Source organism: Zalophus californianus, chromosome 1 (genome assembly GCF_009762305.2).
Source record: "Zalophus californianus isolate mZalCal1 chromosome 1, mZalCal1.pri.v2, whole genome shotgun sequence".
Lineage (NCBI taxonomy): Eukaryota > Metazoa > Chordata > Mammalia > Carnivora > Otariidae > Zalophus > Zalophus californianus.
Genome location: NC_045595.1, coordinates 102,537,669 through 102,598,616, shown reverse-complemented (window position 1 = coordinate 102,598,616; position 60,948 = coordinate 102,537,669). Strand labels below are relative to the sequence as shown.

Here is a 60,948-nt window from a genome sequence, read left to right as displayed (position 1 = left end):
CCACCAGCCTTGTTTGCTAAGAATCTGTCCAAGGTTGTTGTTGTTGTTTGCTTTTCGTTTTTGGAATGTCTATGAAAGTCCAGACCCTAGAAATCACAGGCACCAGGAAGCTTAAAATCACAGCAATAGAAGCAGGAGAAAGGAAACTAACTTTGGGCCCAGAGAAAAATTCAAATCCAAGGGCACAATCTAGGACTTTAGTCAATGACTTTTAACCTTCACTTTGTTAAAATGTAGATTCCTTATCAACACCCTAACCCATACATTTGCATTCCTTAGACATGAAGTGAAACCCAGGAATATGAATTTGTATAAACATCCCCCAAATGAATCTGACCCAAGGGGTGCCTGGGTGGCTCAGTCGGTTAAGTGTCTGCCTTCAGCTCAGGTCACGATCCCAGAGTGCCAGGACTGAGCCCTGCATCCGGTTCCCTGTTCAGCAGGGAGTCTGCATCTCCTTCTGCCCTTCACCTCATTTGTGTTCTCTCTCTCACAGTCTCTCTGTCAAATAAATAAAATCTTTAAAAATATGATTCTGACTCAAGTCCTCTGAGAAACACTGGTCCAGAGAGAACTTCCTTGACTGCAAAGACTGGGCTGGGGATGGTTAGTCAGTTCAATGAATGGCTTCCACAGCTTGGCTTGGTACCAAAGGTCTGTTACAACAGACGTAACACAGTGATAAGAAAAGCCATCATTTCTGAGTGCTATCATAAGAACCACTGCTGCTGGAGATGTATGGACCAGGATCTAGCCCCAGGGAGGAAGGAACTAGAATGCTTCTAATGCCTAGTTTCATGATACTGTCTAGGCTGGTTTGTATCCTTGGGGAGATTTGGGTGCCAGGCAGGAAAATCTAGCATATTCAGAACATGGAAGAAAACTATGACAGAATGCCAATCTATGGGCAGGACAGGTTGAAAGGAAGACAATTTTGCATTTTGAAGGGCTTACTTATTCTTATCCCTAATATTCTGATCTGGTTAGAAAATGGAGAAGGGCAACATAAGCTAAAACTAGAGGCCCACTATAAAAACTCAAATCTGAAAATTATAATTCAATTCCAAGTTCCATAATGAGTTACATTATGAAGATGCTGTGTTTTCTACCTCCATCAGGAATGGCCCAGAAATAAAGTCTGAAGGGCAGATGTGTTATGGAAGGAGAAAGAATGAGGTGGGAGATAACCCTGAACTTCAAGAACCTATATTTCCCACCAGAAAAGTAGATGGCACAGAATTATGCTATAGCAAGAATCTCATTTTAAAAATCTATAGCTATCATTATTTTCCCCACATACTGAGAAGTTCTACCATAATCAATGTACAAAAAAAAAAAAAAAAAAAAACACAGGTAGAAAGTAACAAACAGATGTTGGAACATTTAGATGACAAACATTCAAATAACTGCAAGTTTAAATTATTAAGCTACATTTTTGCTGGCAAGATGTTATGAAATGATATCTAATATATAGGGGTACATGGAAAAATATTAGCATTTATTTAAACCAGAGGAAGTATTTTTATATGTGTAAAAACCAATGTTGAAAGAGGTTCACTGGATTCTCCAAGTACACACTTGGGTAGTCCAGGATGAAGAAAGTAAATTTTCACCTTTTTAATTTTAAAGTCCAAACAATTTTGAATGAAAACCTTTTGACTTATCTGCAGATAGATAGATGATAGATAGATAGATAGATAGATAGATAGATAGATAGATAGATACTTTAGTGAAGTTCTTCCTGACTTTTTATCTTTTTCTTTTTGTTAGTTTATTAATAAAAAATTAAATATATACTGAAGTAGAGAGAATATTATCATGATCTCAAGCACCCATTACCCTGCAATAAAAGTCTTGGTTCTGACACTCACTCATACCCATGCCTCATTCAAGGTTATTTGAAGCAAATTCCAAACATCACATCATTTCATCCATAAATAGTTTAGCATAGAGCTCTAAAAGATCAGTACCCTCTTTTGAAAAATCAACCACAACATATGGTTTCATATAACTTAATGAGATAAGGAAACAATACATTTAAATCATGGTGCATAAATTCATATTTATTATTATATCGATAATTGGGGGATTGCCTTGGGTGGTATAAAGCTGAAACTCCATGCATTTAAGTGATAGTTTTTCAAGTACAATGATTTTTCCATACCAGTTCAAGTTCATATGATTTTTTTAATAAAAGGAATTCCTAGTCATCACATTTTCCCCAAATCAGAAACTTTTGAGTGAATTATTCTCACTCCATTATGAGTGCTAGACTCTGGAATTTGTGAGATTTCCCACTTGAAGCTTCCATCTTCATTGATTATGATGATAATCAACTGAATTATTCTTTTCCTCTTGATAACTACAAAGCTCCTTGATTCCAGCGCTAATAAAGGCTCTGGTATTGGAAGCAAAACTGTTGAAAAGATCAAGAATAGCAACCCAAAGCTCAAACCCAAAGCTCAGTGTTTCAGAAAAACATACCAGTTGCCTTAAAAAAGCCACTCTGCTTTGTAGCAAACATTAACTACATATTACTTAAGTAACAAATATTTACATATTAAATAATATGATGCCTAAGATGTGCTTCAAAATAATCCTGGGGGAGAACAGTGGGTGGAAATATAAACTAAATTGACTATGAGTTGGTAAATGCTCAAGTTGGGTAATAGAGATTTATTACATTATTCTATTTTTGTATATGTTTGAAATTGTTCAAAAGACAACTTTTTATAAAAAGGGTAAGAAACGCAGAAAATGACAAAACAGAGTCCTAAAACATACTTTGCAACCCCTCTTGCCTGAACTGACTCATCCAAACAGCTAGCAAGTACAAACCATACTGATTTGGATTGCTCCACTTTCCAACTGACCCAAAGAACAGCAACAAAAGAAAAAAACAAAACAAAACAGGAATCTGAATAATATATAAACTGACCAGTTATTTCTAATTCTTTGATTAGTTACCAGTTAGTCCTTCTTAGAGCTTCTAAAGAAACTGCAACCCTTTTCAGAAAACATGAATGATTCCTCGGTTTTGTAGGGTGACTATCAAATGTTATAAAATGGACATAAAATTTCCTTGGAAAATATTGTGAGAAAATCACATCAGTCTTAGGGAAAGGGAAAACACATGGCTTAACATTTCTGAACAAATCGAAGATTCATGAAAAATTAGTCATATGCTGACACTTTTATAGTAAATATTTTAAAAACAATAAAAATGAACAGAAGAACCATCATAAAAATAAGAAAAAGATTTATTTGTTAGTGACAACGGAATCTGTATTTAGATGAAACAAGTAATAGAAAAGAGAGAAATCCTGTACAATTCTGCAAAGTGGAAATGTCCTGGTGACCAATCAGTGCCCTCTTTTGAGTATTTGCCCGGAGTTATCAGAACTTGGGCTCTGCTTGGTCTGACCCACTTCAACCATTAAAGTGGACACCCTGGTTGCTGAAAAGCTCTGACCAGCCCCAGAGCCCAGCATTCAGAGTTTAGGCCCATGAAGGGAGCCCAGGCTAGCTGACTACAGATGGGCACTTGGACAAAACTTCCCCCAAAAGACAAAGGCCTGGCAAGAATTCAGGCAGCGAGCTCACAACACCATTACCACCATCCTGAGAAAGGTCTTTTGAAAATTTCCTATTACCTTAGGTTCCAGAGCAAGGGAGAGAAGAAGAGAAGAGGGGGAGATAAAGGGGAGGAGAAGCAGCAAAAGAGGGCATGAAGGAAAGGGAAGGAAAAATCCATGATATGATATTTTGTTCTGATTTTCTAAATCAGCAAGTGACACCCAATATCCTCTAAAGAGAATCAGAAACTTAAACATTTCCCAATCAATTTTGTTTATGCCTCTCTTACGACAAATACTATATTTTATTTAGTATTTTGACTAACTGTATATGTCTGTCCTATTATATTCCTGGAGGGAAGAAAGCATTTGAAATTGATTTTTGAAATGCCATAGTCACCATAACAATAACTATACTTATCTTTAATGTTTGTCGGGTTAATCAATTAATCAATCAATTGGTCTAGTCAAGTGCAGTTAACTGATAGGTAAGTAACAAGCAACAGCTGCAGAACCTGTGGATTGAATAATATACTCAATATATTTAGCTCTTCACACTGATCTAGCGAGGGGAGTGTGCAGGAGCATTGTGTTTTCCTCTTATTCTTGTTACTTTGCATAGTAGGATTTGTATAGCCTTCAGTTCATTAATACATATAGCAAACATATTTTACATGATTTGCATAGGATCAGAACTTAGTTTACACTTCCCAAATCCACACCCTTAAACAATTAAATTTAATAGTGTTTCCATCTCCTAGGCCCCTGGTTTATGAAAATATTTTTTGTAATTCGTGTAAACAAAACACTGGAAATGTATTTTACCAAGAAAGAGAAAGAGATAGGTTTCCTGTATCTTTCCTTGTTTAATAGAATGCACATTTCTGAAACAGGACTCTCAGAAAAGAAAACCTTAACAATGAGGTTTTACAATTAGGAGTTGCTAGTTTATTTCATTTATATCCAAATCAGTTAAGATTTCCCTGATTTCATTTTTTTTCACAAATAAAATTCTACCTTTAAAAGTTTTTTTTTCTTTAATACATAAGCAAGACTAAGTGAAATCACTACTTTGAGGACTATATAAAAATTGAGTGAGTATCGTCTAGGGCACTGATTTCACAAGTGAAAAAGCTAAGTAAGAGCCAAGAATATTAACTGACTTTACAAGGTCAGCAAGTGAAATCATGATTGAAGCAGCACAAAAATCACATAACCTCCATAGGATATTGCCTAAATTGTACAAATCACTTATTTGAAGATACACACACACACACATACTAACATTCAAATGTGTCCCTTCGATTCAATTATTGCCTTAAATCTGTAAATATTTATTGATTCAAGAACTAAAATAATACTAGCTGATTTTTTTTTTAATCTAATGAATATCCTAGGGTTTTTCTCGGCCAGGGTGTTATATACATAGTCTGGAATATATCTTAGGTCCATAAATTTCAGCCTGTTGTACCAAAAATAGCAGAGCTCTCTGGAAAGATTTATAGTATATAAAAGTAGTGGTACAGAAAATATAAACAGCACCGAAGTTGTTGAATACCAATTAACTGTTGTCCTCAACTCCAAATATTTTTTTTCCAGCTCACACACATTTTGAAATTTTAAATAAAAGTCTAGTATAACAAGCCATAAAAATAGGTAATAATCATTAAAGAAAAAAATATTGGACCCTGGACCTTTGTTTTCATTTCCCTAAGTGAAGTTTCTTTTCATTTTTCTTTTTGTGCACAGGCATCTCTTTTCTAATATGTTTACCATACAATTCTTGGAAATTTTTATTGATCCATGCTTGTGGAATTTTGTACATTTATTAATGTGACCGTTTAAACTTTTTAAAACTCTCCTTCATAAAGATTTCAATACTGCAAATATATTTATAAGTTGTATAAGAATGAGCTCTATTTTTACTCATATTTTCCAAATAATTATTGCACACTTCTGAGGAATCTGTATACATTTGTGAAATGTTTACCATATAATGATTGTTTAAAAATAAATTACTAATTTGAGAGTAAAAGGTCACCATCATAATTCTGAATCAAAAGCTGCTTGCAGGGCTCTAAAACTTCCAAAAGAAAAATTAAAGTTCAGTCAGTTGTTTTTTTGTCTGTGAAACAGTAAACAAATTACCTGCCTTTCAAAGTGCTTTTCAAGATATTTCTTGAAATATAGAAACCTCCTATAGATAGAACCCGAGAGACTTTTCATACTGGACCTGTGGATACTGACAAATACATTTTATATTCATACGTATGAAGATAATTTTATATTTTTGAGAGATGCTACTTACTAGTTTTATGCAGTGATACATGGGAGCTTTATTTTTATGGGTGGGATCTTTCAAACAGCTAATTCAACAAGGGAATTTCAAAAAAGTTATTTATGACAAATAAGATAATATTCAAGAAGTTTAAGTTTGTGGATTATTGTTCCCACTTACATAAAAATTGTCTTAATTCAAATGGGTTTTTAGTTTAATTTTAATACCACTTTGTTCTTTTTCCAGAAAACCACCTCACATCACCTGTGGAATTCCGTCATATATGGCATGATTTTTTTTTTTTTTCCTTTTGTGGAGAAGAGCCCAAGAGAGAATTCGCACCACAATGACCCTGCTGTGCCCTATGTTTATTAGGCAGTAATCCTCAGGGAAAGGATTTTGAAAATGTATTAGAGCTAGAACCAAGAACTGGTATTATTTTGAAGAAGTTAGTACTGCTTAAAATTCTATTTTAAGTCAGACATTATAGTGTAATTCCTTTAAAAACAAAAGAAAAGCTGCGTTTGATGTTACAAATGAAAGGTTTTGTTCCTGATACCGAATTACACTATTCATTTATCTTGGCCCTATCGGTGTAGGTGGAGTTTTTTCCCCTCCTTTTTACTCAACAACAACAATAATAGTATCAGATCTCGGACTAAGAATCTGACCAAACAGAAAGGATGATGCGAACATCCTAGATCCAGCTTTATGAAGTTTTATGAAGCTTTATGAAGCAATGCTCCCCCCCACACACACACACCCTTGGTTGATAGAGATGATTAAGCTCCTCAAGCTTGAATCTACAGGGAAGTTGTAGCCATGCAGTTCCCATATGAACAAATATTGGCGCTTCCACCAAGAATCCCCCAAACCAGTTACAAACTAAGGAGCTCAAATCTACAAAAGAGTGGACCCAGGGGGCAGACGGGAACGCAGGAGGGTGCGAAGTTAGTAACTATGCTTTGAGAAACCAAAACCTTACTATATATAATATATATTATATACATATTTTATATATATATATATATATATATATATATATATATATATATAGTCATCTCCCGCTTGAATAATAATAGCTTGAACTTTCTTTACAACATTTACCGTCTAATAATTAATGATGCCCGCGCCGGGCACCTTGTGGCCAGGGCTTGGGTTCGGGCGACTGGGAGCCCCTGACGTCAGCGGCAGCGCGGTCTGCGTCAGGTCCCCGGGTGGCCCCGACCAAGGCCATGGGGGCTTTGGGAAGGGACCCCGAGGCAGGGCTCGATGAAACCCCAGAAGGATAGAAAGGGGCTTCCCTCACGCCAGCCAGAAAGTCACGTCGCAGTTAGAACTTCAGCGTTCGTAGCTGGGGGGCTAGGGGCCTGGGGGGTGGGGGGGCACTCGCGGGTACCCCAGACTTGCGAGCGCGTCTGGAGGGCCAAACCCAGGTGTAGGTTCCCTGGGCTAGACGAGGGTGGGGGCTGTAGAGAAGGGGGCCAAAGAAACTAAGAGCAAGTCTGTAAGCGACGATCGCTTCCTTCCTTCCACTCTTAGAAGATTGTACGAAAATCAGCGTTATACTGTTTCCACCGACTCCCAAAAGTGGACCTTAAAATGAACCAGATCCACTGCTTCTACCTCAACTTGACACAACTTTGGTGATCCCGGGCAGTTTCTCGCCCATACACGAGTAGCTGGTGATCGCAACCTGAGGGAGGAGGGTGCTGGGACCCGCCGCTGGGGGAAAATGAACTCAATCGATCCCGCAGTTCACTAGCCACAATCTTTCCTTTCTCCTTTCTCTGACAGCCTTTCCCTTCTTTCTCCATTCTCTCTTCTTAACTCTTAGACCAGCTTTTGCAACCTTCCCAAGCCTGAGGGGTTCTCAAGATTTTGGAAAGGTGTGCTTTTTCCAAAGGAGGTCAGGACGTCTATCGTCTCTAAAAGTGTTCAACCCGCGCAGCTGTCCTTGTCCTAAGGGTCGGGAACCAGAGTTTAGCGAGTCATCGGCCTGTGCATGGGACGCTATCTACAGAACTCTTTCTGGAGCAAATCCTGTAGCTCTCATAGGCCCTGTCTGGATTTCTTCTATGTGGGCTCTTGGAGAATGATTTCTCCCCGCTAGATTCCTTATTTTTAAACTATCTTTTTTTTTTCATGATAGTACGTGCCTTTCTCGTTTAATTTTCCATCTTTTCATCTACACTCACAGGACACAGGGGAAAGGAGATGGAGACTCCCTGAGCAAAGATAGGAGGCCCAAATCTGTTTCGTGTACGTTTTCGCCTGGAATAAATTCGGGTTCCAGGAACCGCCCCTGCGCAGACCCAGCAAAACCCAGCGGCGGAAACCAGCACTCAGGTGCAGAAAACTGCCTTTGCCTCTGCGATACTCTCCGCAGGAAAGCAACGTAAGGAAGTCAGCGAACAGAGAAAGGGTCGAGAGGCACAGAGCAAGAATACCATTTCGCTTCGTCCTCCCCCTTGCAATCTCAGAATGGCTGGGAACTTCGACAAGAGCGAATTTCTCCCCCTTTTAGCGGGCTCTGCTATTGGGGAAAAGAAAAGAAAGCATTTTCAGTCTGTGCCTTTTTTTTTTTTTTAAGTTAGATCTTTAATGTCAACTTAAATAAAATGACACCTTCCCGAGCCAGTCAATAAATACCGCGAGAGCCGCCGCACCCTCCAAGGGACTGCAGCAAAGTCTCCAACTCGGCTGGGGAGCTGCAGGTTCAGCCCCAGCGCTTCAGGCCAGGGTCCTGGTGGCCAGCCTGCCTTCCCTTTCTGGGCTCCAAAGTCTGGAGACAAATCGAACCAAATCAAATGGAGGGGAGCATCAACTTTGAAACGGCTTTAAAATCTGTGACTCTCTCCTTTGTATGTGCCCCACTGCCTGGAAGATATAAATTGTCACATTCTAGTATTTCTTTTGAGTAAAACATTAACTCAAAATATATGAATCTCAAAGAAGAATTATTGCCATAACTGTGCCACTGCCTTCACAGCCTTGCCTGGTGTTAGGATTTAACACATCAGAATTCATTAGAATGAATGATTAGCTTTATTTATAAGCATTTCCTCAAAGTGGAGACTTGGAAGATTTCAGGAATTATTCAAAGAATGTTTTTTGGTTTTATGTTGTTTGTTTTTTAAGGAGATAGGAATGTGTCTTTTATGGGGTGTCCTTCACTGCCCTTTTCAGGCAGCGATTGGCCCTCCTGACATTTGGTTAAGCCTCGGGACTTAAAAAGATCATTTCCTCGTACACTAATTTGAGCAAAATCTGGATTCAGAGTGTGGGTTTACACGCCCAGCTCGAATGTCTAATGTATCAAATCCTCGTTAACGAACGGCCCGCTCCGTGGTCGTGTCAGCCAAAGGTCAGCCCCGTGCAACAGGGCAGAGCGGTTCAAAAGCACTCTTCCAGAGCCCTGCCTACCCCTCCCCCCAAAACCCCATCTTTCACATTTCAATAATAGAGCACACGGACTTCCAACAAGAAATACCAAGGCTGTTTTTTCTTTCCTTCTTTCTTCACATTAGTGACATGTAAACGACGTGTCCTAAGGCAACTACTGAAAACTTAAGTTTATTTTTTTTTTCCGGAGGAAAGGGAAAGGAGTTAGTGGACAAGGTAATTGTCGAAATGTCCTCAAGAGGCACGTATTTGAGAAGCGTGACTTAGAAATCTTCACTTAAAATAGTAACGACGACTACGACGACTTCACAGCATTCAAATGGAAACCATGAGTAAACTTTGTTGGAGACCTTAGGGATTAGAAACTGCTTTGGGAAAGGGACAGTACTCCTCCCCTGCTACTATCCCAACACACACACACACACACACACACACACACACACACACACACACACACACACTGAGAGACCAGCAGAAAGCTCCTGCTTAAAAGGTAGGTTTTGATGTCCACAGGGACAAAGAGGATCCAGGAGAGCAAGGATCCTTTTCGCTCCCAACTCACTGGGGAGCCCCGCGACATTTCTGACTACCTTGGGGTCCTCGGCGTTCATACACACCAGCCGCAGAGGCCGGATTGGCGCGGCTGCTCCAAATCAGCCCAACTTCTCAGCGCGCGCCTCGGGCCACGCGCGTGCACGAAGTCGCGGGGCCAGTCAGCTAGGAAGGTGGCGGGGCGGGGTGGGGGAAGAACACGACTTACCAAGTCTGGGGTCTAGATTTCGGGCAAGGTTGGCAGCAGACAGAAGCCAGGCAGATAGTCCTACCGAAGACGGGCTATATGGGCAGGGACTAAGGCGCGAGTCGGGGGAAAGGAAAGCGCCTGTCTGGTTTAGGGTCCATCTTGGCCCCGGCTCGCTCCCCCGCCGTCGCCTCCGCAGACTAAACTCGGACTGACCCGGGGGAGGCCACAGAGCCCGCCTTGCCTCTATCAGGCCAGAGCCTCCCGGCCTCCGGGGCTCTGGCGCCGACCCGGGGGCGCCGAGGAGGTGGCGGTGGGGGGGAAGAGGCGTCCCCACTCTCTGGCCCCGGAAAGCGCAACCACGTCGCCAGCACGGATGCTGGCGGCCAAGCTGAGCAGCCGGGCAAGTCCGTCGCGCCCGGCCGCTGGCTTGCAGACCCCGGCCCGCTCCCGCCTCCGCCCCTCCCTTCCGTCAAGCCCCTCGCCAAATGAAAAGGGTTCTTTGGGCCCTGGCCTTTTGGGGAGGAACGCAAGAACCCACGCTGGGTTTGAGCTTTCTGCTCAGAGTGAGCCCAACACAGGTCTTCAGCATAAGCATGGAGTCCGTGGAATCTATCTATATCGCCCCTCACCCAAACACACATGTTTGAACACAAAAAGACCCAAATCGCGAAGGTTTTCCTGTGAGGTGGCTTTTGTTGGGGGGGGGGGGTGCCGATCAGGGGATTCTGCGCTCCGGACTAGACACTGGGCTCTCTGGCCCCTGGGGACCTCAGACAAGAGAACCCTCCTGCTCCAGCCCGTTAGACCAAGTCCCCGGGCGTGGGGGTGACGGGCTTCTGCCAGATCTCCGTGGGTCCGGGTCCCTGCGGCTCTTCTCAAGCCATCTTCGTATTATCAAGCTCTGAGACCTAGAGCCTGGGAAAGAGGAAAGGCCTTGTCCTGGCAGGAACGTTTTCCAAAACCACTGGGCCGCACCCTTAAGCTGAAGATTTGGCGAGTGGTGGTTGTCAGATGAAATGATGCTATGGCCCCAGTCAGAACTGGTAGGGTGAAGCTAGCCCTGGGTTACAGTACAGTGAGACAAGGCCTCTCCTGTTGGCTGTGGGGGAAGAAAGAGAGATGGGTGTCATGGAATGGGTCCACCCATTCAGTTAAAAGTAAAATCCAGAGGAGCATTGGAACCTGTGGCAGCCATTATCTGATGACATGGGACGTAAAAGCACCCAAAGTGTTTGACATGACTAAAACACCCAAAGACAACTCTATAGAGACCGATCTGAAAATAGAATAATCCAGGAAGCCTCCACCACCCTCCCCTTTGTTTACAAGTTGGCTTGTAAACAAAGTTGGCACTCCACCGGACAGGTTATGCACTGGCTCTGGAACTATTAATACATTGGCCACAAAATATCATGCAACGTGCAGGACCCAAGAATGTCACCAGCGCCTGAAACTCCTGATTTCTCTCACCAAACCCTACACTTTCCAGGTGTTTCAGCCAGAGCAGTTCCTCCACCAGTAATCACGTAAGCCCGTTTGATCTTAGAACTACATCAGCTAGCTAGCGAGCTGACAAGCATTATTTGGGAAGGGTCAATGAAAACCTTACAGCAAGCTGCTACTGGTCCCCTAAATAGGTAAGCAGTGGCTAGGGCAGTCAGAGACAGGAAGAGGAAACAGGAGAGAGAAAAGAAAAAGGGAGAGAGACAGACAAGGGAACATTCAGGCCTATATCTGGGCAAAGAGGGTGGCCGCCAGGAAAATCCCTACTGCCCTGTTCCCCCCTCCCCTCATCTCAGACTTGGGCTCTGTTTAGGTGCCAGATGAGTGGAGGGTACGTATTCTCCTTGGAACTAAGGGAGAAGAAGGGCCAGGGTGCCAGCTTCCGGCTTAGGAGGGGACAGGCAGAGGGGGAATTCTCAATGTACTTGGCTCTTGTCTGGGGCTCGAGCACATCGCAGGCCACGACCCTCGGGGTAAGGGAGACTTCTGTCTAGCCAGCGCAGCGGTTCCGATGGCCGCGAGCATAGGCTCAAGCCGAAGCTATCTGCCTGGCTTTGTGAACTCACTTAAACCAGCGCGGTTTGAAAACAAACACGTGCAGCTTCCTCGCCGCACTATTTTGGCAGCCGGGCCAGCGGCTTTCACAGGCCTGAGCCTCTGAGAGGTTCCCTCCGCAGCCCGCGTGGGCAAAGGCGCCTCCTGCATATTCATCAGCACGTGGAACCGCGGGCCGCGGGCCGCGCATGCGCACAGCTCTCCCAGCCGCGGCCCCAGCCCGCGGCAGCGACTTGGAAAGCGCCCCGCCGGGCTGCAAGGTGGCGCAAAGGGCCCTGCGGACGCTGACCGTCCGGCCTTCTGTGGATGTGCTCTGGAGAAGTCTTACTGTTTCGCTCCCCCCCATCCCGACACACACATCCACCCCAAAAGCCTGTGTTTATATATTTTCAGGTAATTTTCCAGGACAAAAATCTCCCTTGACGCTTAGACTCGCCCACCCCTATCCCTTCTCTTGGTTTTACCTTCCTCCGTAATTCAGTTTTCTTTGCGAGAAGCTAGGATTTTCCCGGATAGACAGAAAATTTTTAAAAAGGAAACAGGCTGTGAGCTTCTCTCGCCCTCCGTACGTCCGTATGTTTTCTGTAGCTAATGGGAATTGTCACACAAAGGATAGATTTGCTAAGATATCTAGTCTTCAAACGTCTGGTGGGTGGTTTTTTTTTTTTTTTTGAAGATAGGACTTCCATATGTTTATATCAGCGTTTAATAGTTGATTCTTGTGTATGCTATAGGTGAAAATATCACTAAGTTCACAACCAGTGAATTTCCCTCCATATACTAGAGATTCCCTGCAACCATCACAGGCAAACAAAATATTGGGGACAGTTGACAGACAGTCGTATGTCTCTAGCATCTTCACGGCCAAATAATGTCATTTCCATACTAGATAGCTAAATCCTACTTTATGTTCTTAAAAAAAAACATTTCCATTATAGCATCAATTGGAATAGCGTCATACTGTTCTAGCTCCTTGCTCTAAAGTGGAAATAAACATTAGGAACTAATGCCAGAATTCAGCTTGCATGGTAAAAATAGTCCCTGGTTTGGCTTGATCTTGTTTCCTCTTGCTCAAGAAGAGACTCTGGAACAACCAGTCTTGCAAAGGTTAATGGAGAATATTGCCCATTCTCTGTGTATATTACACCACTATATTTGCAAAAACTTCGAAGACTCAAATGTGACATGTCATAGGAAGTTATTAACATGTTTCTTATTTCTTCCCCCAAACTAGTGATTGTCACTTGAAAAAAAAAATAGATTGCTGTATAGTTACCCTTATAAAGCATTACTTTCTATATGTAACCAGTTTGAATGAGTACATATTACTGATGGTGACTGAGGTTGTAAAAAGCTGAGAGTATCATGGGTAATGTGAACCTTTAGTGGTTAACTGGCATAGATGGGATACATCTTTTCATTGCCACTCTATTTTCAAGAATTCTAAAACCAGAGAGTGATATCAGCTGTGACCATCTTCATGAAAAGACTTTTTTTCTCCTAATATGAACACACAGTTCTAAGAACTACACTGATACTAGGAGGAGGCAAGAACTCTGTACCTAGATACCTAGAGAGGAGGAAATAAATTCGTAATTAGTATTTCACATTGAAAAAAAAAAAAGAAATGTGAATTGGGAATGTCTGAAATCTGATGGTTTCATATACAGTTCATAAGTATCAAAAGTACAAGCTCAGTGTCTTCCTTTGGAGTTTGCCAGACCATATACAGTTTCTCCCCAACCCATCTTAAACTAATGCTGCTCTTTAAGGACCAGGGCCTTCTCCAAGCTGCCTCCTGGAAAGAAGTATGTTTAGGTACTAACTACACCAGAACTGATTCACAAGAGGTCCAACACACTTACTATATCTTGGCCTCAAAAGGGGGATGTCTGGAAGGTTTCAGAGCTGGGGAGTGTAGTTCTGTTGCCAATCCTTTAAAAGTTCTGAGAAAACTTCACAATCAACAAATAAAAACATCTAAATGCCAGGCCCATCACCAAAGAAGGTTAGTGCTATTTTCATTGTCAGCTAAAGAAAAAAAAAAAATGATAAGCATATGGGCCAATTGAAAGGTTACATCTTTCTTTTGGAGGTGGTTTGCTTCTTAAAGGTTAACTTGAATGCTTGACTTTAAAAAATCAAAATCATCAGCTGCAAATGCTTAAAGCAGTTGGGGGTAGCTTTTGAAGAAGAAAACAAAGGATCTGAAATGTTTGAAAATTACTTAACCCCCATATAAATGGTGCTTGTATATTTATATGCTTACTCTGTAAATGTACACACACACATATCACAACTCATTTCTCTTCATTTCTCAAATATGATTGCTTGTACTTAGGCATTTTTTGTTGATACAATATAACTTTTTAATAACTTGTCAGTTGTTCTAATCACTTGATAGTATCCAGAATACAATACAGTGGAAATATGAATCAGGATGGCTGTCTGCCTAAACCAAAATTCACAGCTACACACAGAAACCAGCCATTTGCAGCATATTCAGCTCCTGCTAAATAGGGTCTAACAATATATCTCGCTGTTCACATTCATGTATTTCAAAACCTAATAGCCCATGAAGAAAAGTATGAAGAATACATCTCAAGAAGCAGACATTAAAGGTACCAGCAAAATAATAGACTACATTTAAGTTTGAAGCATTATTTTAAGCGACCTACATCATTAATGACTTTTTCTTTGTGGTGGGTGTTGGAGAAGAGAATGCATAAGGGGCATTGGCATAAATATTGTCTTCTACTGTAAAAGTTCCTTTCCTGTGAGTGAGATTATTCACAAACACACACAGTATTCCTCAAATGGTTTTTTAAAAAATTATTTGGCTTCAATGCCAAAACAAAAAAATGTTTTAAATGTGAAGTAGTTTTGAAGTAAATGTTTACCCCTAAAATTTATATTTAAAATATCCTACTTAAATCATAGATCATAGTATATTTAATTACTATACAATGATATTAAAGTTAAAAAATCACCAAAAACATAACAAATAATGACACATTTATATTTCCAAATTTGAAGTAAACTGCTTTTAAGAATGGTCAAAGAAAAAATGCACTCATTTACTATCTTCTTAAATGTACTAACAAACTTAAAAAATACTGTTGTTATTATTATGATTATTATTGTCATAAATACTCATGTCAGGATCCCAGACATTCTGATCTCTATGGGAAGGAGAAGGATTATTAATTGAGGTGTTTATCTTTCTTTCCTAGAGAGATGGAACTATCTTTATTCCTCTTTTTTTTTTAAATTATTGGGCCTAATGTCTAGTGTCATGTCAAATACTATACTATTAATCAATCTGAAATCTCCAAAGACAATTGAGGACAGCTTTTGGTCTCACAAATTTTAGGAGCTAGCAGCATTTCTCGTTTAGGTGTTCAACTTCCTTAAATCTCGCCAAACCTTGCAAGGTGGCGCTCTTTTCATGAAAGGTTGATATTTACTCTTATAATCACAATAGTATTTTTTAAAAAGTTAAACACCACCATCTCCAGTTTTTCCTGTGTTACATAAAATGCAGCAAATTCCCTCCTTTACCAATAAAACTTTGTTGGCCAAAAGTGACAAATACAAATGGCAAGAGATGAAGACATGTCAACAAAGGATTTTTAAAGAGAATTTAACATTTTGATTTTGTAATTGGTCAATGATATACTCTGAAAAATTAATGTCTCTTTGAAATAGATGTCAATATCATAAGGGGTTCTCATACTTTTGCAGGGTTTTCCCTCTCTTACTTTTCTTCTCAGAGTCAATATGGCCTATGATTTCCTGAACACACATAGTATATTAAAAAAGCAGGTCCAGGTTCGTCCTTGTCCACACTGAGGTCAGTTTCTGCCTCCTGCTCTGACACATCCACACCCTTGCAGTTACAGCCAAGGCCCTGATTTGTGATCTCCCCTACGTTGTCTGCTTAATGGGGCGATCATGCAAGCTACAACCAGAGACAAAGAAGCTCGCGTTCCTACCAGCGCAGCTAACTTCGAAGGAGCAGCATAGCTTGCAAATCTATCAAACTAAACTGCAAGAAAGACAATCTGATTTAGAGAAAAGGCGTTCTGCTACAGTCATTAAGCACAAGTAATTTAGATTTTTTATATTGTCTCCTCATTTACAAATTTACTGTATCAATGCCAGCCAATGGAACGAATTTCTTAAGTAAATGAGAAATAAATAAAAGAGATAGAAAGATAATCAAATTACATAAAATAATTCTCTTCCCTAGATATATTTTTGAAAGAACTAATAACAGTGGCAAAATTATAGGAATAATACATATCATAGGAAGTAATTAATTTAAATTAGCATCACATTTGAAGAAATACAAGTAAAACGCTTTATGGGCGTTTACTTTTGTACAAAGAAGGAAGGTCTGTAAAGCCATGCATCAACATCCTGAAAATTAGTTATGGCCATAAATGGTTTAATTGAAGACAGCAATTTAAAATATGATATTGTAAATCTGCAACTCGGTTTCAGCCAGGGGAATTTAATTTGGGGGGCAGCGGAACCCTCTGCTTCAAGTTCATTTGCAACATTGCAGAGTGAGCCCCTCAGCTTCTGACAATTCACCTACATTAATATTGATGTTGCCTGTGCAATCTATTTCTGTTATTTTTATGGTTGTTATTGTATGTCTGCAAAGGTCATTTAAATTATACAGCGGCCGAAAATTTGTTTCATAAATTTTGATATAAATACTAATTACACCCTCTCGGAGAGCCAGCAGGGTAGCGTTCATTTATCACGTTTATAGGACCTGCGATGACAGAAAGGGAAGGCGAGGAAGACTGGAAAGATTTTCTAGAGACCCACTAAAGCTGGCCGAAGAGGCAGCAGGTTGCTGGGGGTGAAGAAGAAATTCCTACCACAATCACTGAGATTTAAGAATCTTTAATAAGGTACGAAAGGTTACCAAACAGTTCTGGAAACTAAAGTGTACATACGAGTTTTTCTAGCCATAAATATTGAATAGCTGTAACATGAATAAACCGGCCCTTTACATGCGGATAAATATGGAAACTAGGAATTATATACATTATGTGGTTGTATCTTTTGCCAAAAGCAACGGACAGTTATAGTTTATATCTTCTTTAATATCACTTTACATAAACAAATGGAACAGTTTGACACGCAGATCCAGGCTCGTACTATACGAATTCTTGACAGGACGTGAAACAACATTTTACTGCACTAAAGTACTTAGACTTTGGGACGAGAAATGTTTGCACTTTATACAAAAAAAAAAAAAAAAGCACATTAATACCAATAATATTCTGTTAGGTCGACGTGGAGACTGTAATCGTACAAAGTAATTCACATTTTGGTACACATTTACTAGAACATTCTTGCCATTCAGTACAAACAGTTGGCTTTCGGCCGCCCACCCCCCTCCCTTCCCCCTCCCCCGCCCGCCCGGCCCCTCCCCCCTCCCCCAATGCAAAGACCACAACGCCACGAACCCACCCGCCCGCTCCAACCGAGATATAACTATTTACAGAATCCAACAGTACAGTTTTAAGCTAATAATTCTGTATTTACAAGAATGCAAAGAAAAACAAAAAACAAACAGAACGGAAGCCCAGAGGGCCTGTTCGATTCCGACGAGAAACTGGCCCTCGGTCGGGGTTGGCAGCACTCGGTCAGGCGGCCGCCTTATCCTCGACCACCCTCCCGCCCCTTGGCTACCAAACCTTTGCCAAAAAAAAAAAAAAAAAAAAAAAAAAAAAAAAAAAAACACAAAAAAAAAGGAAAAAGAAAGAAAAGAAAGAAAAAAGGAAAAAAAATTAAAGGTTTGGGGCTTTCTTTCTCTTACTCGGTCCTGGGTCTATTGGCAGGTTTAAAAAAAAATAGGACTGCGGTGTCTGGGGCGGGGGAGGGGTAGGGGGCTGTGTTGATTCGCAGGGTTCATTCAGTAATATTTTGTGTACGTATGTGTTCAGTCTCTTAAATAGGGTTTTGTTCGGTGTTTTGTTTCTGATTTTAAACGTACCATTCATTAAAATTGGAAGAGAGCGCGCTGTGGCCGGCTGTGTGGTGGACTGCAGAGGAGGAGGGCGACAGGGAGCTGGTAGTCGGGTTTTCTGTGGAGGGAGACACGATGGTGGGCGGCGTGGAGGACTCGTAGCCGGAGCTGGCTGCGGGTGAAGGCTGCGAGCCCTGCGAGGAGGATTCGTGGACCTGCGGGAATAAAGTCGCGTTTTTACAGAGATAAAGAGCCCGCGGGGCAGCCGCCTAGGACGGGTGAAGGCCGCGTGCCGCCTCCCCACACAGCGCTGAATCCCCTTGAACTCGTGGGAGGCCTGACCCGCCGGACTTAGGTTTGGCTGCCCGCCTCCGCCCAGCAAAGCCAGTGCTCCAGGGAGGGACAGCGCCCCCCGGACCCACAAAAGAAAAACCGCTCTGGGAAGGGGGAGGCTGGATTTGAGGTAGGAGCCTGCGACGGTCCCTCCTGCAGCCGCTGTACTTTGCTTGCTCAGCTTTAGGTAAGCAAACGCTCAGGCCTGTGTGCAAGAGCCCCACGCTTCTGCCAACGATGCCCGCTACAATGGCGGCAGCTTCGGCACAGTCAACCCGCTGGTACAGCCCTAGCTAGCTCCCTACCTGGGCCAAATTCCGGTCGCCTCCCCCTTTCTTTTTACTTTTATTATTAAACAGTAAACTTAGGATGCCCTCATTCCCCTTTCCAGCACCCACCCTCCCTGCCCAGCCGCACTCAGCAAAGCGGGACCGTTGCCTTTCTGCCTCCGCCAGTTCCTTCCACCACCCGGCTGCCACTCGCCGCCCGGCCCTGGCCGAAGACCGGAGGGGGTCCCGGTTCAAAGGCGGCCAGCGAGAGCGCGGCGATTACCTTCATGTGTTTGCGCAGCGAGCTGGGGTGCGTGTAGGACTTGTCGCACATCTTGCAAAGATAGGGCTTGTCGCTCGTGTGCACGTGCATGTGCTTCTTGCGGTCGCTGCTATTGGCAAAGCGTCGGTCGCAGCCTTCGAACTCGCACTTGAAGGGCTTCTCCCCTGGTGCGAAAGGCAAGAAAGAGAGAAGTCTGATTGCAACAAATCCTGCGGCTGTTTTTTAAAATTTTAAACAATGATAAAAATCAAAACAAAATAAAAAGGCAGCAGCTCAGTGTTAGTACTTTCCAAGTTCAAAAACCCGAGTCTTTTTGTATCTGCAGGGTAATTATAAATATCTGAACTATTTTAACTTCTAATCCAATTAGATCCAGATTTAATTTTTTTTTATTATTATTATCAGTGGTGGTAGTTTTTCTAGATCCCAGAGTGGCAGCAGGTCTGGCTGCTGGTTTTTCTGCCCGGGGCTATACAGACGACTTCGGGCGGCTTCTACCTAGTTCTTGCTTTCTAATTTTCACACTGCCAGCAGATTCTCCTGCTGTTTTGCTCTTCTCTCCTCCCCCTACCCCCTCCCCGACGCTCCGCACCCCCCTCGTCGCTCCTCCACCCCACCCCACCCCCGACACACACTCACATTTTATAAGGTAATCTGGGCCGAGAGCTCGGCGCCGCAAATTCTTCCTTCACTCTGGCATTAAACCCCAAATTCCAAACGCGGTTCACAGAAATCACCCAGGCAAACCAGAATAGGGAAGCAGACAGGATTCCCGGCCTTGTTGGCGCTAGGGGCCCGGAATGGCCTGCCCGACTCAGACCACAGCCTTGAGCTCGCCGCGAACTTTTAAGTGTTCCTGGCCGGTCTCTTCGTTTTTAAAGGCTAATGCAGGGTGTTCGGTGTTTTGAAAACTATCTCATAAAATCTAATTGACAAAAAAGACTTCTCCGCCTTCTGTCGACTCTCTCAACTCTTCAAGCTTACTCAAATACAAGTCACTACTAAAATTGGGCTCTTTAAATATGCATAAGCCTTCAAAAGCCTCCTCAGGCCCAACATACTTGCTTTCAATACTCCCCCCACCCTTTCGGTTTTTGTTTCTTTCCCGGCGCCTCCATCCTATCTCTTCCAATTTCCTTAGCTCTTTCATTTGACAACATTTTCACTAAGGTGTCTAGAGAAAGATGTTAGCCGGAAGCAAATGTTTAGATTTGTCTGCAGCTGGACTTGCTGGCGCCTCCGCCACCGCGGAGAACCGGCCACCTGTCCTGGCTTCGCGTACACCAAGGGCTCCACAAAGCTGGGTTTGTCTCTCTGCTCTCCCAGCCTTTTTTAGTCCTCATTTAAAAATCTATATTCCTAGATACCTCTTGGCCTTTCTTCTCTATACCTCTTCATAATTTCAAGCCTCAAACTAAACACCAGCGCACACTTCCACTGCCTGCCTGCTGGAACCTGACGCCCAGACCCAACCGCGGCCCGGTTTGTGCGCCCCGGCCACTGACTTTTGGATTTCGGGTCCCAGGCCCAGGATGGGGAGGGTGGGGGTTCAAGAACAGCGGTTTCGTACCTGTGTGCGTCCTTTTGTGGATCTTTAAGTTCTCAGAACGCGCGAAGACCTTGCCGCAGCCAGGAAAAGGGCAAGGGAAGGGCTTCTCGCCCGTGTGCACGCGGATGTGGTTGACCAGTTTGTATTTGGCTTTGAAGGGCTTGCCCTCGCGCGGACACTCCTCCCAAAAGCAGATGTGGTTACTCTGCTCAGGTCCGCCGACGTGCTCCACGGTGACGTGCGTGACCAGCTCGTGCATGGTGCTGAAAGTTTTGTTGCACGACTTTTTGGGGTTGGCCAGCTGCTCGGGCTCGATCCACTTGCAGATGAGCTCCTGCTTGATGGGTTGGCGCATGTAACGGAAGAAGGCGCCAGCGCCGTGATGCGCGGCCATGTTCACGTTCATGGGCCCGTAACCGTGCAGCTGCGGCGCAGCATAATGCTCCGAACGCGGGCTGGTCACCTGGCCGTACTGTTCCGGCCGCGGGTACATGTCCCCGGAGAAGCCAAGCCTCATCTGCCCGTTTACCACGTTGGGCGACGCGTGGCCCGCCGCCTGCTCGTGAAGGCCGGGGAAGAGGAGGTGGCCCGCGGCGTCCGTGTGACTGTGTGGGCCCCCGAAGCCTCCGGCTGAAGCAGCGAACAGACTGTGCTGAGCGCTGGCTGCCGCTGCCGCGTCGCCAAAGCCCCGGTTGCGGAACAGAAAGTCCCGCGTGGAGTTGAAAGCTGCGCTCGAATAGGAGCCGACGTGGCCCGGGTGGTGATGATGGCCCAGGGCCGCGGCAGCCGCGTAGCCGGGCGCCTGCGACGTGAAGGCCGTCTGGCCGGCGGAGGCCAGCTCGTGAGAGCTGGGGTTGAGCTTGAAGGCGCCCATGCCGTCGGCGAACGGGTTGATGCCCAGGCCCACGTCGCGCTCGGCCACGTCGCCCGCCGAGTGGTGGCGGGACGCGCCAAAGGTGGTCACGCCGATCGCGGGGTACTGGGGGCCGGCGTCCAGGAGCATCGTGGCTGCTCGGGGCGAGCCCCGGCCTCCCCCGCCCCCCCCACCCTCGCCCGCCGAGGAGGGAAAATCAGGAGGAGGAGGAGGAGGAGGAACGGGAGGCGGAGGAAGAGGAAGAAGAAGAAGAGGAGGGAGGAGGAGTCGACCCACCTCGCGAAGTCCTAGCCCGCAGGCAGCGGCGCGACGCGCCGGGACGCCCGCCTGGCCAAGCGCGGGGAAGCCGGACCGCTCCCGGCCGCAAGCAAGGCGGGCTCCGGCGCCCGCCAAGAAGACCCCGCCGGCCGGGCTCGCACTTTCTCGCCGCTCAGTCTCTGCCGAGAGGACCCTGCGTCAAGGCTGCCCAGGGAAAGGCATGGAGCATCTCAGCCCCCCCAAAAAAAACTTCCTCCCGGATTTGTAGCATAGAGGAATGTGAGCGCCGGAGCCACGACTACTCGCCCTTTCTCCGCCTCGCGCCGTATGCCCCTCCTTACTTCTCCACTAGCCCCTCGCCCTTTCTTTTCTCTCTCTCTCTCTCCTTTCTCTCAGGCTCGCCGTCTCGCTCCTTCACTCTCCTTTTTCCCCCTCTGCTTTTTGCGGAAAAAAAAGGGGGGGGAGAAAAAAGAAAGAAAGAAAAAGCCAAAGAAAAGGCGCAAATCATGCACAATATTGTCTTTTGCGGTTTATCTTCCTGGGGAGAAACTTTCACCTCCTCAGCCGGGCGGTGAGCGCGAGACTGATAGCAGCAATCATTCCTGCAGATAAATGAATTGAAAGGACGACACCGTCCCCCCCTTGATGAATGGGAGCAGGGGGAGGTGTCACGTGCTGCTGACGCGGGCGCCCATTGGTGTGCCCGCACTCCCCCCGCCTGCAGCCGCCGCGCCAACGGAGGGCGCGCCGAGGCGCCGCGCGCCGTTCATTGGCCCGCCCGCCTCATCAATCCCAGGTATTGTAAAGCGCTTGACATCCCCTTTTGACAAACAGGGCTGCCAGGAGTAGCAACTTTTTTTTTTTAGCCAAATTTTTTCCCTCTTCTCATGGAAAAATTGTTTTGCCACGATTCCTTTTCCTTCTTGCAGTCATATACACTCTTTCTCTCTTTTTATCCCTTTTTCTCTCTCCCATTCCCTTTCCCTCTCCTCCTCCCTCTCACTATTTCTATCATCTCTCTTTTTTTCTCTATCTTGTCCTTCTTCAGACCTGCTTTTAGCTGAGCGATTTAGCTACTTGGGGCTTCTCCGAGAGTAGGAGGTGGGGATGGGGCTGGTAAACACAGGCACTTCCAGAATGTCCCGATTCAGCAACTTTCTTTTCTTTCTTCTCCCCTCTCCTCCCCAACCCCTTCAAGGGCAGCAAAGGAGGCTTTTGTTATTTGCTCCTTTTGAAGTTTGCTTCCCTCTTGCCTCGTCCCCCTCCTGTTCATAATTTAAGATCTCGGTAGCACACGGGCACTCGGCTATCTATTTATACGAAATGTGATTTCTCAGGGTAATCGGTTGCCTCGATTTTCTCATCTTTATCAAATCGATTAGGCTTCCTGTGCTCCCCTTCCCCCCCCCAAAATAAGCACAGGTGGAAGAGAGCTCTTAACTTTCCAGGTTGTTGAGGTGGCATTTTGTGTGTGTGTGTGTGTGTGTGTGTGTGTGTGTGTGTGTGTGTGTGTGTGGCAAATTGGAAACATTGTTGCCGAGTTGTTTTTTTATCTTCCTCTCCAGTGTTATTCTTCTTTTTTCTTCCTTTTCCCTAGTCTCCCTGGTCTGCCCCCGCTAACCCCCTCCCTCTGCACTCCTGTTCCCAACCAAGGCCCCTTTCATTCAGGTAAAACTGTAAATTTCCCAACGCGCCATTGTTCTTCAATACTGCCCAAAGCTCTCTAGAAATCCCCGAATACTTTTTTGGTATTTAAATCCCCGATAGATAGGACCAATGTAAATTTTGTGACATTCAAACCTTTTCTGGTTCACAAATCAGTCACCCTTGTCACAGTTATTGAAATTCCGCAACTCGCCACACCAGGACGGTGGAAAAAGCGGGCGCGGTCTTTGTTGCCGACCAGGCTTTTGATCGCCAGAGAAAATTTACTTACCTTCAGATGAGTGAGCAGAAAAAGAAATAACACTCCCTTTGATTTAGTTAGGAAAATGCAGACATTTGGATTCAGTGCAAACATACAACACTCGCTTGTTTTCGCGATGCGGCCCTCGATTAACCTGTCTTTGCCCAGCGCAAAGTCTATTCAACAACTGCGCGTAGTTGCTTTTTGTCCCGTCCACAAAGAGCCATTGACTATATATTAAAATGATTGTTGAAAGGTAGAGGAGTATGGCACTTAAAAGCAGGAAAAAAAATCCCTGTGACTCAATCAATTAAGGCGAGCAACATTTATGCATTTCAAAAAATGCACGCAGATGCGGGGGGTTGGGGAATGAAGGTTGCATTTCTCGCGGCTCTGTTTAAAACCCAACAGCCCCGGCCGAGGGTTTAGCTGAAGCGTCTGCATATTCATTAGGTCTAATTATTTTCTAGTAAGGAAAACACAAAAAGCCAAGAGTCGGAATCCTTCAATTTGCCCTTTGTTTCTAACTTCATTTGGCTTCTTTGCAGCTGAATCAGAGCCCTAAACTCTTCTCAGACAAAGAAACCTCAACTCATCTTTTCACTGGCGGCCCTGTTAGGAAACTCACCAGTGCCCAGGCAAGAGGAAAATGAAAATGAATATTTTTTTTTTCCCAGTCCCCGGCGCTGGTTGCACCGGCTGGAGGAAGGCAGGGTCAGCGTCGGCCTCTCCTTGCCTTTTTAATTTTCTGGTCTTTTCATCGACTAGATTCTCGTTTGGTGTTGGCGAGCTTAGTTGCCCTTTCCCTGGGCTCTCGAAGCTCAAAACTCGACTTGTGTATCTGGGATGGTTTCCCGGTGTCTGAAGGGACCTGGCCAACATTTGCACTTATTGTACTGGGAAACAGAAATTTGAGAAAGAAGGAAAAAAATCACATGTTCTGTCTCCAGCAACAAGTCTGAGTATAGCAGCCCCGCATTCCCCGCCAACTTTGAGTGGAACCGGTATGGCGAATGGAAGGAAAGGGCTAAGGCTTGAGGGGTGGTTTTTCAAAACAAAAGAAAACAAAAAAACAAACAAAAAAACCCAAAAAACAAAAAACAAACTATTATACAGTGTGTTCAAAAAGATATATCAAAACCACTCAATCTTTTCTGCTGCCTACAAAGGGAAATTGAATCTTGCCTCCACTGCAATTGTAAAAACCTTATTTGCAAGGAGAAGTTTTCTCTAGAGGCTGTAGTGCTCTCACTAGGGAGAACAAATATTGAACCCACCTCGCCTGCCGTTCAGGAAAAAAAAAAAAAAAAAAAAAACAAGGGAGGGGACCTGAGGGGGAACGGTAGCTGTTGGGAGGGGGAGCGGGAAAGTAATTCTTCAAAAAAGAAAAGTCAGTCTTCTCTCTCCAGTCTGTGGAAAATCCAAGGGGGACGTTGACAAGAGGGTATTTTTAGGAAACGCTTCCAAATATACAGGGTAAGAGTGAATGTGAGGAAAAAAAAAAAGTTGTGGGTTGTAGAAGTTATCAAGTGGGATTTGCGGCGCTCTCTGCAGGAAACGCAAGCGGCTCCAGTTCAAAGCCACATGCACCAACGTGACATATAAGCCATTAAAATATCATCCTGACGGCTCATTTCTGCTTCATCATACATTCCCTAACTGCTTCCCGAAAGCTGGAAAAGGAGAAATGAAGGATGACCGCCTCGCTGGAACCACAAAAGAGAGGCTTGGAGGGGTTTGTGGTTCCCCCTCGGCCACCCCAAAGTGATGTGCAGAAATGAGGCGATCCTGGCAACAGGTGGAGCAGGGTAAGTGCCTGAGTCCAGGGGGCAGATAGACGGGACCTGTACCGCCAGCTGCTGGGTAGCAAGCGCCCTTAGCGGGGCCATTGGCACCCAAACCCCACTGGGGAAAGAGGCCCCAGCTAGACTTTCTCCCCATCCCCTCCCTCATTAGCCCCCCAACCGTGAGTATAGGCCCCACCCCATTGACACTGAGGGGAGGAGGGGGCCCTTCCGCGGAAGGGCAGCGCTGGGGATGAGGCCATCTTTTCTTCCCAGGGAGGGGGGGGGGCAAGGAGGACAAATGGGGCTCCCACTGGCACCCGGACCAAGAGCAGCTTGTTACCCACCTGCCTTTCCTCCCCTCCTTGTAAACTGCTTGGGTGCCCCACCGTGGGCAAAAGAAGGGGTGTCGTGGCGGAGAGCTTCCTTTGCTCCAAGTGAGAGGGACTCTCGCCAGGAGAGGGGCCCTGCAGGCAGCTTCTCTGCCCTGCCCCTGCGAGGATGACTGGGAAGGACTCGGCTTCCCCTTTCCAGGATCAATGAAGCTAAGTTAGCCTGGCTGGCAGCAAGATGATGGGACTTCTCCGCCCCAACCTGACGGCAGATGCCGGCTGGGTTGGCCGCGGGGCCAGGATCCTCGCCCTCGCGGGTCCTGGTCCTGCCTCAGGAAGTTGACCGCCTGGATTCTCTCTCTGCGCGCGGCCGGCCATGGGTTCGGGACTTGGCTTTCTTTCTTCCAAATGCGAATGAGCGCTACGACTAGCTCTCTGAGGAGCAGGCCCCAGCAGCCTAGAATTCTGGCCACTACCTTAGACATCTAGGGACACAGGAAATTAGGGACAAGTGAGGCGGGAACAGAGTTGGGCTGCGAAAGAAAGCTAGGACTACCTCAAAGCCTTGACCGGAAAGTTTGGGGCTGATGAATGAGGTTGGTTGTCCATAGGGACAGCTGGGAGCCAGTGAGGTCTTAGGAATGGAGAAGGGGCGTTGAAGGGCTTCACCTTGGTGGCCACTGTCTGCAGGAGACTCCCTTTGGATTCCAAGGTCATATTTCTACCCTCTTACGGACAACATCGTCCTCAGAAAGACGCAAAGCGAGGCACCAACTTCCTTTCCTCTATCTAGCAGCCGGCAGGTGGGGGTGGGGAGTGTTCAAAGGGAAGGTTAAGTGTCCGGGGCTGATCCTTCAGGCGACCCACTAATGCAGACTCTACTCTGGGTACACGAAGGTCACCCAGCCTTCAGCCCTGAGCCGGGAAACCTGAGCTAATCTCTAGGGAACAGAAGAATGAGGAAAGGCCGTCACACACCCCAGCCTTGCTGCCGGACTTCCTGGGGCTGGAGGGCCCAATGGAGGGGGGTCAGGGAGATGCTAGGGCAGCTGGCAACAACAGACCGAGGGCAGAAGCGGGGCACCTTCTTGGTTTTTGCTTGAGAGCTCCCAGGCAGGCTGAAGGGCCCCTGCTCTGCATCCGTTCCATCTGAGCTGTGGCTGAGAGGCCGGCGGGCCTTTGCCTGAGCGCCCGAGGGTTAATCAGTGTGGAGCAGCGTTGATGGCTCCGGACTGAAATCTCTGGTTTGGGAGGCAGGCTGTAGGTGACCTCTGACCTTGGGCAGGCCTGCATTGTTTAGGCAACCCCACAATGTACAGGCTTGGTGTTCCTCCAAAGAAAAATGGTGCGTTTTGCATGTACCCACGGGCCCACCTGCTTGGCTCTCCCCCAGAAAGATCAATTACCCCCATTGGCTGGCACCCTTTCCTCTTTTCAAGGTGTGAGGAGGAAGGTAGATTCCAATAAGTCTCCAGGTTGTGCTCCTGACTCTTGATTAAATGGCCCCGGGAGTGTGAGGAGACAAATCAGCAGCAGTCATTTGAGGAAAACCTTGCCAAGCATTTTCAGAGCTTTTATATCTCTGGGTTGGTGGGGATCTCAGGTCCAGGGGCCCAGGGATTGCCCCCAAATTCTTTCATCCCTCCTTCAGTGAGATATCTGGCTTGCTAAGTGGATTCAGAGTTTGAACCAAAGGAGAAGAATTTTACCCTGTTTACCTACACCAATCCGGTGTAGGAGCTACTACAGGGGAGATTACGGTGCCAGCCGCCGGCCCAGAGTCCAGCCTCTGCATTTGTTGGCATGCCTGTGGGTTTGTAATGCACAAAAGACTGCCAGGATCTGGGGGTAGAAGTGACCCAGGCCTCTTAGGCTGGGGTGGGGGGGCACTTCGGCAGCATTGTGGGTGGACGGGCCTCTCTAGAGAAACTCACACCCATTTCCCTCTGAGGCAAAAAAAAGTAAATTCTATTAGTTCCAACGAACCAGGACTTTTCCCGTGCCAGACATCCTGCCATGAGGAAATTTTAGAGCGAGGATGCCCAGCATGCCACCTTTCTGTAGGAATGTAAAGTTGGGCCTCCTTTCTTTCCTGATTTGTGCAGGAAGGAGCTTACTACTTTTGAGGACAGAAGCCTTTGGTTAGAAAGAATTGAAAATAAATAAAACCCTCTGGGAAAAGGTGAGTCTATTCCCCCACCCCCACCCCTCAAGCTTGGACCTAGAAAAGAAGAGAGAGGGAAGGGTGAAAACACACAAGCTAGTTCAAGCCCAGATTGGGGGTTGAGGGAGAGAGAAAGAGATCTTTGAGCATAGAGAATTGGAAAGCCTTTGAGATAGCAGAGCCCCATTTGGATTTGGCCTGTAGTTCAACAAGTTAAACAATCGCTTGTTCTGTGGGCTGGAGTGTCAAGACAGGCAGACGTCCTCATTGACAGAGGGCGTGCTGTGTTTGTCCAGCCTGAGACCTTTTCAATGACTGTTTGTCTTTCTGGGCCAAATCAAGGACTGGGGCTGGGTGGATCGCCTCTGGCTGTTCCACTGTCTTTAGCGTTGCCTGACAGATGCAAAGGTCCCCAGGATGGGTTTTAGGCTTTAAGATGGCTAAAGGCTTGGTAGCATTATCCACAAAGTGAATTTGATAAGGAATGCAAATATAACAGGGGCTTGGGAGGTATTTCTGACATTCTTAACCAAGAAATTGAGACAACCAGAACCAGACGACAGAAATGATACTTTTTTTTCTATTCTGTCAATTTTTTAAAATGTTTTATTTATTTATTCATGAGAGTCAGAGAGAGAGAGAGAGACAGAGAGGCAGAGGCAGAGGGAGAAGCAGGCTCCCCACCTAGCAGGGAGCCCGATGCGGGACTCGATCCCAGGACCCTGGGATCATGACCTGAGCCGAAGGCAGACGCTTAACCATCTGAGCCACACAGGCACCCCACTATTTTGGTCAATTTTATATTAACTTTAAAAAATCAACCAATGATGATTTCCAAATGGGTTTGGGGGTAGAAGCCATATGACGGTAAGGGTCCCATACCACTATGGGCAAGATCTACAAATTTACAAAGAAATTTCTCTCTTCTCAGTTCCAATACTTGTACCTCAATTTTTAACCTGCCAATGTCCCAGAGGACACCCAGCCCTCCCCATTACATTTCACTAAACTCAGAAAACTTAAAGAAAATAATGGGAATTTCTCATACAATAAATTCAAATTCTAGAAGTTAGAGGTATTTGAATGCTGACTGGTGCTTAAGTTCTTTCTATAAGGGAAATCAACAAATAAGTTACGCCAAAAAAAATCTAGTAGGGAAATGATTTTTAATATTTTTTACCACAAAGGATATATCATTTTGCAATAAATATGGGTAGTTCCCAGCAGAAGCCTTTTCTTTCACTTTTAAATTTGAAAATGGTCTAAGAAAGACTGAAAGACTCTTCAAACCAACACTGATAACATTCAGGCCACACAATCTTGCCATACAGACGTGTATAAAATTATTTAACTAGTGACTATCCCTCTTTTCTTCCCAAACAGGCTTAAAGTCAGAAAATGAGATACAAGACTTCCTTGGTGATGAGGAAAAGATTACGGCTTTATCGAAACTCCCTGAAAGAGTCTAGTAAGTTAAAATCCTCTTTTGAATATTGGTTTGCTGAAGTTATTTTTTTAAGTGGGAAGTTTTGTTTTGTCTTTTGGTTGTGTTGGGTTGTGAGCTTGTAGGTGTTTCTTGAGTTCCAGTGAAACTGAGAACAACACCTTGGTATTTGATGCATTTGCACACAAATCAGCGACACAACGTCCCACCAGCAGCCAGCTAATCCCCCTCAATGCCTACTCATCTGGACATTCTAGAATTAATATTTGACGACTCTCTCATTGAAACAACAACCCCTGACCTTCTGTAGTTCCACTGTCACATTATTCTATGACATATTCATCTTGAATTCATTTCCAGATGATTTGATTGGAATGAGGTTTGACATGTATTGGCTTCCATGAAAGGAGCAGACTTTGATCTTGGTGATGGGGTTTACATGATATGCATCATCTTTACCAGGGACACCAGCCTTCTGCAATGTGGCGGCAACTACGTTCCCACAATGTGGTGTCTGAACAGGGAGTGACTGACAGCCGCTCTGTCAGGAATACCTTCATTGTGAAGAATTTAATTTAATATTCCATTTAGAATAAGCATATGATTTAGGGTTGAGTGTTTTCCCTTCCAGGCGCTTCTAGTTTCCCTCATTTCAACTACACCACCAGCTGATGGTTGCCACCAAGGTATTCCCTTGTTGGAAGGAAAAGCAACCTTCTTAACAAAAGTTAAATGGACAACTCAGGAAATGGCTTTCTTCTATTATTTTGGGATAATCTGATGGCAGAATTCTCAAGAGAGATGTGCTTATTATGTAAATTCAGTTAATTCCTCGGTGCTGTTCTGGAAGATCCTTTGACCATGTTTCTTAATCTTTTGTCAAAAGATATTTAGCAGAAATATTGCTTGGAAATTAAATCTTATCCAAGTATATTTTATTTCCTACTCAGTTCCATTAATGATGATTAAAGCCCAAACTTCCATAGCAAAGGAGAGGAATAGCTTCCTTTATCTCCAAAATCCTAGATCTCATCTCCTTTGTACAGTTTGGGCTAGGACATATAGTGGGCTCCTGGGGCTAAAGTTATTTATTCATTTATTTATTTTTTCATAAGACTAGAGACAACCTCTCACCGCAGGAATCTAAAGTCTATCTGTGAATAGCCTATAAAGAGACTTGTCCCTTGTTTTCGGTGGTAACCTGGCTAGAAACAGGGAAGAAAAGACTGAACAAGTGACAGCAGATCTAGATGCAGAGCATTCAGACAACAAGGCTTGTTCTGGGCCAGGCTCTATGCAGTGGCCCTCAGTTTCTGGGATCCTGCCCTGAGCATAACCTGCAACAGATATCATCATTTAGCATTGCTTAAAATATCAAAGTGGAAAAATAGCCCAGCTATTGATCTGAAATGTCCCCTATTTCTTTCTTTCTTTTCGAAGGAGAGAGGTCAGACATTCCCCAATTGGAGCCAGTAATGGGAGGAGCTGTGGCAGATGGTAGGGCCACCAAATGTCATATTTCTATATAACAGGACTGAAAAATCACTTTAGTGTATGCTGTTGCTTTGACCAGGTTGAGGTGAACAAAGATGCTTAGGGCAGGATTCTAGGCACTGGATGGATGTTTGGTGTCTGGTAGTGGAACTTGTTCCAAACAGGCCCCTACAAAAGCCTCCAGTGCTTCTTTGACTTCTACTGAAGATCTCTGGGCTGCAGAACATGTCTCTTTTTTTTTCTGCAAATCAAGCAGGAAAGTGAACTGAACAATGCTGTAACCCCAGCATGGTTAGAAATAGAATGCTCCAGCCAAGCATTTGGTATTGGGAGTCAGGGTGGTGAGATAACTTTCTGAAAGAGAGGAACATCACTCCTCAGCCTGCCCTATCAAGTCAATGAAATCTGGACTCTTTGCTACCTGGCACTGGAAGACTCAAAGAAACAGCTCTGAAAACTAAAATATGTCTCCTTGCCATCAGTGCCCCACCTGTCATCTACGGTTACTTGGATACTGCTTTGGGGCTTATTTCAGAGATATGCTTTGAAGATCCTTATGTAATTACCCAGAGTTCCCTGTAAATGTTAGTGGGTAAAATTGATTTTTTTTTCTTCCCTGTCTCTGTCCCTGGGAAAATGTCCCTCTGGGAGAATTCCTGGCCCCATTTATGTGTTTAGCCAACGTTTGAACCATGTGGCTCCAAGGAACTTGTAAGGATCAGGCAGCCTTAGTGACCTGCAGGTCAAGTAACCCATGGCTACTCAAGAAGAATCTACCCAGGATGGGTCCATATGTTTGTAGTACTTCAAGAGAATGCTGCATCTGGGAAGGAGCTCCATGGGGCCACGTTACTGTCAGTGAATTTGGCTGAATCAGACATATCTGCCCTTTCACTGTTGGCACAAAAAGCCACACACATGTTCAAAGTTTTTCAAGGGTAAATTTAGTATGAGTATGCAGCATACTAACACTCTACAAGTATAAAACCTCAGCTTCTTGTCCCCAGAGTCTATAGAATCAGTGCTTAGAATTCAGGGGTCCACTAACTTGGAAGGGGAAAATTGCATCTTTATTCTCACCACCTTCTAATGAAAAGTTACAGTTTTTTTCTAAAACATGTGTTGTTAACAAAAACAGAACTATTAGAGTTCACTGGCATCACAAGTCTTCCAAAAGGGTCCGTAGACTAAAACAACCTAAATACCCCTGTTCTCTGCTGTTATTCAAAGCTTTTGATGCAGGTGAGGTCACAGTGTATATATTAAGGGATCAATTTTTGTGCAAATCAGAGATTTAATGAAAGCAAAGTGGATGATAAGTTTGACAAATATCCTAAACAGTAAGTTGTAGATCACAGAGATTCAGGTGGAAAGGAAAAAAATTTTAGTGCTGGACTACTGCAGAAATATCCCTGCACTTAGGTCTGAATGCTACAGGAGGAGTTGACTAAGCTCTATGGTGAGAGACGGTTAGGAGAAACAGCTGGGCAAGGGATCCCAGGGGGGACACACTCCTTTTGGGTTTGGGGGGGTTTATTGTTTTTCTGGTTTTGGTTTTTGGGTTTTTTTGTTTGTTTGTGTTTGTTCATTTGTCTTTAGGAGGCCTTTATGGGTTCAGCCCAGACTTGCCTAGACAACTGCAACATTCAACAGACACCTGAGTTGGGGGAGGGGGAAGCCTTGAAATTACTCTGAGACCGGGCCTGACCATCACTTTGAGGAAGGGAAAATAGGGCAGGGGACAGGAGAGGAGGCTTCTGTAAGCAGAAGGGTAAATCCCAGAAAGTGAGAGCATGGGAGAAGGTAAAAGCCAGGAAGGAGACAAATCCTCAAAGTCTAGTCTCAACACTAAGTAGAAGTCCTTGGTTTCCAGAGCAGAAGGGATTTGGCTGTCAAAAGCTCTCCTTCAACTTTTTCTTTTCTTCTCTTCCATCCCTTGCCTTCCCTTCCCTTCTCTTTTCTTTTTTCTTTTTAATGCTAACGCATCATCTATTGGCTGCATTGCTTAAGCTCTTCCGGCCGGCCAGAGGAGCAGAAAGACCTGGACTTGTCAAAGCCCAGGGAAATTGTGGAAGTTAATCCCTCAATAAAATGCGGCCCCAGCCGGGAACAAAGCAGTAAATGAAGAAAGTCTCAAAGAATCTGCCAACCATTATAAATAAGTTAATTATTTTTAAAAAATTAAAAAGAAACCCCCTTTTACTGACTAGGAAATGTATAATAGTTCTTGGTGCTGGGGATGGGTGGGGCAGCTCAATCAACTCCCAGTCAGACTTCCTTGAAATCTGTCCCAACTTCTCACCTTTGCTAGGGATACAGGGTTTTTTACTCAATCCTTTAAAACTTCTCTTAAAAATCCAAGCCTTTCTTTGCTTTGGAGTCGCTTTCTATGGCCGCTAGGGAGGCCCAAGTACTTAAGTTGGCATTTTGGCTGCAGAGAGCAAGGCAGGCGTAAGGGCGAGCGGCCCTTTAAATCGCCAAGCTGTGCAGCCAGCCCTAGCCGGTCCGCGGCGCAAACAAAGGACACTCCCCCCTGTTCAAGCCCTACTAGACTTAGGCCAAAACGGAAAGGGTTTTTGTTTTTTGTTTTTTTTTCCGCCGGCCAACCTCCACCCCAAAACGGTGGATCCTCAGATCGGGAGGGCGTCGCGTGAGAGCAGGAGGTGGGCCCGCAGTCCCATGCACAGCCTGGGCAGGGAAACTTGGCGTCCACTCTTCTCAGAGCCCCGAGGGTTAGCAAGGAGAGAGGCAGAGACTCCGACCGCAGGCAACAAGTGGTGGGAGCTGAAAGTGGAAGGGATCCCAAGGTTCTTTCCCAGAGACTCCGTTTGCGGCAGGGTACAGAGCTCAAGACCACAAATTGACTCGGGGAGTGGAGTGAGGGAGGACTTGTTTCTCCTTGCGGCATGCCTCTCGCCTTTGTTTCTTTGGACAGCCGGCCCACGAGGCAAAGGGATTTGTGGCTGAGAGGATTCTTAGACCCTCTTGGGAGGGTAGCGTGGGGTCGAGGCCAGACTCTCCCAGGCCATCACTGCCTCAGGCCCACTCTCGGGTTCTGGGCGGGATTCTTAGGTTCACGCGTCTCCGAGCGCGGGGGGCACCTGGGAGGGTCTGGCAAGGCCAAGTGGAAGGAATAGAGTGGGGAGGAGGAAAAGGGGAGGGAAGAATAAAGAATGCAAGGAAATGAGAGAGAGAAATGAAGGACAGAAGATATTTCGGCGAAAGCGAGAAAATAGAGCTCAAGGGCTCCTAGGCTAGGAGTTTCTCTGCTCCTCGTCGCAGTCTGCAGTCCCTGGAAACAGGCCCCCGCCTCCTCTGGCTCCTGGGACAGACTGATGAAGCAAGCCTCCTTCCCCGCGCGCTCTGTGCTGCCCTTCAGCCCGGGCAGGGCTGGATCTGCCCGTCTAAGAATCCAAAGCGCAACACCCCCTCCCTAAAGTCGTGGTGAAAGAAGGCATAACCCAGCCCCGCTCACTTCCAGGAGCAGTGAGGCAGAGCAGATCTACTCAGCTTTCGAGAAAGGAGGGGGAGGGGGCTCAAGAGAAGAGAAAAGAATCCATGCCCGGGTCAGAGCGCATGAGCAGTAGAAGCAAGAAATGCTGGGGGTAGGGTGGGGTGAGGTGGAGAGGCGCGAGAGCAAGGGGGGGGGGGTAGAGAGAGAGAGAGAGAGAGTGTGTGTGTGTGTGTGTGTGTCCGCGTGCGGCGAGACCTGTCATTGCTGACGTCGGGCCGGGCTGCGGGCCAATAGGCGACCTAGGTGATTGTTCCTCTCCGCGGGCCCGGGCCGCGGCCCCGAATCTCTATTCACTTCCTCACGCGTCCTGCTGCTACCTCTGTAGTGTACAGGATTTCAAGTAGGCATTAAAGACCGGGGGGGGGGGGGGCAGGACCCGAAACTTGAGGGGAGAAAAAAAACTTTGCATAAGTTTTTTGTGGTTGTTCTTTCCCCTCCCGGCTGTCAGGTGACTGGTGTGAACGGCCTGACCTAAGGGAGCTCTGGGGAGCCCGGGACGGGATGCAGCAGGCCGCGCTCTCCCAGCCGAGTTGGGCACTGAAATTAGTATATATGACCGGGGCGCTTCCGCACAACCACCACCACCAACATCACCATTTGCCTCACCTCCATTCCCCCGCAGGGCTCCGCGACTCTGATAGCCCCAGGGAGTTGGCTGCCAAAGCACGCTTGGGGAGCAGGTCGGACCCCCCTGGAGCAGAGCCCAGGGCCCCCCAGAAACCCACAGACTCAGCACTGCGCACCCTACAGCTCCTTCCACCTGTCCCGCAGCCTCCATCCTTCTCCCACTCATGGAGCGGCAGGGGGCTCTACCGAACTGTCGCCCAATCGGTCCGCAGCGGAGGCGCTTGGCCTCTCGCTGTCCATTCCGTTCGCGGCCGCCTCTGTCCGCCTCCCGGTCCCGGTGCTGACGGCAGAGGCCGTGGTGTGGCTGGGCTGGGCCTGCCCCCCGGGGCCTGATGGAATGCTCGGCCCACGCCGCCCGTTCTCACGCGCGCTATTTGTCTCGACAACAGGTAGCAGCTCCGGACACCATGGCCCCCAGCTTGCTGCCGCCTCCAGCCCCTCGGTGTTCCCGGGCCTTCCAGAGCAGCCGCCCCAGGCCTCCCCCAGCGGCACTTTGAACGGACTCCTGCGTCTGGGGTTCCCTGGAGACATGTATGCGCGACCGGAATCCTTTGCGCCGGGGCCCGTGGCCCGCAGCGACGCCCTGGCAGCTGCCGCGGCCCTGCACGGCTACGGGGGCATGAACCTGACCGTGAACCTCGCCGCGCCCCACGGTCCCGGCGCCTTCTTCCGCTACATGCGCCAGCCGATCAAACAGGAACTCATCTGCAAGTGGCTGGCAGCGGATAGCCCTGCGCCCCCGCGCCTCTGCTCCAAAACTTTCAGCACCATGCACGAGCTGGTCACGCACGTCACCGTGGAACACGTCGGCGGCCCGGAGCAGGCCAACCACATCTGCTTCTGGGAGGAGTGTCCGCGCCAGGGCAAGCCCTTTAAAGCCAAATACAAACTTGTAAATCACATCCGCGTGCACACGGGCGAGAAGCCCTTCCCCTGTCCTTTCCCGGGGTGTGGGAAGGTCTTTGCTAGATCAGAAAATCTCAAAATACACAAAAGAACTCACACAGGTCAGTATTCGGCACTCGTGCGGACCCTCTGGGGAAGCAGGCGGCCTCTTCTGGGCCCTCGGGGCTGGATTTCCTCAAGTTCCATCTGGGAGGAGGGGGGATATCTTGGTGTTTCCATGAGCCAAGTCCATAAAATACTAATTATGCCCTTCTATGTTAGAATCACAGAAGTTTCCTGAGGCTGTGTGTGGGGAGGGTAGTGCGGGATTTTTGCTCTTGGGGAGGGGGCGAGTGTGAACGTGCTTGGGTCTCTGTGTGTGCAAATGTCTGTTCCCTGATCATCAAGTTTGATTTTCAGGTTTTTAAAATGGCACTGTTCCCCAAAGTCGTAAAGACATAGAACCAATTTGATTTTCCTGATCCTTTTGGAATCCTGTCGAAAGTACTCTTCGCTTGACAACCTGACCACCACCTGAACTGAGGGGTCAGGAGGCCCTTGTTGCCTTTAGGATTTAGGATCTCACGGGCTAACTTTGCCCCCGTTTTGGAGCCTTGGTGACCTGACACTTGGGACATTTGACAAACCCTTTTGCTTTAGCAGAGACCCAAGGAGACTCATCTGCCTTAAATGTCATTTACCGAGCTGTTAAGTGAAATAGGGACATGTGTCAACCACATCTGTTAGTTCTAGTTAACAGAAAGAGAAGGAGCCTGCTCAAGAGCATGCAAAGTTGAACTCCTCTGGCCAGAAGCATTTCTAATTAATGCAGTTGCAAGGAGAAAGTTTTCACACTTCCCAGAACAGCCTGTTAAGTTACATTAATTAGTTTAGCAGCTGAGGTTGTACTCTCCCTAGCTAGGGTTTCCTCACCCAAACTTCCTGGAAGTTTAAGAAGTCAACATCTCCCATACTCTATTTTGGGGGTTGAAGAAGGGGACTAGTGGGGAGAGAAGAGGGTGAAATAAGTTCCAGCTTGTGCCCCATTTCTCTTACTCTCTTGGCGCTCTACCTTACCTCTCTATTCTTGGTGGAAATATCAGCAAGCATTAGAGTCAAAGGACTCCCCCAGGCTGGCACTGCTGGGGAAATAAATTTGCAAATCCCGCTTTCTCCCCCAAACCCTGCAATCTCGGGGAAGGTGCCTGGCCATGACACTGGCACAGGCGGAGTCCAGACCAAAGTTCGCTCTTAGTCCTACTTTATTTCCATAGCATATCTAGAAACGTACAGTTTTCCCGAACTGTTTCCAGTACCCTTCCCTCATCCCTCCCTTCCCCCGCGCAAGCATTCGTTCCCCCTTCCCGCCCTCCGAGTTTTATCCCCGGGGGAGGGGAGAAGTGAGGCCCTGCTCACCTCCCACAGGGTCGCTACTCCAGGAGCTGACCGCCGGTACTGCGAAGATAGAAGCGCAGTCCTGAGCCAGAGAAGGAACTCATTTTTAATGACAGGGGTTTTTTATACAAACAAACTTTTACTGCTCTTTGCCGGCCTACTGTTTGAAGTCCATGAAGCAGAAAATGGTTAAATTCTTAGTGCAATCGACCTACAGCAGAGAAGCAAGTTCAGTGCGCCCAGGCTGGCTCAGGTTTGCGTCTATTCAGGACAGAATTCTAAGTGCGTTCTTTCCACTGGCGGTCCTGATTCATTATCGCTGGAGTTAAAAAAAAAAAAAAAAATCTGAGCCTCGCCTGCTCCGGCGTTTCCTTCAAACCCCCCTCCTAAGTAATGAAAAGAGAGACAGAGAGAGAAACAAAAAACAAAATGTTTCTCAAATGGCAATAGACCTCACTACAAATTATTCATGAAGACAGTTCTCGATTCAATAGGAAAATAATTGCCTTTTCAAATATTAATGGCGTTTCATTTCCTCGAGTTGCGGAAGCGGTGAACAGGAGCTGATTTCTCAAGAGTTGAGATTCTCCCGGATCTGAATCCCGGGCCTGGCTTCGGTGGCAGCTGCCCCAAGCCCGTGCCGAAGGGTTTCACTTTGTGGCGGTCACAGCAATCCCGGAACAATGGTGCCGCCGCGAGGGAGACACGGGCCAGCCGCGGCGCTCCAGCCCGACCCCGCCGCCTGCCCCCCTTCCCGGGACTCTCAACTGGGGGATCGCCCCATCTTCCCAGGCAGTCTATAGAGAGAGGCAGGGGCTGGGATCCAAGGTAGAGAAGAGTCTGCGCCGGGACACAGATGCTAGGTAACCTGGCCCAGCCACAAGTGCGAGAAAATGGCGCTAGCGGAACTGCACCGCAGCTTCCGAACTTTGTCAGGCGGGCTTGGCGCAGGGCCGGGGAGGAGGCCTCTCCCGGCTGCTGAGCCTCTGGGAGGAGACTCCGGGCTTTTCCAAGACTTAGCCCCAGGCTCGGGCGGCTCCGGACCGGCTGCAGGGCCCTGGCCCAACCCTGCCTCTCCACATCCATCCACCCACCCAGGGCGCAACGCCCGGACCTGGTGGGAAGGGAGGGGGCGGGAGGCAGTGTATTGGGGGTGGGAGTGGGGGCGCGATGTTAGTCAAGGAGTCCAAGGAACCTCCTGCAGCTAGGGAGAGGCCGGGAGGGCGCGGGATTGGGGGGGCGCGGCCTCACCTGGCATCCCTGGGGCCTCCGAACTTCCAAGCTGCCCGAATCGCCTTCGGTGCTCTGCTTTTTCCCTCTGCTCCTCGTCTGGGATGAAATCACTGTTTCTGTTTTACGTGAATGTCCAACGAGGTGCGCGCAAATGGGATAAGTGTGTGGGGGAATATTTTTGGGGGTGGGCAATCAACCTCAAATTCTATTCCTCCTCTGTGTTCTCAGCAAATCTTGTTTTCTTTTGCAGGCCCTGAATTGCATGGTTCTTGTAAGTGATTTTAGAAAGAAAAGAAGGAAGGGAGAAAGAAAAGTTTTAGTGTTGCAGATGCCAAAAGGGATCAGAGGGGAGAAAACAGGGGCAAATAGGGACACTGATGTTTCTGCATCTTTCTCGTTTATTGTTTTTGTTTTTAATAAAATGGTATCGGTGTGCCGAGAAATGGCAGATGCCAGCACCGCCCAGTGTTCCACTGTACTAGCAGTAGTCCTGCAGGGTCGCAGGACGCAGCGACCAGTCGGTGCCAGAACCCTGGGCTCCCAATCCGCAGCTGCACGGAGGCGAGGGTTGTGCGCAAACCTTTGACTCCGCCTGAGCTTCAGCCCGGCTCAGGACTAGAGGCTTTGTTTGTTCAAACCTGCCCCAAAGCACACGTCTTTCCTGGAAGCGGCGGGAGAAGCGACCACAAAGGCAACAGTCCTCCAGCCATGCATCTCTCTCTTAGCCAGACGCTTGGTAGCCTTTCTCTCAACCTAGGGCGCCCAGTGGCATCCATTTGTTTAAGACGCCTAGACACTTCCTCCCCACCTTTCCACAGCATCTGCAGTTCCAGCAGGAACCTGGGCTTCCAGGTTCTTGGGGTCCTTTCTACCCCTACATTTCAGCGAATCCAGCCGCCGGTGAGCCCCGGGATGGGGGCTCGGTCCTCGGCGAATATTTCCACCCTAACGCGCGCTCGCGCCTTCCCGCGGCTCTACAGGGCATCGCACCGCGGATCTGAGCCCCACGCGGGTCTACCCCGGCTGCCCGCTTGTCTTCCTGGCCTGGTCTTATCTAAGCCGCTGCGTTCATCCGGAAGCCGCCGAGCTCAAGGGTGCGATTACATGAGAGGCCTCGGATCCCGCTTTGCCCCGGCAAACCTTGCAGCGCCCGCCTCTCAGCTCAGACCTGCGAGGCCCGACCGCCGGGCGTGGGTGGTCTGGGGAGGCTATTCGACCTCTCAAGTCGTTTTGGACTGGGAGAGCCGGCTGCCCGCGGCAGTGTCTCCGGGAGGCCGCTGTAGCAGCGTAATAAAATATTATTGCCGGCGCGCGGAACTGGAGGGATCCCGGACTGTTTAGGCAAGATTTGAAGAATGCTGCTAAATGTTTGCCCTCAGGGGGTAAAAGGGAAGGGGGAGGGGGCTCCATTTCCCGTAAAAATCGCGTCTGAAGTGAATCATTGCTCAGAATACCTTTCCCTGCAGCACGAATCCACATTATGCATATACCGTGTGCATCGGCTGCGCAACTTTAAATTATTCCATCGCCTTGACGTTTGCACGAAACCTACTTTAGGAAACAATTTGCGCCATGTTGGGGTGTGTGCGAGGTGGACCGCTGGGTGGGCCATGGTGTGTGTGTGTGTGTGTGTGTGTGTGTGTGTGTGTGTGTGTGTGTGTGTGCGCGTGTGTGTGTGGTGGGGGGAGAGAGACATTCGACTAGAACCAGCAACTTTTAAATTGAGCCGATGCTAGCTCCTCACTCAACTCTATTCTCGGGCAAAAGGTACTTCTTGGCTCCGAGGGGAGGAAATTGTGAGGAAAACAACCTGAGTGGATCAGGGTGGAAACTCGACTAACATGGAGTCTTTGTCGCTCCTCCTTCTTACCCTCCCCCACCACCCCCTGGCCCAGGCGGGAGAGGGGGAGGGGTGGCAGCGTGCTGGAGGAAGCTCGGGGAGCGTTCTGAGCAGGAGAAGGGGGTACTGGTCCTGAGATGCCAAAAGGAAAGAGGTTTCTGAAAATCTTCTGTGGGTCTTTTACAAAAAATGAAAGAAATTGAGAAGGGTGGTGAGGCCCAGCGGGGGCCACGACCCACGCACACTAATGTCTTTGCGTTGCCTCCACCAGGGGAGAAGCCTTTCAGGTGCGAGTTCGAGGGCTGCGAGAGGCGCTTCGCCAACAGCAGCGATCGCAAGAAGCACTCGCACGTGCACACGAGCGACAAGCCATACACGTGCAAAGTGCGCGGCTGTGACAAGTGCTACACGCACCCCAGCTCGCTGCGTAAGCACATGAAGGTGCACGGGCGCTCACCGCCGCCGCCTAGCTCTGGCTACGACTCGGCCACGCCGTCTGCCCTCGTGTCGCCCTCGTCGGACTTCGGCCGCGAGCCCCCGGTGGCCTCCTCGGCGGCGGTGGTGGCGCGTGGCGCGGACCTGAGCGAATGGTACGTGTGTCAAGGCGCGGGCTCCGCCGCAGCTGCCCCCGCCGCGCCCCCAAACCCCCAGACACCACCTGGCCCAGCCGCTGCTGCCGCCGCCGCCGCCGCCGCCGCTGCCGCCGCCGCCGCCGCCTCCGGTATTAGGGCTGCTGCTGGGGTTGCCGCTTCCGGTACACAGACTGCTAGTCTAGGCGGGGTTACTGAGGCTTGAAGAGAGAGGGTGAGGAAGGAAAAAAGGAAGGGAGAGAGAAGGAGAAGGTAACCACTAAAGGTTGTTAGAGCTCATTTAAGGTGGTGATATAATGTCCATTATTTTAAAATATAAATATGGTTTCCATATTTATTCTACAATCACACCCAGCACCCTCCACCTACCCTGACACAGACGCCCTCAAGACTGGGTAGCGTGACCCCAGTGTTCCCGTAGAAAAAGTACAGAAAGAGACAGGGAGAATGAAAAAAAGGATACATTAGAAGAGTTTGTGTGCAAACTTGGCAACTGCAGGCGGTGAAATTAAGATCACAAAGTCCTCTCCTGGTTCACAGAATGAGAAATGTTTTCAAGGCCTGGGCAGCTCAGATTGCCACCCATACTCCCTTCCCAACCCCCATTGGGAGCCTCCTCCAAAGTTCCAATCACCGAAGGCGGCAGAGGGAATTCCTGAGCCATTATCTTGCCTATTTCCTTCTACTTTTGCCTCCCTACATTACCCCCTCCTTCAGCTATCCTCTGAAACAAAAATGCACAAGTCAGATTCCAAATTTTCCAACTACTTTTTACAAAGGAGATAAAAGGGAGAGGGGTTTAAGCACCTAACCCTGGGCATCACATGCCACTCTCACAAGGACTGGCCCAACCACACAAATATATCTGTCTGCCTGTCTGTCTGCCCCGTACACATTTTATACTTGGGGTAGGGTATGAGTCCTAACAACAGAAAATGTAAACAAAAGACTGCTAGAAGGGCTTTTGGATTCACTACCCTGAAGATTCCCGGGACCAATCACCCTCTCCCCACCCCACCCCACCCCCGTAGAGGTGCTGCCTGTGGAATATTGTGGGTGCTTGGCGCTGGGGGTGCAGAGTGGGCCAATGGTGTCACTGAGCCAAGTCCTCCACAGTGAAGGGATTTGGCCTAGGCAACAGTGTCTGGATAAATCACATCAATTCTATGATGATCTTTGTAAAAAATCTCACAAATGTTGGTCTTATTTTTAAAAAGCTGTGTGTGTGTGGTGGGGAGTAGACAAGAGAGAGGAACTACAATAATAAATGTTTTAAAGGCAAACACCCAATGGATCTAGATTGAAATTGTATTCTATATGCTAGGTACCAAGTCCCCAGATAAAGAACCAGATGTTGGTGGCAGAGGAGAGCAAAGTCTTTGCAATTGTTGTCAAGCAGGGGAGAAATCAGGGCCTGTTTTCCAATCTACCACCCTTTGTAGGGAGGATGGGGCTGCCCCCAAATCCTTGCTAACATGAGAGAGGAGGGTAGAAAGAAAAAGAAGGGTGAAAAAGCTTTGGTAGCCCTATTCCAATCCCTTAAGAATTTAGACATAGGTAGGGCTGTGGAAGTCCCACCTAGGGGGAGCGCCCTAGACTGTCCAACAAACAAGCCCTGGTCCTGCCACTCTGCTGGGTATTCTTCTACACTCTTTTCTTCAGACACTATTAGACAATTCTCACTCCTGCCCTGCAGCCCCTCTTTCATCAGATAAATGACGTCCTAACTGTAGTGGTATTGTTTCCATTACCCCTAATAAAAACCAGAATCTTCCAAAATATATCCTTAGCGAATCCATTCTTGTGAAAGTGGTACTGCAATCCCCTCCCCCCCCCCATACAATAGAGTCCAGAGGCCGCCAGGCCAAGGGCCGGCAATCTGCAGCAAACAACTCGTTCCCATCGGGAAACACCCGCCCCCACCACCAAGGTGCAGAGGGCATTTGAAGAACTTGCTTCTTCTGACGTTTAAAAAATTCTCCCCTCTCCAAATAGGACTCATTTCTTTCTCTTCTATTTCTAGGCCCCGGTTTGCCTTCCACTCCTATCCAAAATAGTGAAATAAAATAAAAATGCTTGGTCGGCCACTAATAGCCTTTAATTTTTCATTTGCTTGTTACAGATGTCCACCGCGTTGCTCGCAAGGTAATCTCGCCCAACGCAGCTGAGCGCCCGCATCTAGCGCCTGCGACATCAAAGGGTCCGCGCACAAAGCAATGTTTCTTCGCCACGGTGCATCTTCATGGTAAGTTAGGATTTCTATGGCAATGGGCAAGTTGCACTGAAATCCTGAAAGGCCGAGCCTGGAGCCCGTCCAGGCTTTTCATTAAGGACATAATATTTACGTCTAACAGGCCTTTTTTCTTGTGTATACAAGTATATATTTTTGTTTGACGCGGACTAAATCATTTTCATTTAATTTCCGGTAAACAAAACCCACGCGAATGGGCACTTGTTCCCGATCATAATAAAAATGGATAATAATGTGAGGGAAGAAAAGGGCCGCTTGAATCGCCGCTCAGCCCCCTTTGTTTCTGCTTTCTGCGGTGATCAGAGGGCGCATTTGGGTTTGATGGCGAGTTTCTAAAGGCGAGGAAATGGTTTGTAAGAGGGGAAAGAAAAGGAGAAAGGTCTAATCAAGCTCGGGTTGTTCAAAGAGTCGGGTTTTGGGGTTGAAAGTGTGAGTTTGACGGTGCATCAGCATGCCGCGTTAGGCTCGCCATGGAAATGCGCGCGGGGAGCGGCCGCTTCAAAGGCGGCACACTTCACTGCAGACACTCTATTAAGATACATTTGCGCTGACCTTTGCTTTCACGCCATTTAATACTGTCACTGCGTTCTCCAGTATATACTTCCTCTTTGGGACCAGCCTCGCCCCCGTTTAGGGGTTCACCTCACACTCCTGTGGGGAGGGGTTGCTTTGGTGCCTGGGTCGCATTCAGGAAAGGGAGGAGCCGGACTCCGTACATCTTGCCTGCGCCCCAAAGAAGCTCCAGGGTCAAGAGTAAATAACTTTAGGGCAATCTCAGAAGCTTAACAAATGAGCATCCCCAGCTCAATTTTGTGCAAAGCGCCTCTCTGCAACTTGAGCAGGATGGAGGCCTGAATTTGAAAGGGACTTGTGGAGGGGGCACCCTGGATGAATCTGCAGAGTTCAGACTGTGCCTTTAGGACATTTCCACTCCAGCCCCCAGAACAGCCCATTCTGCCCCTCTATCCCAGAAGTCTCTTGCAGCCCCCCCTTCCCCAACACACACTTGTTTCTCCCTAGCATGGGGTATAGGATACCCTTCAGGCCTACTCTGGCCCTGGGCATGAACTCAAGAGCCCAAGGCCAAGGGGATAGGGAAGATGGCAGGAAAGTTAGAAGTCCATGTTCCCTTAATTGTCTTGTTGTTTATTTTATCCAAGTACCCCAGTGAATAGGGGAAAAATAAACACGGTGAAAAAAAAATCAAACAGTAGAGTCTTCTTTAGTGCCAGTCCTTGTGGTTGAATAAAAAGGATGGTCCGCTTTCTATTGAGCTGAGAAATCTTTGAAGTGGGAGTTATTATCTGAGACATTCCTGCTTGTCGTCCTAACAACGCTGATGAAACGTAAAAGGTTCTTTGTCAGCGATTTGTTCTCCTCTCTGTCAAACTCCCTCTGCCCGGTTAGTTTCAAACCGTTTCTAAAGAGATAAAATCAAACTTCTTTAAAAAAAAAAAATACATGCACAGTACACCAACTGATAACTTTAGGACTAAGTCCTACTAAGGAAAAAACAAAAGCGACACAGACACATCAGGTCCAAGGTCTGTGAAGGTGCACAGATGTTGAGGGGCCCTTTACACTGGCTCTGGGACATGGGGGAAAGAATGCAGAGAAGGTGTAGGCAGAGGGTACATACCCCAAGCGCACAACTGTGTTCCTGCTTCTCACTGCACTGGCCTGCACTCATCAGTCCCAATCGGGGAACTTGAATGAGCCTCCTTTGGGGGACTCCTTAAACTCCCAATATTCTTGCCAAGGATCCTTGGAACCTAAGGCTGCAGCCAAGCAATTGTTAATATTTCCTGACCCTTCAAAGACAATCCTCTTAAAAATAGACCCATTGTGTGTTCTTCCCACTAGCAGCAAGCAATCAGCAAGCCCTTTCTGCCATTAACACAAAGTAGAGGGGCTTGAGGGAGAGACGTTTTTATAATTTCCCAGAATCTTGGCAATTGGAGTTAAGAAAGTTCAGTTTACAAGATAGTGTCCCCAAAGTGCATGCAAATACCCACCCCTCCCAACCACATATGCAGTTCTTCATTTAAAATTGTGCCCTGGAAAGAAAATTTCACCCTGTCCGGCTTTCCCCAAACCTCCCGATGTGGTTTTAAAGGTGGTTTAAATAAACAAGGGTGTACCGGCCTCCCCACTCTGTGTGTGCTGAATAAATGATTTGTAAAGAAGTTTCCTCAAGCTGTAACCCATGCTGTTATTATAGTTGCTGCAAAATGTTGTCTCTTATATTGATTTTTATTTGTTTACTGGAGGTCCCCATATGTTTGTTTATATTGCTAATTTATGGGAAAATGTAATGATTGCAATGAATGTGAATTATACAGACAGGCAAATGTTTTGTAATCATAAATTCACACACACACACACACACACGCACACACAAAGCTTGACTGAAACCTTAGACTATTTGGTACATCTCCACCCACACTGTTTGTGATTTATCAGCTCTCCCCTTAGATCCTTAAATTATGAACTAACCTGAAAGGAAAAAAAAAAAAGTTGTTTTGTATTTGATTGAAAGTGATTGTTCAGTGAAAAACATAGTTGAAAGCTGTGGCTTTAATCTTGCTGTAAATATGTAAAAATGAATTAAAATCTGTGTTTCTTTTTCCCTCCAAAGAGCGTTGTGTACAAGGAGCTCCATTTTGCTGTTTTCTTTGGTAATAAATGTTGTGATGTTTCCCTTTCTCTTTTGAATTCGAGTGTCCTGTTATTGCTTCATCATCTAGGGAACGATTTGGGACCCTCCTGAAGCCTCCAGTCCCCTGCCTTCCCTCAGGGTTTACAGAAACACCTCTGAAGCCTGGTTGTTCCAGGCAGCAAAACCGAGGGACCCACTAAAGAGACCATTGTGAAGGAGGCCTCCCTCGTCCCCAGTTTCATTCACCTCAGTAACACTGACATTCATGAACCAATTTACATTACAGAAGGGGGAAAATTAACCCGTGTCTCAATGTCTTCCTGGAAAGATAGTCTTCCCACTGCTCGGACAGGGCGCACCCTCTCACAAACCACCTTTGACTTCTCCCAGACAAAAGCCTAGTAGTTGTCGGGAATAAACACAGGCAAAGAAAAAAGGGTGAGCTGGCGTCAAGCCCTGCTTAAGTCCTGATGGGTACCTCGGGCACAGTTGCCCGCAGGAGTCTTCCTAGCTGGATCCCACTCCCCTCCCGGAGTAGCGGATCCTCAGACAAGGGTCCCTTCAGAGTGCTGCAAAAGGCCAAGCCGTTAGACTGGCCACAGCCCACAGTGACTCTTCCTGGAGCCTGACTAGGATCCTCAGTGGGTTTTAGCGTTGGGTGCGGAAGCCCTCTTTGGTCCTGCTGCTAGAGAAATTATTTCAGATGTATCCGAACCTCTTGAAACGTCAGAGCCTTCCTACCACCTCCACTGAGCTCACTGAGCTTCCAGGGTTCCCGCGACGCCTCGCCCCACCCCACCCCACCCCTACTGCGCAGGCGCCTCGTCCACAAACACGCTGCCTGGCCTCTTTCAACTAGTCCCGGTGGGTCCGGCTAAGGTTGGGGGCTGCACTAAGTGGGAGGGTCACAGCTGTTGGGGTTGGAGTGCTAGGTCGCCTTAGAGAACACCTTGGAGAAGCAGCTCTTGGGGCAAAGGCTGCAGTCCTGAGAAAGCTGGAGGAAGGACCCAACTTTTCACGCAAAGGCGAGAGGGCGAGGCGCGAGTGTGAAAAGAGCGGCCGCAAGGGGAAGGCCCCAGGGGCTGCAGAGACCTGTCCGAATCGCTGGGAACCGCGAGGGAGGAGGGCCATAGGATATTAGTACTGGGATTTGCGCCCCCTCCCGTCCCTCTCGAGGAAAGGTCCCCTCCTGCGGCTCAGGGACAAGTTAGAGGGGCCTCTACTGCTGCTTCAGTCCCCCTCCTACCCGGGCCTCCTTGAGAGAGCACTCATTAAAGCCCTTTCACCGACAGGCACTGTGCTGGGGAGCAGGTGGGGATTGGGAAGGAACCCCCAGCTCACCGCTGCGCTCCGTCCGTGCAAAGAGAGAGCCCAAACCCCCAGGCTTTCACCCGCCCTCCGCATCCGTCTCAGGATAGCGTTGTGCCGCGAGGGCGCCAGGGAATTTCGGCTCAAACCACTCCTGGGAGTGGAGGGAGAAGAGAGTGTGAGGAGGGATGGCTGTCTTGGCATCCAGTGCTAGTCGTGCTCTGGGACATTTCAGCGCCCCTGACGCTAGGAGAGCTCAGGCTTCTTTCCAAACACCATTATTTGTCGGCAGAATGTTGAATGGTGTAACCTTTGGCGGAGGGTTGAATTCACCGGTCCCCAAAGACCCTTGGCTAGCCTCACCCTAGAGACAAACTCACGTGTCTTCTGGGGGTTACCCGCCTCCCACCGCGGAGTGGCAGCGCCAAGGACGGTTTGGGGGTATCTTAGCCTGCTAATGATTTCCATCGAGCGTTTCCCTCCTCTGTCGTCCAAGTCAGAGCACCAGGTAAAAACTAACGGCGTGGTGGGAAGACTTTGGCTAGGAGCCAGTCTCTCAGGCTTGTCCACCTATAGCCCCCCTCTGCCCCTGGATAAATGATGAAACCTCCTTGTGCTTCAGTTTCCTCATCTGGTAAAATAGAATTTAAAATAATCTCCTTCACAAACCTCTTTCGAGCATTAAATAAGATAATCCTTGAAACATTTAACATTTACGTGTTGTTAAGTGCTTGCTGTTAACGTGATTATGACTTATACGACTCCAACTTCATCTTTCAGACACATCCCATAGTTCCTCCCAGAATTAGATCTCCAGACCTTACTAGAAAATGTGGTACCACCTGGGGCTTCAAGCTCCATAGCAGGGCATACCTCTCCAGGCAGCCCCAAGGCTAGATGAGTGTTCTGAAACCACGTGAGTTAATGTTCTCAGAGAGTTCCAGAGCCTGGTGCTGTGGGGCACCAAGATAGAGATGTGATTTATTTCTAAAAGGCCAAAGAAAAATTAGAGGGAATCAGTTTATTTCAGTGTGGGTCCAAGCTGGAGAAACCCAATCGTCTTAATATCACCCCCATGACTTAAGACACTGGCACTGCAGTAAACTGCAGTATGGCCTGCCCTGCCCAGAGGCTCATTTATTTTTGTCATAAGTCTCTGCAGCTAGTGTGAGGTAGGTGTTGGGTTTTTTAAGACCTGGGTGTGAAGGTAGGGAATATGCGAGTGGGGGGTGAGGGTGACCCAGGACTGAGCGTTTGGACACAAGTCACACAAAAGCACATTTTTTCCCAGGAAGGTGTCAGAAGTTTTTTGTTTGTTTGTTTGTTTTTAAGATTTTTATTTTTAAGTAATCTCTACACTCAAGGTGGGACTCAAACTCACATCCCAAGATCAAGAGTTGCATGCTCTACCTACTGAGTCACCCAGTGCCCCAGAACCTTTTTTTTTATGATCATAGTTTTCTTGTGCTGAATTTTCATTCTGGGAAAATTAATAACGTCTTGGTCATCAGGTGACCATAATAACATGTTCCACTTGTCACGAACTTCTTGTCTGGGCATCAGGACAGCACTGCTTTTTTTGCCCAAATATCTTCAATAAGGAAAATGTTTGAGAGTTTTCTAGGAACTTGATAAAGTTCAGATCCAAAAACCATTCAGGATAAAAGAAATTCATTAGACATTAGGAGAGGTCTTGGGGTTTGCCTCTGAATCTTCCAGTAGCCTTGCAAATATCCAAAACAGCTGCATAGAAAAAAAGAAAAAGAAAAAAAAAATACCTCAGGATGCAAGTTAATCAAATGTAAATATGACCAGGGAGATGGATTGGAAACTTGTCTTGCTTTTTTGGCTTCTTTAGATCCAGTGAGACTCTCTATGAGCCAACATGCAGGGCAAGAATATTGATCAATTCAAAACAAGTCAGGCAGGGCTGTACAAGGTTCTGAACCTCATAATGAATGGGCAGCCTTGGGAAATGTTTGCAGAGGGAAGAAACCAAAATTGGGTAAATTTCTATGGTTTTGGCTGTACCATGCAGTTGTAGAATAATGGCGAAAAGAGAGGGTAACCCCCCCAGCAATATTATCAGATGATTTATGCAAAGTATCAGAAGGATGACCCAGTTTTTTCTTGTTTGTGGCTGACGGCTGGCCCATGTAACATCAGATTAGCCAGATGAAGATAGTGTTCCTTGCCAGAACTGGAGAGAAAATGCAGACAGCTCAAGCTCCTTGGCTTCCAGCCTCTGCAAGGTTTTGCTCAGGGTTTAATGGAGGTCTCTGGCTTTTGCACTCATCAATGTATTCAGTAAGTGTTAAAAAGATGCACCCCACATATTAGTGAAAAGTGTTTCGCCTGAAATGTGCATATTTCTAAGTCATGAGTAATAGTCATCTGCCCCTGAAAGGTTTGCTTATATATTTCCTCTGAGAGAAATGAAGAAGGTTGCCTAATGCATCAGGCCACATAAGCAATTCTCAATCACACTGCAGCAACTTTCACCTGAGAAAATTTAAGTGTTTCAAACATGTTATAAAATTTCCCCTACATTTTCTGCCAGTGCATTTAGTAAGCAAGGAATCCATAGTCAAATGTTTTCTATCATTCAAAAAATCTGCCAATTAAAAAAAAAAACTGTTGTAGAAAAACAGAGCTTCCTTTAACTGTGAAATATCATTTCATTTGTAAAAAGTTAAAAAGGAGCGGTAATCCAACTTCCGGATACTGTTCTGAATATTTCACCAGACCCTTTTAAAAGGGGATTAGTAAGGCTTTGGGAGCAAAATCCTTCTGTTTTATTCAATCTCTGATTTTATGTTATAATTACTGGTTGTAAAGACTCTGGAATTAGTATGCAGGCACCGTCAGGACACGATGCAGGTGCTATTCTAATGGTTCAGCTTTTTAATTAAGAAAAGAGGTAAGAAAATTGAATCATAAAAACACTTTTGTGAGAGCTGAGAACATTGGAGCGACTGCATGAATAAAGCCTTTATACCTTCCCCTGACAGGTCAGCTACCAAGGCATTGACTTATGACCTTTTCAGGGCCAGACAATAGTTAACAGCTTTCTCACCTTGTCCCCACCAAACCTTCTCTTCTAAGACATATCTTATGGAAATTGCTTTAAGTAGCTTGATTTCCACAAAAAAATATTGCAGTTTGAATAGATACCTATGCATATTGAAATGCCTGTTCTTAGGTTCCAACCACAGATGTCTGTCTTGTTCTCTGGATCTCTTCTCATGAGTGGGGGAGGGGGATGTATGGGAGGCACAGATAGTGTATGACGGAATTGAATCTGTTTTGAAATACCTGCGCAGAGAGAAGCAGGACCAAGGCCAAGGTAGACACCTCCCTCAATTACTGGGAAAGCACAACAGATAGAGAGGCAGGGGCTGCAAGTTGTTCGGCACTTCTCTGAAATGGGCTCTCTTGGAGGAAGAGATTTAGTTTGAAAGCAATGCTCTTCTTGAAGGGTGCCGGTGGGTCCTTTGTAAGTTCCTTCATCTCTCCGGACACCCCCCCCCCCCCCATGATCATCTGTGAGTAAAATTGTTCTTGCCCAAGACACTTCAACACAAATCCCCCAGGTCTCCCCCAAAGTAATGCTGAAGGGCCTGCGACCTTGAGACATTACCATTGGGCCTGTTCTCAGGCCGTGGAACCCCCATGATTCTCTTATCCCAGGCTTTGCCAAAGCTGAGAGCCCAGATCCGAACTCTAGAGGAATCCCCCACTCTGTATTCCTTGGGCTCCTGTAAAAACTCCACCCATCACTCTTCCCATCCCCAACTCCCCTTGAATCTGGGGACCTGGTCCACGACCAGCAACCCAGGCCGTGCCCTTTCTGAGGAGGCCGGGCTCGCCTGGGCCCAGCCTAGGACAATGCGAGTATTAGGATATCAGCCACCCTCGCAATGATCACGCGTTCAACGATTTTGTTTTCACGGCTGAGGGGGCTTTTTTCCAAATGTAAATCAAGTGCTTTAGTTATTAAGGCCGAACACTAATCTCCAACAACCTTGACATAATGTGGCCGGGCGCGCCGGCCCACTTCGCACCTGCAGTCTGAATAGGGCGCCTTGTCAATGGGGGACACGCTTGTTGCCCCGGCTTGCAAAGGAGGGGAGTGAATAAGTCAAGCTTTGTGAATGCCCATGCGCGCTCTCCCTCTCCGCCTTTTGATCACGGAAAATGTCTTCTAATTTGTCCCTTTTTCATTGTAACAACGTTTTCAAGGCTCTTTCTATTTTTTCCCAACCACATTTTTATAAAGAACATAAATCGCCCCCCAAAACAAAAGGGGCGCGCCCGGGCCAACTGGCGCCATCCGCTTCAGTGTTTTGAGGCCCTGGAAAGTTTGTTGCTTCTTGAAGCTGGTCTCACAGCAAACACTGCCTCGAAGGCCCCCACAGTCTAGAGTTCCATATCCTGGCTTCTGGGAGGAGGGTGGTAACTGGCTGTGGGAGGGGAACGTAGAGAGGACTCTATTTTGGGGGACGGGGAGAAGGATCTGGCCTAGCGTAGGGATCAGAAGGGCTTGGAGCTCAGATTCATATGGTCAAGACCCAGGAGCAAATTTGTCCCTAGAGGATGTTATGCCACTTCCTGGCCTCTCCTGAACTCAGCAGGCAGTTCCTGGACTCCGTGGAAGTGGAATGCGTTATCCACCTTTTATTAACACAAGGCAGATGTAGATGCTCACAGCACTCTAAGCCAGCCTTTCAGAAACAGCTTCTCTCCTCTCAACCTACTCCTGAGATCAACAGTGGTCCTGAATCCTCTACAGAACTGGGGAATTGGGAGGTATGTGCAGAGGCTACCTGCCCAGAGAAAACTCCCCCCGGGTCTTCTGTGGGAAGCCAGAGGCATTTAGATACACTCTTTCCCATAAAAATCCTACAAGAAAACAGAATCAATGCCATTTTATTCAGAGCCATGAAGCAACTTCTCTGTGGAATGTGGATTTTATTTAGGATTGCAATTCACTCAAAGCCTTTCTCCATGAACATAGGCATTAATGACACTGATGTCTCATTTGGTGGGATATTAAATTATCAAGTTGCAGATCAATGAACAACCACTGCTTCTCCCCCAACCCTACTCGCAAACTTAAGTTTGTATTTCCAAAATGTTTTGGGGAACCTCTTGCCAAAAACACGTTTATCCTAAAGTTTTAACCTTATCCCCTTCTCCTAGATTACATAATTTTTCTTAGAGGCAGGCTGAGATATTTTTCTTTCTTTTTTCCCCCCATTAGTCATTACTTTAGTGCAGGCTCCGGGTAAGAAAACTAACATAACCCACTAATACAGTTTAAAACACTTTGATGTCTTGCCAAGAAACACTTCCTTCAAGAGAGAAGTCAACATTTGTTTTTCACATTAAATGGCGTTTAGTTGCCAGTGGAAAAAAAAATTATTCTAAGGACCACTTTTTAATTCGATGGATAACAACCGCAGGGGTCTAAAAGAAAATAACGACGATAGCTATAGACACAAATAACTAAATTACCAAAACGTTAGTATATCTCCGGCTTCATTAATATGTAACAGACTCCCCAGTTAATCTCCAAAAGCTAGTGTTCCCCCTGTAAAATAGCACTCTGGGACGAATTGTACATGAGATCAATCACTGCTAATGCAGGAAGGTTTACTGCAGGAAAGAAAGGAAAAAAAAAAGCTATTTACACCTTCAAATAGAAGCTTTTCAGATTTAAGTGTAAGAGCCATACATCACCAAGAATAAATGATTATGAATTGGTAAAACGCGCCCTCCAGCGATTAGCAATGCGACGCTATTTATCATTTCTTGGGTGGTGATGGTGGTGAGGTTTTTTCTTCTTCTCCTTTGCCTTCTTTTTAAATCATCTATTTGGAAAGAAAGGCTTGACAAACAGAGGAGAAGGGGGGAAAAACACCACGGGAAAGTTTGTTTTTTCATATCTCTAAGTCATCAAAACATGGCCATTTCAGATATACACATGGTCATATATGGAGAGCGTAATAGAAATCAATGCAGCCCTTTCATTGTTTCATTTGTTACTAGATTATTTGCCCACTGAAGTTGACACATCAGCAGGTATATTTTTTCTTTCCTTCTCTCTTTATTGATCTCCTCCCTCATTATATTTCTCTCTTTATCTAGTCCACCCATTTAGGTAGTTCACCATCAGTGCATTTATTTATTTATTTACTTACTTACGTATTTACTCACTTACTTACTTACTTAGGAACTTTTCTTTGTATGTGTGCGGGGGCCGCAAGTCTGCGGCTGGCGCTGGTGTGCGTGGCAGCGTGCCTGCGCAAGACTACCGCCGGGAGCCGGCCCAGCCACAGTTGTCCAGGAAACCGTGTTCCTGCCAAGGCATGGGGTCAGGGACTCCTGGGGACCCCGCTTGCTGTTTGCAACACAAAAGCATATGCAGCCCCTAAACATTCCAAGAGAGACAAAGGCTGGAGCGGAGGACTGACTTAACCCTGGTTAAAAGTAACCCACAGCCCACCTCCTTGGCCCAGTCCCAGCTCTGGAGGCAAGGGAGAGTCGCAGAGACCCCGGCTAGGGCCAAGGACAATCAGACTTAGGCACCAATCTTGGCTGGGATAGGGATCGATGTTGGGGGTGGGAGGGGTGGCGAATCCCAGTGTTAAAGTAAGAATCGGTCTAACGCAGGGTAGAAGGGCGACCCATGCCGCTAAAATGATAGTGTAGCAGTCAGGGATCGGTCCCGAGTTTGGGCCCGCTGGCTGAGGATTTGTCCGCCAGCAATGCGGACCTGAGGGATCGTTGGTGGGGCAGCAGCAGCGCTAGCTTCACCTGAAGGTTGTAGAAACGTTAGCGGTGTGGTCAGTTCTAATGCCAAATGTCTAGCAGGAGGCAGGTTAAAGAATTTCGTAGGCGGGGACTCACCTGCCCATTGCTCTCGAGGCGACTGAGACCACGTTGGGCAATGGCCCCACCTTTAATAGCTGGGTGGGACTCTATAGGCACTGTTCAAGGGCCCAAGCCCCTCTGCATCCATTTGGGGGGTGTTGGGTGTTTGAACTGGGGAGGAGGGGAAGCTTTGGAGGTCAGTTACTGTGGGCTAGTAGGACCCCCAAGTGAAAGAGAAGATCAGGAAACGATTATTACATGCACCTGGTGACCCACAAGTTCGGATTTGAGTGGTGCCAAGAGCCTTTTTCTTTAGGTTGGAGAGATTTTAATATGGCTGGTAGGGGAATTATGACTGTAAGTCTGTAATAGCAGGTAACATTCCTAAGGGATCGTTCAGGAAACCTATAGTGGGCCTTGAGATAGTCTCAAAGTTGTGGAGTAAACCCAGAGCATGCCCCCATAGGCAGGAAAAGAGTCCTGATTCCAGATTTACTTTACAGTTTGCCTTTAAAGTTAAACATTTACAAAGTGTTGTACCTGCGCAACACAAAAGGAAGACAGATTCCCTCTGCCCCACGAAAGAAAAGTTGATAAAACTAGTTGGAGGCTGCATCTAAAGTATCTAATCATGCATTCCCAATTTTAAAATACAGAGTTATTACAACATAAATTAATGTCTAGGGAGTGGGGAGAGAAATGAAATGTCTCTCATTTTAATTTCATGCTCTATTTTGTAAACTTTTCTTCCCTTTCCCCCAAACGAATCTTCTCCTGTTTTGATAGCTTATGACAGGCTGGTGTAGAAAATCTTGAAGGATCAGTTCAGACATACTGACCTTCGGGGAATGGATTTCTCTGTTACTTTTTAAAGCTGGTACAGTTCTGTGCTTTGGGAAAGAGAAATGGAGAGAAGGAATGAGCTCAGAAGTTTGAAAGAGGAAACATGCATTCCTCTGTATCTCCCTCTTAAGGAGCCTTTAATACTTTTCACCTAACATTGACTCTAGGAAGGAAAAAAAAATGCTGATAATAAGCCCTGTGAAATAAGCAAATTGTTACCATGAAGATTTAATTTTGTAACTCCAGCAAAGCATATTACTCATTTACCTTCTATTGTTCTTCAAGATTTTATTCTTAATTTTAAAATTTAATGCCATTATTTTCTTCTGTACAACCCATTTTTGAAATAAAAGGTTCCCTTTATGATATGTTTTCAATAGTGAGTCTCTAAAGATCTATAATATTATTATTTATCTGAATTTTGTAGCTCTGAGGGCTGTATACACGATGTAATTGCTTTAACATGTTTTCATAAATTACATTCAGAAATGTGTCATAGTAAATTACCTTTGTAATAAAATGTAAAAAATGCAAATGGCTGTTGTCTTTATTACGTTTTAAACCATTGGTTTATCTGCACTATTTCACTTGTCACTTGCACAATATGTTGGCTAAAGGGGCGGCACAGTTTGATAACAGAGAGCTGGGTCCTGTGTGTAATCTTGCAGGCATGTACAGTTTGGGTCATTTCCTCATCTCCCGCAGAAAGACATTATCCAGCTCATATTTACATACTTTTCAATATTTGTCAAACAATCATAAATTATAAATTAATGAAATGTTCGACAGTCTTCAGAGATCAGACTAATGAAGACATTTACCTTTTTGGTGATTTTGAGTCTCATTTTTGTAAGTTTAATGACATTTTGACGCTCACGCTTTATTAGGCTTTATTAGATTTGTCCTTCACTCCCGCTGTCATTCAGATGTCTGCAGAAACATCACCTGCTTCAGGTACAAGAACAAATCAACTTCGACCAGGAAACCTTCAAAACAGGGACTCTGCAACCTTAGTTTTAAGAATTAATGTTGACTTGGGTCTAAAAGACCACTAGAAATTTTACAGTGAAATTTTTTAATGAAACTGCTGTTACATTTATTTCACTAGCAAGCAATAACATGGAAACTCAGATGGAAGTGCAGCTGAGATATGCTGTAATTTCAAAGTGGTTTACAGCAGCAGTATCAGGAATGAGGGAAAGCAGCTCTGATCTTGGCTTCATCTTTTGGAATTTTACGAAATTTCCTTTAGATTGAGGATGGATGCAGTTTGTAAACCAGCTCTTGAGTCCAGAGGAAGGGGCCTCATTTAGAACTTGGTTTAAATCAGGGGATGGGCACCATCTCACCCAGCTTTGGTCCTAGAAATGCAAAGAACTCCTCCCAAATACCACCACCCATTGGATGCTTCATTGACCCTTTATGCTCAGAGGGAACTGCAGGTGTGTGCCTGCTCAGCTCAGGACAGGAAAGGGATGGCATAAGTGCCATGTGTCCGTGAAGTTGACACATTTCCTTGGAAAATGTTGACTCCCCATGCTCTCATTATGATTGATGGCCACAGGGCTTTTTAATAAAATTATAGGTGATGGATTTAATTCAATCCAGAGAGGTCAAACGACCAGCCTTGACTTAAGATTCAAATAGTAAATCACATGGAACAAATAAATACACATGATCACCACCCATCCCCAGCCACGGGTGGAAGTGAGCTGGGGTTTGGCGCCATCTTACTCTAAACAAAGGGCAAGGAGCCTAGGAAGTCAGAATGTCAATGTCTCTCTCTGTCATCACGTTGGGTAATTTTATTAGCTCTCTTGCAAATTTTATCAACTCGTGTTAGTACACACCACCCCGCAGCGCCACCAGACGCCTTACCTCCCTTAGCCTTGCCCATGAGGGGCATGCACCCTTTGGGACATAGTGTTGTTTGTGGAGGTGAGAAGGGGGTGCTGGAATGAGGTAGAGCTCACATTCTCCCATGATTATCTTAAAGTAGACAAAGGTGTGTGTGTGTGTGTGTGTGTGTGTGTGTGTGAGAGAGAGAGAGAGAGAGAGAGAGAGAGAGGAACCAGAGAGAGACAGTTTTAGAAGTGGCTGCCCAGCTGCAAGCCTTTGCCTTTATACAGGTCCATTACGTCCTCTTCAGCCAACTTGACTGCCAGCAATCGCTCGCGAGGCATTCGCTGTGGAAAGCAGGAAGCGGACTCCCAATTCCCTCTCAGAGCATGGACTTGTAGTTTAGCCTTTGCCCCTTTATAAAATATGTATCAGGAATAAAACGGCGGCCCATTAAAGGCCACGATCAGAACCTATAAAAATGTTGGGAGTGACTTCGAAATATTTCCAAACACTACTTTTTTAATACACAACGGAGAGTTATTAAGCGGCTTCTTGGTGAAGCGAGCATGGCTTCCGCAATCATCAAAAATTGATATGTACCGCTAGTAAAGTAATTATGCGCCATCCTGAGGATAAGGGAGCGGGCAATTGTTAATCCACTTGCACACCCGTTGACTTGCAGCATCAAGCTGCAAATAGCTTAATTAAGTCATACACGTGGACTATAACCATATTGCTCCATTGCATTATGCACACTATATCTCAATTTATTGGGACAATTAATGCGAAAGCTCCACCTCGGGAGGGTGCGCCATCCACTCTGTGCCCAAGTTCCTTTCGATTGATACTTGCCCAGAAAGCCAGAACCAACCCAGAAAGCCAAGAACAAGTGAGAATTAAGAAGGAGAGAGTAAGAGAGATGTTGTATTGGGGGTGGAGGTGGGATTTGTGAAGCAAACTTTGGCCTGCCGAGTTGTTAGAATGGGGTGTCATAAAAGCTGAGGCAAAAATGAATGTTTTGGAATGGATCATCATTCATCATGTCTGAGCTGGTCACCTGTTTAAATGGGAAGAGTCCCCAATAGTTTTATTATAATTGTAAAGGGCAAAGCAAAACCCATTTATTAATCATAAGAAATCTTCAGCCCAGAAGGTCAGGGGTCTGTTAGGACAGTTATTTAAACCCACCCCACCCCACCCCCACAAACATCTATTGGCTACCAGCAGTTTATTTCTGAGTTAAAAGTACAGAAATCCTCAGGTTAAACCAAATCGATATCCTCCCATTTACAAATGACCAAGACACAAACTTCTCTCAGGTTATTCCTCTCTCTCCTATTTCCATTTTTGAAGGTATAAAAATATTCAAGGTGACCAGTGCCTGGAAATGCTGTCACCTGCGTGGGAAGGAGCCTTGGCAGCAGCGGGGTGTCAAAAAGAGAAGGCGGGGACTGCACCGAGGGTCCAGCTTCCCCCACAGGTGCAAGCGTCTGACAGCCAGGGCCAAAGCTAGACTGTTGGTACCCTTACTGTTGAGGTGGCCGAGGACCTGCACCACTGCACCTGGAATACCAGGCACTGCACTAATTTGAGTATGAGGAGCGAGATACCCAGGGTAGACCAAAAATTGACAGGAAGTCTGTCAATTTGGCTCCTCAGACACGGTGGAGCCTAGGAACAATTTTCCACACTTCAAACATCATGAATAAGTGGGGGACTCCAAGCGGCAGTCAAAGGGCTTATGTGCCACTAAATGCTGGTTAATGCGGGCCAGCCCCACATCTTGTGGGTTTTTTAGTATGTTTGCCCCCCAAAATGGGGACTTTGATTTTGATAGCGTAATTCAGAGGTGCATCCACTGCTGTACCTCCTTCCTCCAGGGTCCCGGAGCACTGGAGGGCTCCGACTTCCATTCAAGGGCCGCCACTCATCCCCCCCCACCCCCGTTGCAGGTCAGCTGAGAAGGAGGATGTTTTATCCCGGCATTCTCTGCGAAAATAAAAATACTTGAAGTGGGGGGGACTGAGGTGTAAACTTGGAGTGTGCGGGGCTGACGCTCTCAGTCTCCCAGGCATCTTTCTCTGGTTCCTTCCTAAGGTTGTTTTTCCTTCACTTCCAAAAGGTAGAAAAGCATCACCTCGTCTTTTCCAAAGGATCTTCTCCAACTCAGCTTTGGAGGCTTTTTTTTCTAGGGTCCATGCACCTTTAAGGGAGGAAGGTTGGGGCTACTCCAGATCTTCCTACAGATACCTGGGGTTCTGCAGCTTGCCCTGGAAAAGGAGTAGGGTGACCAGACACTCCGTGGAGCTGGGTTGACACAGGCGGGGAGAGTTGGTTTCATCCTGGGATCCTTCAGGTCTCTATCAGGCTCCAAGGGTCCCAGACTGTACACTTTTGGATCTTCAGAGCCAACAGAGTGAGGACATGGGTACAGAGAACCACTTACCAGGAGCTTATGCTTTGAGGTACCCTCAACAGCAAAACCTAAGTCAGCATTTATAGTGAAAAACAACAGCAGCAGTAATACCAACACATAAGTATTTATTGTGCACTTTCTATACCCGTTTTGCATTCACAGTCCTATTTAAAGCTAACGAACAAACAAAAAACACCATTTTTTAAAAGATTTTATTTATTTATTTGAGAGAGAGAATGAGATAGAGAGAGCATGAGAGGGGGAGGGTCAGAGGGAGAAGCAGACTCCCTGCCGAGCAGGGAGCCCGATGCGGCACTCGATCCCGGGACTCCAGGATCATGACCTGAGCCAAAGGCAGTCGCTTAACCAACTGAGCCACCCAGGCGCCCCAAAAAACACCATTTGAAACATTCTATTTTTGTGCCCATTTTAGAGATGAGGAAACACAAAGTTGGAGTAGTTTAAATGACTTTGTTCAGGGTCCTTCAGCCAGGAAGCGTCAGACCGAGTACTTGGAGCAGCTCTCATCCAAAGGGCCCACTGTTCTCCTTCCTTGGGTTGCCTCTCCCCTTTGGGAAGGTTGGGGCAGTTCAGATACTGCCTTCCCTTTCTTGGCGCGGCAGGCGCCAGGAAGTCGATACATCTCTAGTGCTAATCTTTACTCTCCAGGATCCTGTCTTCTTTCCCACCCATGCCTCCAAATCCCCTGCAATTGGAGAGGTATCTTCCAGGCTTAGATCTGGGTTCCTGGGGTCCCAAATCACCAAACCCTTCGGAAAACCCACCCCTTCACCACACCCAGTTCCCCAGGCCAGTAGAGCAGCAGTTAGGCTAGGGTGGAGTCCATCCGGAGGCCTTCCCCGAGGTGGTGGCCAAACTCGTTGACAGGACTCAATCTTGTCAGGGCTGATGATGAGGGATAAGATCCTGGGTGGCTTCAGGCCCTTCCCGCTATCTGGAAAGGAAGAGCTCCAGGTGCTGTGAACGTTTATTACTTCTCCCCACCTCCTATTTCTCTGCTTAACCAACATCTGACTCCAAGAATGGGGCTCAAAAAAGATGCATATTAATTTCACAATTCCCACCCCAAAGTCCGGATGGAACCTTTGTTGCCACCCCAATCTGTGCCTCTCTGCCCCCTAAGAATGTTATAAGGCACCCCTAAGAAATTTACCTAGAATGCAACGATCCCATGCATTGGGATCGCAAGGGAGGGATCTATAAGGGCTGGGGATGAGCCAAACTCTTCCGATTTTCCGCGGTGACAGGCGGTGGGGATGGGAGTGGGGCTGGATGGGACGAACATGTTAGCCCTCATATTCAAAAGTCTTAGCTGCCCCGAGACGTCAGAGGCTGTGGCATTTGAACCAAGATCCTGACGATGGCCCGCAATGAGTGGGCCTACCGCCTTCACAGTTAGCTTTGCTCGGTGCCGCGCGCTCAAAACTTTAACTCTTTTATCAAAGGGGAAATTGAAAAATGACTTCTACAAATCCCAAGACGGGGTCTCACCAGCAACTTCTGGGGTGGGGAGAAAGGTGGGGGACGAAAAGGGAGGTGGAAAAAAGAGCGGGGAAATCAATTGAAAAAAAAAAATAAAGATACATGCGGGATTAAATAAGCTAAGAAGCTCAGCCGGCGGAATTCTAGATCTGGGTTTTGAAACCAAGAGGGTCCCTCTACCTTTGGCCATCTGGCTGTTTTAAGCTCTGCCCCATGCTGTATGATTTTAGCTGAAAATCTCTTCCGTTGCAGCTTCTCTTTTATTGAATTCATCAAAAGCAAACTTTCCCTGAGTTTTTTTTTTTTTTTTTTTTTTAAGACGGCTAAAATAATACGCCGACCACTGTGACATTCTCCGCGCCCAGGCCATTTTTCATAACGCCGCGGATCCGCTTTTGTGCCTCTGAGGCGACTAAACAGATGAAT

General features: G+C 46.8%; 2 protein-coding genes and 1 long non-coding RNA gene across 7 annotated transcripts; 1 reads left to right on the top strand and 2 right to left on the bottom strand.

Annotated features, from left to right (window-relative positions):
- Positions 1 to 17,523: 17,523 nt before the first annotated feature.
- ZIC1 (Zic family member 1) lies at positions 17,524 to 21,514 on the bottom strand. The gene is made up of 3 exons (XM_027585209.2): positions 20,506 to 21,514; positions 18,936 to 19,099; positions 17,524 to 18,265 (listed from the first exon to the last, which is right to left on the bottom strand). Exons 1-3 carry the CDS (start codon positions 21,485 to 21,487, stop codon positions 18,068 to 18,070), a joined length of 1,344 nt encoding a protein of 447 aa, XP_027441010.1. The 5' UTR covers positions 21,488 to 21,514; the 3' UTR covers positions 17,524 to 18,067.
- Positions 21,515 to 24,829: 3,315 nt separating this feature from the next.
- ZIC4 (Zic family member 4) lies at positions 24,830 to 45,771 on the top strand. Of its 5 annotated transcripts, none has more exons than XM_027587830.2 (5): positions 24,830 to 25,330; positions 29,186 to 29,270; positions 35,271 to 35,888; positions 40,506 to 40,824; positions 42,947 to 45,771. In XM_027587830.2, coding segments are annotated over exons 2-5 (1,008 nt in total). In that variant the 5' UTR covers positions 24,830 to 25,330; positions 29,186 to 29,200; the 3' UTR covers positions 42,948 to 45,771. The 5 variants fall into 5 exon arrangements, with proteins under 5 accessions (XP_027443631.1, XP_027443634.1, XP_027443632.1 ...); XM_027587833.2 differs by lacking the exon at positions 24,830 to 25,330 and adding an exon at positions 25,635 to 26,018; XM_027587831.2 differs by lacking the exon at positions 24,830 to 25,330 and adding an exon at positions 27,738 to 27,820.
- Positions 35,632 to 38,401, bottom strand: LOC113918911. Its single transcript, XR_003518722.2, has 3 exons — positions 37,183 to 38,401; positions 35,885 to 35,973; positions 35,632 to 35,751 (listed from the first exon to the last, which is right to left on the bottom strand). It is a non-coding gene; the product is annotated as an uncharacterized LOC113918911 (long non-coding RNA).
- Positions 45,772 to 60,948: the final 15,177 nt, after the last annotated feature.

Coding starts and splice junctions, on each gene's coding strand:
- ZIC1 (XM_027585209.2), bottom strand. CDS start 21,487: ATGCTCCTGGACGCCGGCCCCCAGTACCCCGCGATCGGCGTGACCACC. Junction 19,100..20,505: donor CCACAAAAGGACGCACACAG/GTACGAAACCGC, acceptor CTTTCGCACCAG/GGGAGAAGCCCTTCAAGTGC. Junction 18,266..18,935: donor CGCTGCGCAAACACATGAAG/GTAATCGCCGCG, acceptor TTATTCCCGCAG/GTCCACGAATCCTCCTCGCA.
- ZIC4 (XM_027587830.2), top strand. CDS start 29,201: ATGAGATACAAGACTTCCTTGGTGATGAGGAAAAGATTACGGCTTTAT. Junction 29,271..35,270: donor AAACTCCCTGAAAGAGTCTA/GTAAGTTAAAAT, acceptor TCTCGACAACAG/GTAGCAGCTCCGGACACCAT. Junction 35,889..40,505: donor ACACAAAAGAACTCACACAG/GTCAGTATTCGG, acceptor TGCCTCCACCAG/GGGAGAAGCCTTTCAGGTGC.